General features: G+C 42.5%; 1 protein-coding gene across 4 annotated transcripts; it reads right to left on the minus strand.

The window, feature by feature from the left end:
* Positions 1-11,577: 11,577 nt before the first annotated feature.
* On the minus strand, positions 11,578-58,331 carry pianp (PILR alpha associated neural protein). Of its 4 annotated transcripts, none has more exons than XM_008119294.3 (6): positions 57,988-58,331; positions 27,491-27,560; positions 25,975-26,546; positions 25,122-25,203; positions 20,015-20,180; positions 11,578-16,025 (listed from the first exon to the last, which is right to left on the minus strand). In XM_008119294.3, the coding sequence occupies exons 2-6, from the start codon at positions 27,529-27,531 to the stop codon at positions 15,894-15,896; spliced, it is 993 nt and encodes a 330-aa protein (XP_008117501.1). In that variant the 5' UTR covers positions 27,532-27,560; positions 57,988-58,331; the 3' UTR covers positions 11,578-15,893. The 4 variants fall into 4 exon arrangements, with proteins under 4 accessions (XP_008117501.1, XP_003226520.2, XP_062827845.1 ...); XM_003226472.4 differs by having other exon boundaries at positions 19,953-20,180; positions 57,988-58,323; XM_062971775.1 differs by lacking the exon at positions 57,988-58,331 and adding an exon at positions 43,100-43,236.
* Positions 58,332-72,089: the final 13,758 nt, after the last annotated feature.

The following is a 72,089-nucleotide window of genomic DNA, read 5'->3' on the forward strand; positions in this document are numbered from 1 at the left end:
ATAATAAATAATAATAATAATAATAATAATAATAATAATAATAATAATAATTATTATTATTATTATTATTTGTTACCTGCCTTGCCTCATGTCTTGAGGCTGGGGATATCATAGGGTTTTTTTCATGTCCGGAGTGACTTGAGAAACTGTCGCTTCTGGTGTGGGAGAACTGGCCGTCTGCAAGGACGTTGCTCAGGGTATGCCTGGATGTTTTGATGTTTTTACCATCCATCCTTGTGGGAGGCTTCTCTCATGTTCCTGCATGGAGCTGGAGCTGATAGAGGGAGCTCATCTGCACTCTCCCTGAGGTGAATTCGAATTGGCAACCTTCATGTCAGCAACCCAACCTTCAAGTTATCAGTCTTGTGGCACAAGGGTTTAACCCACAGCACCACCAGGGGCTCCTCATATCATAGTTCAAACACCCAGATGTCATAAATACATATATTAAATACATATAAACCCAATACCATAAATACATATAATACCCAATACCATAAATACATATATTAAAATACATTGGACAAAGATTAAAATAGAATAGCAACAGAATATACATTTAAAATTCATTGTTTAAAATTACCTGGCTAGGCCTGCAGGATGAGATAGGTCTTTAATTGTATCTAAAATTCTGGCAGATCATTATGCCGTCTAGGAGGAGTGGATGAAAAGGTCCTCTGGGTAACCACTGCTAATCGGGTTCTCGCTGGTTGCAGACCTAAGTGTCTCAAGGGGTGGATTACACAGGAGATGATGATAATGTAGGTAACCTGCAAGGTCATAACCAATATTTTGTACTTTGCGGCCAGTGGAGTGATTTTACTATAGGTGTAATATGCTCACTCCTAGGTATTCCCATCCAGTTATGAACACAGTCTTTCAGGGGGAGTGTAACCCCATTCAGAACTGATTGACACACATCCAATCCTAGGTTTGAACCTTTAATAGCAAGTGCCCCTGTCTTAGGTGGATTCAGTTTCAATTTGTTTCTTCTTCATCCAGCCCATTACCTCCTCCAGGCATTCATTCATCCTTAGCTAAGGCTGTTTTTGAAGGCTAATGAAATATATTTGGTTGTCATCAGCATATATCAGCACTGCTCCATGCTCTGTATTCTCCTGAAGCCAGTTTGAAATGGGTGAAGAAAGTGTGTGACACCCAGAACTATCTGGAGTTGGAGGTCAAGTGCCCTTTTTGATCACCTTTCCCAAGAAATGTATATTAGACACTGGTCTGTAATTATTACAGTACTAGCTTGGGTACCCAGCGGTGCCTGGGTTATTTGAAATTTGAACTTATTATTTTTTGGATGTTAGGTAATATCAGTTTGGTAATATGTTACACTATTTGTTAAAAAAGCACCAGTCTTTGCTTTTTTATGAATAATCCTATTAGAAAATGCGTAAGGATGTGGGTGAACTACAATTCCCAAAAATCTTGGGTCAATCCTCCCAAAACTCCTCCTGATGACAATCTTGGGTTTGTGTGCCAAATGTGACCCAGATCCATCATCTGCTGGGTTCAGTGTTCTCTAGATAAGTGTGAACTACAACTCCCACATTCCCAGGGCAATCGCCCCAAAATCGTGCTAGTATTCACAGTTGCCATGTTTGGTCCAGATCTGTCACTTGCTGGGTTCAGTGTTCTCTGAATACGGGTGAACTATAACTCTCTGATGCCATGGTCAATCACCCCAAGTTGGCAGCGTTGGGGTCTATGTGTCAAGTTTGGTCCAGATCCATCATTGGTGGGGTTCAAAGGGCTCACAGAATATAGGTGAACTATAACTCCCAAAGATAAAGGTAAATCACCTCCCAAGTCCATCAGTGTCCCCAGTTGGCCATGTTGAATTTGCATCCCATCTTTGGTCCAGATCCGTCATCATATGGGTTCAGTGATTTCTGAATACGGGTGAACTATAACTCCTGGATGTCAAGGTCAATCACCTCTAAACCCCACCAGTATGCAAATTTGGCCATGTTGGGTCTGTGTGTCATGTTAATTCCAGGTCCATCGCTGTTGTGGTTCAGAGTGCTCTTAGATTGCAGGTGAACATCTCAGTCCCTACAACTCTGTAAATCATGGTGAATTCTCCCAAAACCTCTCCAGTATGTTCAGTTGCTGATCTGTTTGCTGTGTGCCGTAGGAAAGTATAGGAAGGGGTTAAGAGAGAGGAAGTGGGCGGGGTCATGTAAATGGAGAGAGAAAGGAACACTGGGATGTGCTCACTGTAACCTGCAATGTCCTGGGAGGGAGTGACTTGGTGACTTCTCAGCACTGGGAACTATAGCCTGTTTATGGAGGCTGTCTGAGGCTGTCTGTATGAGTTGACACCCGTGCAACATACATACATGCACATTTTCACTTTTATTATGTGTATAGATAGGGCATCGATTTTCAAAGTGTGCTCTGTGGAGCCCTTGGGGCTCTGTGAGAGACACTGAGAGGCTCCACATGGGCACCATGCTCCTTCCCACCTCCTCCAATAGCAAGCTTGCACGGACCGATTATCTGTCTGCCAAGCACTTCAGGAAAGGAGCCAGCCCTAGTCTACACGGCTGCCCTTTCTTCCTCATCCCTCCCTCTGCCACTCAGCTGTCTCAGCTCCATCAAGGCAGAGAAAGTGCTACCAGCTGGGTTTTTATCTGGCGCGAGTTTGCACACTGGAGTAGGTGGGGGGCAAGCGAGTGAAAGCAGCCCTGAGGGAGAGCACGTGCCCTTACAGTGCATTTGTGTGGCTTCTTCCATCCACTGAGCCCAAGCAGACTTGATCTCCAGTGTGCCCTTATCAAATAACACAGTACACAATCAAATCCGGGATCTATCAACCGATGTCAGATACCATAATTTCTGTCAAACGGAATTTTCACTGCAACTGCCCGAATTCACGGACATTGCCAGATTGTGTTAATGACATTTTTATGCTACGAAATTTCAGATCGTTTTCATGAAGATATTTTTTCTACAAGCCTCTTCCATCTTGTACAAGTGGTAGTGAAATGTTTTTCTGCTCGATGCCTTTATTGAAAACTCAGTATCATTGGGACAATTGCATTGACTTGTGCAGAGATGGCGCAAAGGCCATGGTAGGTCATGTTTCTGGAGCTGTTACAAGAATCAAGAAAGTTTCAAAAAGCTGCACAAGTAGTCATTGTGTACTACATCGACACTTCCTCACAATGAAAAAAAATGCCAGAGTTATTATAGCAGGTACTAGACAACGCCGTCAAAATTTAGACACAACCTTTTGCAGTGTAGGCTGTTCAAAATACTGTGTGAAGATATGGAGAGTATACACAAGTCATTGTTATTACACACATAACACAATAGTTGCCACGAGGTAATGGTTGTGCAAATTATGTTACTTGGCAGACTTTTAAAAAATGAATGAATTCAGCACATCCATACAAGGGCAACAGAAGACAATTTTGAATGCTAATGACAAAATTGCTGCGCTGAAGAAAAAGATAGTGTTCTACACGGAAATTGTTAAGAAAAAGGATCTGGCACGTTTTCTATTGACTTCAAACTTTTTAGAAGAAAATAACATAATAAGGAATGAATCAATGCCAGCAATAATAAAAAAGCACCTTAAAAACTTGCTTCAAAATTGGAATTCATATTTTCCAAGGGACACTCCGGAATCAATTCAAAATAATTCTGAGTGGATTTGTACATCCATTTTCAGTGACGTCAAAGCCAGCAGCAGAATGTGAGATCCTTATAGACATGGTTTCAGACAGCCACAGTCAGGCAACATTTAAAAGCAAACCACTTCTCAAATTTTGGGCTGAGTTAGGGGAGAATCTTTTGATATTGAGTTCAAAAGCTAAATTGCTCTTATTGCCTTTTGGTCATATGTGAAATAGCCTTTTTGAGGTACATGGCTATAAAAACTAAATATCAAGCTAGTTTAGACGCAGAAGACGATATGCGTTTCAACTGACTTCTGTGACACTAGCAGGCCTGTAGTGAGGGGGGGTGTTAGGGGTTCAAACACCCCCCCCCTGAAATTTTTCAAGTTATAAAAAAAATCTCATTTACTCATGAATTTTAACTGGTTAACCAAATCCCCATGCTAAGTCTATGAGATGCAAAACATTAAGAGTCCCTCCAGGCACTATCTCAAGCAGATATTGACAGGTTTGTAGCGGGGAGGGGTATGTTCAACCCCCCCCCCCCGAAATTTTCAAAACCCCTCCCGAAATTTTTTTCTGGCTACGGCCTTGGACACTAGGCATTGACAATTCAGCCGCAAGAAGCAGACACATTGTTCACATTAAGTTTTGGGGGTACATGTAACATTGTAACATTTTTCAAATATCTTAACTAAATCATCTTGTAGAATTAAATAATGAATATTGTCTCCAGTTCTTTTTTATTAGTAAAGGTGATAAAGGCATTAAGTCTAGTTGTGTCTGACTCTGGGAGTTGGTGCTCCAAGGTCATGTGGCCAGCATGACTGCGTGGAGTGCCATTACCTTCCCACCGGAGCAGTACCTATTGATCTACTCACATTTGCATGTTTTCAAACTACTAGGCTGGCAGGAGCTGGAACTAACAGCGGGAGCTCACCCTGCTCCTAGATTCGAACTGCCGACCTTTCGGTCAGCAAGTTCAGCAGCTCAGCCATTTAACTACCGGTAGCTACGCCACCGGGAGCTACTCTTTTTTATTAGTTTCCTTTATTAATATCTATCTTATTATTCATACTTCCGTATATGTATAGTGTGTAATATGACTCACAGAGCATAACAGAACTAAACAATAAAGAGTTTTGGGTGGGATGGTTATCTGTTTATGTGTTTTTATTTTGTATGGCATTGAATGTTTGCTGACTTTGTTGTTCTCCATGCTGAGTCCCTTCAGGGAGACAGGATGGTATATAAATAAAGTTTTTATTATAAACATTTTTTGGAGCTCCACAAGAAACTTTTGCCTCAAAAAGGGCTCTGGAGCAAAAAATGTTTGTGAGCCCCTAATCTAGGGGGTCCAGGGAGGGCTTTTTCAGACTAGCTACTAGGGTTGTGCAGTTCGGGTAACCTTGATCCATTTGTGTCCTGGCTTTCAGTGGAGGCCCCGATATGTTTTTGGGAGCCTCCTGAAATCAGGAGGGCAGATATGTTTTCATTCTGGGGTGCCAAAAGATCCATTTTCTATCAGTCCATTATGGGGGGGGGCTTCCCAGGCTCCACTTCCCATCATTTTAGGCATTTAAGCTCTGTTCTAGATGAGAGGTGTTGGGCTGCAGGAAAGAGCATGCTTCTTGTTTTTTACTCTAGAGGAGGTGCTCGGCTGCAGGCAGGCGTACACGCTCTGTAGACCTGCATGCCACACACACTTTCCAAGGCAAGGAGGCAAGTTTACTCGAGGAGGTGCTTGGCTGCAGGCAGGTGTGCACGCTTTTGGGCCTGCGTGCCACACACACTTTCCAAGGCAAGGATGCAAGTTTACCCCAGAGAAGGCACTTGGCTACAGGCAGGTGTATGTGCTTTCTGGGCCTGCATGCCACACACACTTTCCAAGGCAAGGAGGGAGGTTTACTCCAGAGGAGGCGCTCAGCTGCAGGTAGGCACACACGCTTTCTGGGCCTGTATGCCACATGCACTTTTCAAAGCAAGGAGGCAAGTTTACTCAAGAGGAGGTGCTTGGCTGCAGGCAGGCACATGAGCTTTCTGGGCCTGAACATCACATTCTCTTTCCAAGGCAAGGAGGTTGCTCACGAAAGAAGGCGAGGAGCTGGAATTGGCTTCCGCTTGCTTTCATGTCGAGCTGATTTTTGTACTGGGAGGGGGCTTCCTGTTACATGCTCCGGAAGGTAAAGAAATTAATGAAAGAACAGATGTAACAAAGGAAAATGGATCCACACACAACTCTACTAGCGACTGCTTCTTTTAAACAGGATGAGAAATTCAGAATGCTCTAACTTGAGGAATCTTTGACAAGTTTGTGAAGGAGCAATGTGTAGACATCTGTTCTCACACAGTAATTGCAGAAGTAGAAATAACAGTTCCAGGCACATGTACATGAATTGGGCCGCTCCCTGCGTATTAATTAACAAGCTCAAACTGCACCTCTTCCCACATTGGTTTATTATTAACCAGGGTTCAAAAGGCACAGCATGTTACAAGACTGTTAATTCAATCTATTTTGTCCCACCCACAATTCCTTTTGTCTGCTTGACATGGTTGTTGGTCTGTTGAATCTAATCATATGCTTGTCCTGGTAATGTGCATCAACCCTTCTGAACCAGAAGCAATCCTAAGATTAGTCAAGTGCAATGGGAGGAAAGGTTGCAAAATGGGTTCTCAAAGCAGCCTGGTGCGTATGGAAACGTGCTGTGTGTGGATCTTCAGATGCTGCGTGCTGCAGCAAGCCCATCGGAGATCCAAAGTGACATAAATGAGTTTATCAGCTCATTTGGTATTTCAAGGTCAGGCAGTTTTGACAAATAATGGATATCAATATCTGGCTCCCTGTTTTTCATGTTTTATTCTTACATTTGCACTTAGACTTAAAGTTTAATGAAAATATTTAAAATATCTATCTAACCAGTAATTAATTTGATTCGTGTTTTTAAAAAATTACAGTCACAAAAACTTTCATACTGAATCATGAATTTTTGGTATGGTGCAAAACAATCCAGAGCTTGGAGGTAATGAGTCAGAAGTAAAATTGCTAAGCGTAACTAGGTATTTTAGGGACAACAAGAGTGTAAGAAAGTGAACATTTGAAAGCAATGGGTACGTTAGTACTGTAATAAGTAGTATGTTATAGTTATACAAGTTACCTTTTAAAGGGTACTGTAAGATGCATTTTGATTGACTATTTTAATTTTTTATACTAGAGTTGTGCACGGATTTGTTTTTAGCCATTTCCTTCAGCCAATCTGGCTTCTTCAGTTTGTTTTGGGTGCACGAAACGGCAAGGACCCAGCCATTATAGATTACTGTCTGTAATGGGACCACATGGCAGCCAATCTTGGCTCCTCCTTCCTGAATCGGCATTACAGTTTCATCTTTTTTATTAATTTCAGCAAACAAAAAGAAAACCCTCATTTTCTGAAAACTACTACCACCTAGTTACCTCTCCTCTAGAGTAGAAAGTAGAAACAGCTCTAAGAAAGCATTAAACCCAAAGCAGAAAGGAGATTGAAGCATGCCAAGAAAAAAGAGGGTTTTTTAAAGGAAGCCCAGGGAAGATAGCCCCAGCAGTCATCGCTCTTCCTTACCTGGAAGTGGAAAGCCTCCTTAAAATGTCTTGGAAAGAATGTGTAGTGTGGTGCAAACCTGGGAAAGAAAGCATGCACATCTGTCTGCAATGCCACTCCTCTAAAGTAGAAACAGTTTCAATGAAGCATTACACCCGGTCTCCTCTACAGAAAGAAGGGAAAGGATTGCAGAAAGAGTTGTTTCTTAACTCTAATACTTTTAATCCAGGTCTTAATGAAAGATACAAACAATGCCTAAAAGGGTAGCCTGGGAAGTTGTTTTCCTCCTGCCCCCATAATGGGCTGGATAGAAAACTAATCTTTCAGCTTCCCAGATTGAAAACAGATTTCTGTCCTCCTGAATTTGGGAGGCTCCCAAAAAACGGATCGGGACCCCCACAGAAATCTGGGCCCCGAAATGGATTTCCCTCCACACACACACACACACACACACAAACCCCAGAAAATAATGGGAAAGTAACAATCTGTGAGAGATGTAACACGTAAAGCTTTTCCATCATTGTCATGAATGATAGGAATAGGATTATTTTTAAAACATTGTATGAATAACAAAAAATTCCTTGTGAAAAGTGACTTTTTAAGCCCTGGCTCTAAAGCTATATAAAATTTTACGGACTCCAGTTTGAACTTTTGAGTCTCATTACAGATTTTTTAAAAAGTACAACCCACCATGCAGTCCAATAATTTGAACTGTTATGCTTAGTTTTAACAAGTAACCTGAATAGAATCATCATGCCCCACCAGCACTAAGGGATGTACTGGGCCAGATGTGGCTTCGGATAAACCGGTCCCAGATAGAAGTTTTTGCCATTTGTCCAGACTCAAGCCATTTTCTATTAGCACCAAACCACTGAACAGAAAAAGACTCCCTTGTCCAGGTTTTATATGATGATCATGATGATGAAGATTTATACCCTGCTTTTTCTCTCCACAAGGAGACTCAAAGGAGACTCTAAGAGAGGGGATGGAACCAGGGAGGAAGAGTGGAAGCATTGGGTTGCTGTGAGTTTTCCGGGCTGTATGGCCATGTTCCAGAAGCATTGTCTCCTGATGTTTTGCCTACATCTATGGCAGGCATCCTCAGAGGTTGTGAGGTCTGTTGGAAATTAGCCAAGTGGGGTTTATATATCTGTGGAATGTTCAGAGTTGGAGAAAGAACTCTTGTCTGCCTGAGGTAAGTGTGAATGTTGCAATTGGCCTGCTTGATTAGCACTGAATAGCCTGGCAGCTTCAAAGCCTGGCTGTTTCCTGCCTGGGGAAATCCTTTGTTGGGAGGTGTTAACTGGCCCTGATTGTTTCCTGTCTGGAATTCCCCTGTCTTATGAGTGTTGTTCTTTATTTACTGTCCTGATTTTAGATTTTCTAAATACTGGAAGCATTGTCATAGGAAAGGGACAATAGTGAGCAAATAGGGACAGATGGGGATAGAGAAAGTGTGTTAGAGAAAGATTTTGTGTTAGATTTGCATAATTTAAATGCATGGACTGCTTGAGGAACAATGGTCTATCCCGAAAAAGAGCAGGATAGGTATCCATGAAGCACAGGAATAATTACTTACGTTTTTCATGGGCAACAATGGTTCGGATGGCAGTTTCCCCGAACACAGGCCTGCACAACCTATGGCCCTCCAGGTGTTTTGGGCTTCAGCTCTGAGTTCCTGACCACTGGATAGGATGACTGGGGTTTATGGGAGTTGGAGTCACAAACACCAGGAGAGCCACAAGTTGTCCACTTATCCTACTGCATACTTGAAGCAAGAGTGATGTTCTCAGAAATCAGATGCGGACCATGTACAATTTTCAGAAGTAACTTATGCTTGAAGTCTACTCAGTGAATTTAGGACAGGTATACAACCCTGATCTCTGGCCTGGGTTTAAATTGTTAATTAATCCAGCCCCCACCCCCCAATCCCAACCTGACCAGAGCTAAATTGCCAGATGTTGCTCTGGGTAGAGAACTCCTCTTTTTCCGCATCCCCAATTACCAAGAACATTGACGAAGCGGGAGACTAAAAGCAAACGGAGGTGGCCTGTTGGGAGAACCACCGTGGAAACCTGGAATTCTGTTGGCGGCAGGAGCAGCATGTAAGGATAGAGAAGGCTGAAGAAGAGCCTGAAATAGAAAGCGTGGAGGCAGCCGTGGGGAATGGAGCGAGCGAGCTTTCTGCTCCCTGCCTTGCTCTTCCTTTTCCTCCAGTTATTTCTGTCCTCGCTCCTCCCTCCCTGCTGCAGCCTGAAATTAAAATGTTACAACATCCACGATTTTAGGAGGGTAAATGGTATGTTACAGGCAAATCAGCAATTACAGAACTGAGCATGGAAATTCAGAGGCAATCCTACTATGAGGTAAGAGGAGCCAGCTCCTTTAGGTAGCTTTTTTTTTTTTGAGGGAGGTGGATCTGACTCAGGGAGAATCGTCCTTTGGGAAGTTCTTCTGGAAGGTTGTACAGGACAACGCAATAGTGGCTATATCCCCTGTTAATTGCCTGCAAGAAAGATGTCATTTAGATTGACAACTTCAAGCAACAAAATGCCTTGGGTAAGGTCTGGTTATCTGTGCTGGGGGGTATTTCCATGCGTATTAGCTGCTAGCAGTGAGGTCCAGGAGCAATCAAACATGAAACGTTTTACAGTGCAATCCTATATATGCCTATTCACAAGTAAGCCAAATAGACTTCTATGCAATTGGTCCTTAATAAATATTTTTAAAACCGCAGCCATTATCCTACTTTTGCATGTAATCAACAAGTTATGACTTAAAAATTTCTCAGTGCCTTAGATAAGATTTCTTGCTATAAAGAAAGAACGTGCTGTCATAAACTTCCCATCCAACCATCTCTTTATTAAGAACCACAGTGCACAATGGGTTAAATCCTTGTGCCGGCTGAACTGCTGACCCGAAGGTTGCCGGTTCAAATCTGCTAGATGGGGTGAGCTCCTGTCTGTCAGCTCTAGCTTGTGTGGACATGAGAGAAGCCTCTCAGCTAACACATCTGGGTGTTACCTGGGCAACATCTCTGTAGATAGCCAATTCTCTCACACTATATCATGTCAGAAGAAGTCACTTCTGACACGATAAAAAAATCTATTTATACTGGATTTCTCCCAGACCAGAATTCAAGACATATCACAAAAAGGCAGAAAATACTATAAAAACACAAAGAGTTATAAACATATAAAATTAAGGTTAAACCCGTGTTAAATTGCAACAGATTAAAAACCATTTAAAATCTTATTTTGAAATAGATTAAAAACAATTTGTATATGTACATATGTGCCTATTGGTTTATGCCAACCTCATGGCTTTCAAATTTCTTAGGCAAGGAATACTCAGAGATATGAGTTTGTAAGTATCTTCCTCTGAAATACAGCTTTCATTTAAGTGCTAACCAGGACTGACTCTGCTTAACTTTCAAAATCTGATGGGATCTGGTGCCTTTAAGGTGTTTAGGCATTACGGCATCATAAAAACGTATTTCTTGTAAATATCAATTTCCAAAGCCTTGCTGGAAAGGAAAGGTCTCCACTGGCTGCCAGGAGCTTTGGTGACACTGTGGGTTAAACCCTTGTGTCGGCTGAACTGCTGACTTGATGGGAGAGAAGCCTCCCAGCAGGATGGTAACACATCTGGGTGACCCCTGGGCAACGTCACTGTAAACGGCCAAATCTCTCACACCAGAAGCAACGCTTCTGACACAATAAAAAAAATTGGCTGCCAAAAAAAAAAGGGGGGGGACATCAAGGGAGAGATGGAAGATCAGTCAGTTGCTTTCTGATTGACAGGGAAACAATAAATTAGGACTAGGAGACTTTCACAGTCCCGAAGCATTCCCTAAACTAGTTAATATTTAAGAGTCTGTGGATCTGAACCAATTACAAATTTGTCACTCAAAGTTACACATTCATAACTGCCTCAGTGAATTCCACTCTCCAGATTTAGCTGCCTTGGAAGAGAGAGTGCTGGAAACATGTTTTGTTTTATTTTTGTAATATTTGGTTTATTAATAAATCTACTAAAACACAAACCTCAATTGTGGAACCAAGTCCTACAGACTTAACTAACATGGCAGGCCAACTCCCTGCTTCCAACCTGCTCAGGCTGTCCCCAGATGGCTAAGACACATGTCCCCTTTCTTTTAGCTGGAAAGATAGGGATGTGTGGCACTTCCCACATTCTGATGGCTTTCCTACACCAGATCTTAAAGAGAAATCAAAGCGGCATTTTCTAGCAAATTACCTTCCATTAAGAGACATGCGTTGTCCACCCAGAGTCATTAGGGAAAAGTTACATGAAAGCAGATTAATCAGACAGCTCAGACCATAAAGAGCACACACCAAGCACGTGCCTTTGGTATTTTCCAAAGTTTTATTTTAAAAATGTTGAAACTTAACATCCCACAAGTTTTTAAGAATTTTACCACAAGGAGAAGAGAACCCTACAAAAATATATCATACAGTTCACAAGGTGGCAGGAAGGGGGAAAGACACACAGAGACCCTGCACACACACAACAAGTGTTCTATACCAGGGATCGGTGGCATGTGGTCTGTGGGCAGCACCCCCCATGGAGTTTCCCGTTGCCATTGCTGCAGCTGCTGCTGAAACTGAACTTGGAGGAGTTGCTGCCGCCACCATCGACAGACCTTGTTGCCAAACAACAGCACCGCCTCGTTGGAAAATAATGATGATAATATAAAGTAAATGGCAAAACTGCTTCTCCTCCCACCTCAGCACAAATCTATTGCTGTGCAAAGCCACCAGCAAACCCTCTCCCCCTTCCCTTGCAAAATCCTGCTTTGGAAGCTGCTGCTACCATCACCAAATCAACCATGCTTCCCCTTTCTTTTCCTGCATCATTATAGGGAGATGCCATTATGCTGCTGATGCTTAAGGGCAACTCTACTCCTGGTGGCAAATTAGCCAGTAGCTAAACGGTCAAGAGTAAAGTCCCTCATGGTTTCATGAAGTTCCTCATTTCTATTTTACACAGACTCCACTTCCAAGAAAGAAACATCAGCCGGCATCCTTTTCAGCAGTTATGAGATTGTAAACTGGATTTACAGTATCGCCACTGCGGGGATTCACATTTATATTTGTGAATTACTCAACTTGATCCCACGCGAAAAAAATCTCTCTTTGCAGCCTGCCAGCACTCTGACTGAAATGTTTCTGATGCCCTGGAGATCTGGGTGCTCAGAAATGACATCTGCAGCATTCTCCTGGTTGCAGGACAACTCAGGACAAGCAGCAGTGACAAGATCCCCAAGGGTCTCTCCCCATCGTCTGTTCCCAAGGCATCTCGCAACTTGGAGCTCACTGTGGGCACCAGTGGCTTGGAAACGGCACCGCCAGGTTGCAAAGGTAGGTTAGGGGGAGAGTGCCACCATCAGCAATGATGCAAGATCTCAGCCCATTATGTAGATTGTAATGGTGTGACAAATGTGCACATGTCTATTTTGCTACAAATAGTTTCAACTGGAAGCAAGCTTCCATAGACATTCATATCTGACAAATAATTCTGAGCTTAGTTTTGCAGCCTCAAATCTCCTCTTTCACCCATGCCCATTGCTTACTTATCACACTTCCTCCTATACATGACCACATCTTAGATTTTTCAAGAAAAGGTGTATGGCATTAAGAATTTAAATTCTTATGGGCAGGACTCCATCATGGTAGACTGGTGCCCTTGCTCAGCCTCAGACTGCTACTCCACACTTGACTGCTCCCTTTCACTATGTGGAGATGGCATTCACACAGGAAATTTATCACTGACTGAGGTAGCCAAGGTGGGAAAACAATGCGATGGGAGGAAGTAAGAAAAGCACAATGAATTGCAAAACCGAATGGCAGAAACATCTATCTTGTGTGCTAGCCCAAACGTCTCCTGGCTGCAGCCACCATGGCCTTGGCTGCCTTTCCCACCTCCCATGTTCCGTATCACTCCTTGCTCTTCTCCCTTCAAGCCATCTTCTTGCCTTTTTTAAAGACTTCCCCATTATATTTGTCTTTTCCCTGATTTCACATACCAATATAATATCAGGTTGTGATCATTGGAGCAATTGGTAGTTGTTTCACTGAACAGTGGCTACAACTAAAAGGTTTGTAAGCTATTGCTCAATGAAACAGTTTTTAAAAATGTATTATTTTAGCACAGTGTATGCCACCCTGAGAATGTTTAAACTGTGGTCATTTTTATGTTGGCACAGAAATCAATGAAATAAATACATAAGTGCATAATTTAAAATCACGTGATTCAAATTAGTTGCACTTCGTGTTTTCCACTGGTTCCAAGGACAGCTGAATGGCAATTAAGTTTTGCACATCCGTGCCCAAATACGCATATAAAGGGGAGGAAGTGGTGAAATAAATAGAAATCTGACAAGCAAGCCAGCAGAACAAACAAACAAGACAAAAAGCTGTGATGACACAGCAGGAAAAATAGCCAAAAAGGGAGCATAAACCTACCAGGAAACGAGAAGAGGGTATATTTTTACTCCCTTTCTTCTGGGCTGGCATTGAACAGACTTGAAAAAGATGGGGAATCCAGAAGCCACAAGCAATACTGATTCAGCAGCTCAGTTCAAGAAAATGGAATCCCCACCAGGATACTATGGATACTGTTACTTCGTCTATACCACTTCTTAACATAGAAAACATCGTATTTTAAAATAATTTGGTTTTGTGGAAGTTTCACAAAGGACTTCCTAATGAAAGCACATCACACAGAGGTTAGTTTTGCCATTATCAATGAAACTATTCCCCATGGAAACGTCTTTTATGGCGACTTCTGCTTCCTCCCCATATTTATCTTTGCCTCTCCAGTTGAACTGCCTTGCTACATCCTTGCTAACTTTATGTACCCTAACTTTAAAGGTTACATGTATGGTGGTGCCCAGGGATACCAAGCCCTCAATAGTGGCACCATTTTTTTGAATGCTTCCCCCCTGAACTGTCTGCTGCTAGATTTTACATTTTGAGCTTTTACCTTTATTGTTTTTAATACAATTGCTAAAAACTCCTGAAAGGTTTTAGGGAAGGAAAAAGAAAATATAAACACTTCAAATGCTTATCATGAATTTTATAGAGACATGAGCTGCCAAACGTGTTGGTAGGGCTCCTGCAGTTTTTAGTTAAATAAAAAGAGATTTTGACAAGTGGAGCGCATGTTTGTTGCAAATTTCCCTTTTGACTAAAAGCATAAAACAATTCTGCACCACCCCTGGGACTAACTGGTTTACTCTAACAGAAGCTTTTATAGACTCCTGTCCATTTGCATCTGGCTGATGTCCATATACCCATGTAAGGGTATATGAGAACGAGGTCTAATGGTTTGAGGTTACACAAGAGTAGATTTCAATTGAACATTAGAAGGAACTTCTTGACAGTAAGAGTGGTTTAACAATTAAACCAACTTCCTGGAGGGATGGGTCTCCACTTGATGCCTTCAAAAAGAGGCATTAAGAGGGTGCTGGGGATGTTTTAGTTGGAGATCCTGCATAGAGCAGGAGGTTGGACCGGATGGTCCATGAGGCCTCTTCCAACTCTTATAATTCTATGATTAAAAAGGCATTTAATAAAATTTATTTAACTGAAACATCTTTGAAAGGGGTCATGTTTGCTCTGTTGTCTAGTGCAGGCACTGAAACTGGGCCAAAAAGAGTACAGCCCCCTCTCCCCATCCATCCATCAGGAACAGAAACTGACCATTGTGGCAATTAAGAGAGCCTATTCAAGGGATAGCTTATGAGCTATGTATAACTAACTCCCAATGGCTGCCATCAGGAAGCAGTGAATGGGCTTCAACATATAAGAGGAAGGCATAATTAGCACTACCGGATAGTTTTGCTGAACAGCTTTTATTTGGGCAAACATTACTTGGCCATGGTTAAGAGAGGTTATCTGGGGACCAAATAAGAGTTTGTTACTTATCCCTCACCTATGCGCACTGAGAAGTGATAAAACTGAATGCACTTGTAAGCAGGACGTTTTCAGTTAGAAAACCAGGAGCCTTTAAAAGCCTCAGGGGTTGTTTGCAATGCAAACTGGTGTTCTAGTTATATTTTTACTATCGTCTTCCCCTTGCTAACAATAACATTGTTTATAGTTAACAAAAAATAGCAAGTCCAAAGAAATGGGTAAATCAGGTAGTGATTAAGGAATGCTGATTAACAGAGGAGAGATGTGATTAGTTTGCTACTATTTGTGGGTGTCTAACTCTCCTTCACTCAATTCCTTCTGCCTATTTCCACAATGCATAACAGTTTTCAGCATCTTCCAGAAAGAGACGATGGCGAAACTCTGGCTCTTCAGATCACATGATTTTAAAAAATAATAGTGGTGTTGAGATGAGGAGACACAGAGTATTCTGCCCTGGGTATCAAGCATGCTTACTAATAAATAAATATATATCAGTGTGTGTTAGGGCACAAGATGGACACCTTTAGGTTATTATAATGCGAACAGCTCTCATCCTCTTGCCCTGACTCCTGCCTCTCTGCTCACATGAGACCACCCCAGCCATTCCTGTGACAAGAGCCCACTCAGAAGCCCAGCTTGGCAAGGGGCACCTGAGCCCACCTTTCTATGTTAGGATGGGCCTGCAAATGATGATGGAGGGTCATGGCACAAAAGGATCCACGGTGTCAAGAGTGGCAGCACCACACTCACAGGACAAAGGGGCTAAGGGGAAGGCTGCCGGTTTTCTGGGATTCCTTGGAAACTTCAGCATTTGGTCTCACCACAAAGCAGCCGGATCTTGCTGCCTCCCAAGAGGTCACAGGTTCACCAGTGGGATCCTGGGCAAGAAACAAGAGAGACAAGTAAGAAAGACAGTCCCGGTGTTTGGAGCACAAACGTTAGAGCTGTTTCACCTAATTTCTTGTCGTTTCAGGTGGGGGGCACTACCAAAACTTTCCTAGCCCCCTGCAACAGCACCAAAATCATGTTACTGCATCAAAATGACTTTCAAACAGATCACTTTTAGGAGAATTGATTATACTTGATTAATGCTCTGCCCTTTAACTGATTAAATTTAAATGGATTTGCATACTATCAAAACGTCAAGAGCCCCATGTTGGCTTTCCTCTTCACGTAAGTATTAATGAGGGGAGAGGGATGTTGCTCATCACACACCGCATGTTGGGAGGGGTGGAAATCGGTAAAGGGGGGATTGCAATCTATACCTTTGGACTTCCCCAAAATGTTGAACCAATTTGGAGGCACATACAATGGAGACCAATCTCTCTTAGATAATATATTCCTGCCCAACACACAGTGCCGGTAGGTTAAAGCTGCAGGGATGTGATGGCCAGGCAGTGTGCTCTCCTAGCTCCACTTGATTACAATAGTCTGTCATGGAAGGTCCACCCAGGGCAATCTGGATATCCTTCTGAGATTCTGAAGGTGGGCACATCTAACATCAGAGAAACAAGTGGCTATTTCTTCTTGGAGATTTTAAGAAACGCATTCACAATTTCATTTAAAGAAATATGCAGATCTAACAAAGGATATATTGCCTTAATTCATGGCCCCATAGATTCAAATTAATATCACCAATGATTCAACAACTTTAACTGCAATTCTACACATATGAATTAGCTTAACTGCCACTGTAGTTAAAGCCACTTGTAGGATTCTGTGTAATTGATAGACATACTGACTTGAAGCATTGATGTCATTTGGGGGGCAGGGGCTGCAAACTGCTCCAGGTGACACCATCAGTGGAGGTGACCCCAACATAATTTACAAAAAGTGTTTCAGTAGTGTTTCTTTTTTTGTTGTTGTAAAAACCATCCCTGTGGTTATATCTAACCACAAAAATATTTTTGTCAGCCCAGCTTACAAGTCCTGTAATATCGTGTCTAATCCTCTATGCTAATTTCCTTTTTTAACCGTCTAATATGCATGCACTCTGGTCAGAGCTGTCATTCTTTCTCAATTACAAATATGCTTCGAATCAAGTAGTTTAATCTACAAGCACAGCAAGCATGTGCTATTGTTTTTATTACAGCTTTTTTCCCCATAGTTGCTGGTTTTGTCAATATTTCTGATGTTTTCGCTCTAATATTTCCAATGTCTGCCCAGCCCTTATTTATTGATTAGTTTTTCTCAGCACTTTACCACCAGCCTCGGCATTATAGTCTACATTTTTCACAAGTCCTTGCTCTGTCCTCTCGAATCTGATCAGGCCCACTATGTTCTGGTTTACTGGTTGTTGATGCTGGTTGATGTATTTTTTATGATGTTTTTACTCTGCTGTTTATGCTGGGCTTGGTCTCCATGTAAACCACCCCAAGTCCCTTCGGGGAGATGGTGGCAGGATATAAAAATAAAGTTAATAATAATAATAATAATAATAATAATAATAATAATAATAATAATAATAATACTGTACTATAGTCTGGTAGGGATGGCATCATGAGTTACAATGCTGGGTGACACCAATCCTACCATTTCATCACATAACTTAAATTCCACTGAGTTCTACACTTAATCTGGTATCCCACTGGATTCACCACATTCGTTTTGGTTAAAGTGCAGTTTTTGAGTCTTTTAAACATTGATGGTAGCATTTTTTCCCAACATATCAGGAAGAGATGAGGAAATTGATTTTTGTCAAAACACCAGATGTTTTGTCAAATTTCTAATGAAGTAGCACTCGTTGCTCTCAGGTTACAATTACCCAATTAGTGGGAGGAGAAATAGGGGGAGAGTCAAAACAAACTTTTTTGGGCAATTTCCTTTTGCTCCCCAAGCAGGAAGGTTTGGTTGTAAGCTACCTCATAACGCTTCTACTTTGCAAAAAAATTAAAATAGACTTTTAGGGTACCTTTATTCCTTCCTTCCATGATTGGTCTGTTTCCAATGTTGGGAGGGCCAGTGCTGTTGCCATTCCAAATAAGTTTCCCTTCCATCCCTTTTCTCTCTCTCCCTCCCTGCCCTTAGGAATTGTGGGAGTTGAAGTCCAAAACATCACTGGAGCCCTTGCTGTTGCTGTTACAAATGGGTTTCCCTCCCATCCCCTTTCTCTCTCTCCCTCCCTGCTGTTGGGAATTGTGGGAGTTGAAGTACCAAAAAGCAACGATAGGGATGGTGGGCGGGGCCAAATGTCTGCAGTGTGGAAACCTCTTCATCGAAAAATATGCAAGACAACTGCGTGCAATTAAAAGGTAGGGGAAAAATTCCTTTTTATTACGATATTGAGTTAGACTGAACTCTCTTCTTCTGAACACTTCTGACACTTCCCAGTGTAATCTGGTGAAGTCCCTAGTGACATCAGTAACTCGAAGCCTTTAGTTTTTAGCTCTGTTTCTATGTGCTTGGAATACACAACTGAGATACCTTCAGCCTTAATAATTTCTATGGAAGGAAGATCATCTTTATCAGTCTGCAACCTTTTAAGGCTTGGGACACATGTTCACTTCTTCCCTCTTACTATAGATGTACGGTGGGAATGTTGCAGTTGAATCCCATTAAAGCTCAGGCTGTGACCCACAACTAGATCCTGACCTATCCACGGAAAATGGATGCATTAAATGTATCTATTGCCTCTGAGACAATATAGCCCATTAAGGGAATTCAGTTATTGCTGCTGTGATCAGAATATGGACCTTGCTGGTAATGACTGATGACAAATAACAGAATTAGCTGTTCCATGACCGTGCCTTTTAAAGTTTGTTTTTTTTCTTAACATCTTAAATTCCAAAGCATCCACTGCTGTATCATTCCGATGTAGGAACATCCACTGAGATGCTGTTTTTAAAGTGGAGAACACAAGGCTACTCTTTCCCCCTCAGCAATGTTCAACTGTTTATGACACTTTTCCTTTCAATTATTTTCATCTAGGTCTCTTAAATCTCTGCAAGTCCTCCACCTCCAGTTCAGGAAAGAACATTGCTCTTTATGGGGTTTCTTATGAAAGGCATGCAGAGCTGTTTAGCTAACATACAAATGCAGGGACGGGGTGGAGGGTGGGGGGAGATGATCTCACCTCTTCTCCATTCATTCTGGTTTGACTGAATCATCTGCTAATGTCTTTCAGCTAAAATGTGGTAGGAGCACAGCACATAATCTACCTGAACGTCTCCATATCCTTATCCTCCAGAGATTTTTCTGGTAGCCTTGTATTCAGTATTTTCTTATCAAAGACAAGGAAGATGTTCTTAGCCTAGAATAGAATAGCTTTTAAAATCTCAAAAGTAATAAATGGTGAAAGTCCCCAGTGCAGAGGAAGAATCTGTTATTCATCATCATTCATATCGCAGAAAAGGTCCAAGAGGTGACTGGGCTCATGCTGGAGAAGAAAAATGCACAGCCTTCAAAGAACTAAAATGCAGAAAGGAGAATTAAAGAGAAGGATTTGTGAAATAATGAGACATTTTCTACAGGAAAAGGGCACATTCTGCACAGCAGCAGTAAGAGATAATTGAAGCATAGTATTTCCCAGGCATCAACTAAGGAGTGCATCTTTTGCTGGAGAAAGATGAGGTTACTGCAACAGAAGTATCACCTCGACTATATGTGTGAAATGGTCAGTGTTACCACTAAACAGTAGAGACTGTTTGAATGAGTAGTTAGGGTTGAGTAATTAGGGTTGTGTATATCTTTGCAGGATTTCTCAGCTCAATTTTGTCAGCTGTGTTTTCCACTTAATTTTCCCCTTCTACTCCTCCTCTTGCCAAGCCAAGCCACTCCACTGACCTCTTCCTAAGTGTGTTGCTTACCTGTTGAGCTGGAATGCACTGGTCTTCCCTAGGCCCTCTAGCTTCTCCATGCCTTCTAGTACCTGTGCAGTTTCCACCGTCTCTGGCGTAGGAGCCTGTGAGTCGCTGTAGGGCCCCAGGATGCTGACAGTGGTGGGAGACAGGTCCGTTAAGGGCTGCTGGCTGCCTTGCTGCTGGAGTCCACTTTGCTGGCTGGAGTGGTGACGCCGCTTCTGGTTCCGGTCCCAGCTGCAGGGAAAGTAGGCAAAGGTGTCAGCTTCCCATCCAAGGGACACTCTCGACAACATTCATTCCTTACTTACTTAGTTGTTTCAAGGCACACAAAACTCTTTTTCCCTTAGCTATTACAACAGCTGTGAAGACAGCATATTTCCCCAGAGTGTGAACTATTTGAACTACTAGGAAATTAAGATCTCCGCCTCTATACTTGACAAGGAATGCTGTGCTGAAGTAAAATTATGACTAAACATTATTTCTGTGCTAAAATATGCCATGCTACTATGAATGTGATACAAAGTCCTGTTTGGAAGGAAATATCATTGGTGACCTCTAGATATTATTTAATAATAAAACATGGAGTTCCTTTAGCCTCATGCACTCGGTTATGTTTCCCGGGGGAGGTGTCAGGAGGTGGCTGTACTTTACCTTCCCTCCTTATGTGAGTGAGGCTGAACTTGGGCCAGGATAGAGGACAGCAATGGGAGTAACCTGCTTTGTTCTTTAGAACTTTCGGCTTAAGGAAGCTCTTACAATAATTTTATACCTCTTTTTTCATTGCCATTTTAATTAAAACCTGAATGCTTGAGAGAGGTTTTCCCAAATACATATTTATTATTGCTAAACATTTTTGTTTTTCCTGCTATTTGCTTGGGTCTTTTAAATATTTGTTTCAGGTTGGTGTAACATTACGTTCTATGAAATGTTTATCTATTCTCTATACCTTAATTGCTTCTAAAATGCAATCAGCCCCTCATGTTCCTGATAGTTGTGTGATGCAAGACCTCCTTGAAAATGAAAGAAAACCCATGCAAATCTGCATGCTACAGATTCATGTCAACAATGCTAGCCTCTTCTCACCTTGTAATTTGATCTCCTTGCTCTGCGACCCTTCCTTCTAATCACGAGGCAAGGAGATCAACTGAGACTGTGATTTTTTAAAAATCATGTCAGCGACTTGAGAACATATTGCAAAAGTTGCTTCTGATGTGAGAGAATTGGCCATCTACAGAGATGTTGCCCAGGGGATGCTCGGATGTGTTCGCTGGGAAGCTTCTCTCATGTCCGCACAAGCTAGAGCTGACAGATGGGAGCTCATCATGTTTCGCGGATTCGAATCAGCAACCTTCAGGTCAGCAACCCAACCTTCAGGTCAGCAGTTCAGCCGGCACAAGGGTTTAATCCACTGCGCCACTGCAGCTCCTGAGATTGAGATGAGGAAGGGGGAATTGAAATGGGTTACGTGGCAGCTACAAACTTGCAAGTAATCAAATATACAAAAGCAAAATGGAGGGCAGCTATATAATGTTTCCTTTTTAAATTTTAGAGTTTGTGTATTTTCTACCTGTGCAACTGTAGTATGGGATAGTTTCTGAAACTCAGTAAATTGATCTTATAACAAACAAAACAACACCAGAGAAATCCACTCTATGTAATGTTGATCTGAGGTTTTTGGCTGTGTGTAGTCACAGATATCTATAAATTGATTTGGGGTAGAAGCTGATGATGGCTCATTCGCTGAAACCCTAGATCTCTCTTGCTTTTAGGTTTTCAACAGACTCCCTTGGGCTTGGTATGCTATTTTTATTCAGGTCCCACTCCAGGACAGGATATTGGAGAATGTCTGACAGGTCTCCAGTATGGTGAGATTTTTTCCAATAAAAGTTTGACCATAACCTCTCTAAGACAAGATGGAAATCTCTTTATGTCAGCTGAAGGAAACGCAAGGGGAACTGGTGGATTGGGTAAGGGGAGTAGTGAATGCCTCACTAGAGAAAGCCATTCATTACTCCCCTTACTCAATCCAGTACTTCTTGAGTTTCCTTCAGCCGATAGAAAGGGATTGGCCCTAGTATGCAAGTGGTTGTTCTCACTTCTATAAAAATTCTCTCTAATTCTCAGGTTGCACAAATAGAAATGGACAAGCAGGAATCAAGACTATATCCACCAGACCTGTATCAATTGCAGACATAAAGTCAGGGCAGATCCAAAAACTTTTATCTACAAAGCAGTGCGCAAACTCTTCACAATGGGCTGCCGAGTGGTTTATCAACTACTATGGGGCAGAATGTAAAAGGCCCCTAACCTCTTAAGACGGATCTGTTGGTGACACTGCTGGTGCAGTGGTGGTAGCAAAGATCTTTCTTCGCTGTCACCACTGCCATTTCCAACTTTTACTTGGAAATAATGTTCCAGTATGAAAAAAGGGTTGCTTCTGTTGACTGGATTCTTGAAAGAGATGACATGTCCTAAGGACAATTTTAAAGCAGCTGTAAAAAAACAGAAGAAGAAGAAAAAGATGGCACGTCTCAAGGACAAGCTTTAAAGATATGCTTCAGTATTGGAGAGCAGGAAAAGAGGGTTGTTTTGTTGCCTATCAGTTCTGGAAGAAGAAGATAACAAGTAAGAAAGATGACTTTTAAAGCTATGTCGGTATTTTTAGCGTGGGAGTACTTATCCTTCAAATAGTTTATTGTGCTTCTGTTACACACTGATGAGGAAAACAAAATAAATACAATCAATGTGCCTAGAAAGAATCTCTTGAAGAGAACTTGAACTATGATGGTTGAGTAAACCAAGCCATTAAGTGCTTATATGGTGTCTTGGGAAGACACAGATGGTGTCTTAAGGGAGAAAGCAGACTTTATGGAGAAAACAACATGTATAAAGAAACCTTTACTAGCAGCGTTAGCTTATATTCCCCTCAGAAGCTCTCAATGCAGAACAAATGTGCACTCCATCAAGCAGAACTCTGATTCAGGCATCAATTTTGCCTCTCTGGCACAATTCAACCTTTATATCATATTTCTGTAAAAATGCCCTTAAAGCAAAGGAAGCTACTTTACACAGGGTCAGATCAATCTTCATTATGTCAACTAATCAGCAGCAACTCCTCAGAGTCTCAGGACACATATACACAAATATTTAAATATTTGGGCCTGATTTGGTGTGCTAGATGCTGAATCGGTCCTAAAATGTGTTTACATGAGGACTCTCCCAGCTTCTGTGGAGTTGGGAGAGATTTCACCACCCGGTGGTGCCAAATTCTGACTGTGATACCAAACCTACCTGTTGTTCCCCATCACTTGTCCTGACATCAGCCAGAGCAACTGGGCACTGAAGGAAGGGAGAAGAGGAAATTCCCCCCTCTCTCTCCTCTTGCTTCAGCACTCCCTGTTGCCTCAGCTGATATCAGGCCAAGCAATGGGGCAGAGGCAGGCCCCATGTTGTGGCCAGAGACCATCACAACAAGGGGCACGAGGGGAGGGGACTTCTCTCCCTTGTCCTTAGACTGCCTGAGCCCAGGGAACGCAGGATGATGTCTCCACTGGCCTCAAAGTTGGGGAGAAACTCAACTCTGAGCCAGAATTAGGGCTTTCCCCAACTTTGGGTAACATGGGGCAAGGGTGCGTTATGGTGGTCTTACCTCACATTACAATGGATCAGCCCCATGGGCATGTAGCCACCGCAGGGCTGATACTCATCTATATTAATTTAAGTCATCAGTGTAGATGAAATCTCTCTCCCAGCTCAGAGGGTCACATTGTCACTGTGAAATTAATGCAATTTGGCACTAATTTAACTGCCATGATTCAATGGAATTATGGAAATTGTAGTTTTATAAGGCCTTTAGCCTTTTCTGCCAAAGAATTCCTCACCAAACCACAAATGCCAACAATCCTTGTGGCACTGAGTCATGGCAGTTAAAACTGTGTCAAACAGCATTAATTCTACAGTGTAGATGCAGCCTGGGATCCTGGGCATTGAACACGGGATCATTTGCACATAATATCTGTGCTCGCTAAAGCTACTGGACCAAATACCTTGAAAATGTCATGCTATTCTACATCCTAAATTGCACACAGCAGAAATATAATGATCTACTTCAGGAATAATAATAACAGGTTGGACTAAAAATAATATGAATTGAGAAAAATGACATTTTAAAACTTTTCAAATATACTTTTGCAATGTATAATTTAAACCTAAAATATTTTTACAGTTTAAAATAAATCCACATGAATGTTTGGATTATAAAAGGTAAAGGTTTTCCTCTGACATTAAGTCTAGTCGAGTCCGACTCTGGGGGTTGGTGTTGATCTCCATTTCTAAGCCGAAGAAATGAAGATGTCTGTAGACATCTCCAAGGTCATGTGGCCGGCATGACTGTATAGAGTGCTGTTACCTTCCTGCCAGAGCAGTACCTAGTGATCTACTCACATTTGCATGTTTTTGAACTGCTAGGTTGGCAGAAGCTGGGGCTAACAGTGGGAGGTCACCCTGCTCCCTGGATTCGACCTGCCGACTGTTCAGTTAGCAAGTTCAGCAGTTTAACCCTCTGCGCCACTGGGAGCTGCTTGGATTATATATAGATGCTCAAATCTGTACATAACTCATATGCACAAATTAGTATGCTCATTGGTGTTACACAAAACAATCTCTTGTAAATGTGAAGATGCCAAATCCTTAGATGTTTCCAAATGCATTTGGAACAGCTCAGCAGTTCACTATTGTTAAGAAGCAGATGTTAGGGAAAACATCAGGAGTCTATTAAGGTAGTATGAGGCAATGTGTAGCCTATGGGTTTTACAGGGCATAAACCAATGTATTCAAAGTATGATGGAAAGATTTGCCCACAGGAAAAGAAAGAAGTGAACTGTGAAGAAATAACATGGTGCATTTCTTAGGCATTTACATAACATGCCATGTATATATTCCTATCCAGCGCTACACCTGAAAGGACATGCTCCATGACATAGAGCTGTTGCATTTCAGTGACTTGATTTATGAAGCCTGACCACTTCTGAAAGAATCAGTTTGTGCAATCAGGTATATTGCCAGTTTTCAAGCATACTGCTAGCTTTCTATGTAGTGCCTTCACATCCCATAGTAACTTCCCTCATGTTAGATGAATTGTGGAATGGTTCTTTTAGCCTCCTAAAATCTACTCACCAGAATTTGAGTATTATTCCCATAGCAACTAGAACAATAATGACAGAGATCGTAATGGTAACATACAGCTGAGGATCCACACCTGGAATACGTAAAGACAGGGAAAGTCAGTGAGAATGATGAACACAGCAAGCTGTAAGTCTTATCTTGGATTGTCAGCTTTTGTGGCTGGGTGCCTTTGTGTGCCTTTAAAAGAGAAGCAGAATCTAGAAAGTGGAGCATTGCAGTTGTAGTGATAGGAAAAACCTCACCTGCCCAATTTCTGCTTAATCACTCAAATTCTTAAAGGCACAGAGAAGCTTGGCTCTCTCCAAGAAGTTGCCACACCTTAGCTGGCATCCTGTTTGCAACATACACATCATGTGTAGTTAGTGTAACTGAACGTTAAGTATAACTTTTTTGGTTCTGTCAGATGGAAGAATTTAGTATCTACTATGATTAGCTACAGCAAGGACTAATCCTGTTTTATCAATGGCCACTCCTTTCAATAGCCAGCCAGTTCTGTTCCTACAGCCACCCACAGGGAAAACAAGCATCCTGTGGATCCTATAGAGATCCAGGAGGCTGACGTCTTCTTCCAGTTACCTGTTAAGATATAGCCAGCTGGTTGGGTGGCTGCTTTTCATTGCCCCCCCCCCCCCACCACCACCACCACCACCATCTTGGCCACAGAATGGCTGATGGCAACATTGCCCAGGTAGATAGCAGGTTGATAGGTAGATGGGGTGGGGATGGGGGTGGTGTAGAGAGGGGTCACATAGCTACATTCAGCAGAAACTCGGGATCCACCAGAGCAATGTAGGATCTTGGTCCCATCTGTTCTTGGGCATAAAAGGAAATGGCTGAACATTACCCTCTCCTCGAGGTCCAAAGAGGAAGGGCCGTAGTGTGGCTGGAGTCTGGCGTAGGTTGAGCCCTTCATTGTGTAACAGTGAATGGGAATTGGGTTGTGCTGTTGCCATCCCACTTGATGAGACAAACGTATAATCCAGGGGTGGGAAGCCTGGGTTGGCAGAGTTGGCATCACCTCCATCCTCAACTGATATTGTGGGCCCCCAAACTATGGCCCAGGGGTACTGTGAAGAAGACAGCCCATCCTCAAAGCCCGACGGGGTGGCAGGCCGGCTCCCCTGGGCTTGGCGCCTCAGCCGTGCTGCACTGCGCAGGCCAGCTCCCCTGGAAACCAGGGCTCGCTGGCGCGGCAAGAGGGAGAAGGAGCCTTTCTCCGGAGCAAAGTTTTTGTCCCAGAGGCAAACGGATCTGAGAGCTGAGGGATTGCGATGGCTGCAAAGTGGCCGTGCTGCTGCCAGGGTGTCCCGGGTGCGAAGAGACCAAGCACTGCATGATGGAGCTGCTGAAGCCAGAAGTAGCAATGGCCAGAGCTGAAGTAAATGGAAGCAGGAGATGACGTGGAGCCTTGTATTGCTGCAGAGGAAAGAGAGAGGGAGGGAAGTGGGGGTGAGAGATGAATTAGTACTCTGGAGGCCATGGCCGATAACACTCCCCGCTCTCAAGCTATGGTGGTTTGGTTTCCATTTGAGGGAAGAGAAGAAGGCAGGGGAAAAGCCACCAGGAGTTCCGCTTCTTTAAGTCCCAATGACAAAAACATAACCAAATTGTTGTTGGACAGCAGCTCCCAGCAATCCTCAGCAGTGGCTATTCTGGCTATGCTTCTGGGAGGTGCCATCCTACAACATCTGAAGAGCTGCAAGATTTCAATCCCTAGTTTTAAGAGACTTGCATATGCCTCTCCCTGTTAATTTGTGCTTCAGGAGTACCTTGAACTGGAGATGGAAGTAACCACATAGTGCTCCCCTTTAGCCAGTCTTGAGCAGTTCCCCGCTCCAATTAGGTGCCTGGTGGTGCCATCTGCAAACACTGAGTAAACGGGATTGGCTGAGTGGATGTGTTCTGCAGCCTTCCTTCTCAGATCCCATAATCTCCCACCTCCCAAATTTTTGGAAGTCTCCCTCCAGTGTAATCCATCATGCCTGTGAGAGTGGGTCCATTGTAACCCAATGGTGGTGCTCAAACTATTTCTCATACCAGTTAGTGAAATTCCCAGCAAGCCCCTGTCTAAATCTAGTTAACAAGCAGGTCATAGTTTCCATGGTTCTTAGTCCAATCTAGTCCTAATCAATTAAATCAGTCCATCCAAACCTTTCCAGTAACTTTCTTCACTAATGTTTCCTATCATCACTCAGCTATCTGTGTTTCATTGTGTACTGCAGTTACTGAATTGACATCATGTACAGTATTTTGCAACAGGAGCAGCCATGAATTTCTCTCTTTAAAAAAAACACCCCCAGGCTACTATTTGGCCTTGGCATTACTTTGTTTGTATCATTCTATAGTACATGTGGGCCTACCTGGCACTGGTCTCCATCTCTAGAGGCAATGGTTTCTCCATTCAGCAGTAAATCCGTCTCATATTCTTCACTAAAGCAGGGAATAATAAAAAAAGAATGGGTAAATGTAGATTGCATGTTACCCAAATCATTTCCAAATCCCTTCAGCACAGGTGATGTATGAATACCTAGTGACCACCAATTTCTAACACATTCCAGTGGGTCCTTTCAGTTTCCATGAATATGCTGTGTTATGAATACAAGCTGATTGTGTAGAAAATATAGAAGAAATCCCATCCCAGGCTGCTTATTGCCTGCATGTATATGCTCCAAACATTCACAGCAGAACGAGGGTCCAGGGAGGGAGAATATATATATAAGGGAGTTTTCTATTAGCTGGAGCACGTATGCAGCCCCTCCTGGGACTGAGAGTGAAGTCTGGCGTCTCTGACTTCTTATCACTTAAAACAAGTTAACAGAATCTTAATTCCAACATTTATTTATAGCACAGAGCATGTAATCTATTTAATATGAAGAACCATTTTAATTGTGTGTGAAGACAAGAAACAGAACATGAATAAAATTTGAATGATAAACACACGAGATACCTAAAGGGAATGAATCAGCGAGAAAAACCCAAGTCTGCTTAAGAGTTTAGCGAGGGGAAATTGTGTCCATAAAATATTTAGTATTTACTTTCCAGTGGGCTCAAGCTACTTTCGTATATTACCCTTTTGCTCTTTTCTGCCCCTTCCTCTCCCCTCTCAACACATGCAAGATAAATCTTGATACAAAACACAGTTGTGCAGTTCTTAAAGAAAAAGCAGCAATTACACTGCTTCTCTGGGCTTCTCTGAGCTTTTGTATGTTGATATAGACAAGCTTTTGGTTGTGTAGCCCAGTTTTAAACTCCCTCTTGCCAACCTCCAGTCTCCTTTCGCAGATGCTCAGTTCTAGTGTGTTCCAGCTTCTGTGTCTGAGAGAAGCCCTGGGTATTAAAGCTGGTCTGCAGGCTGAGAGGTCCCAGTTCTGACAGTCCATCCAAGGACTGGAAATAATGTCCAGCTCAGCTGTACCCTCCAAAAGGAGCCCTACTAAATACTAGGTTTGCTCCTGTTTGGCTGGAGTCTGGCAGCTAGTCTGCGGTGTGTGGCTGAAACCAGTCTTCCAGCCAACTAATTTGGAAGGGAAATCCAATGTGCTAACATTTTGCTGTCTTGTTCACTAGAGCTGTCAGACAGACCTCTGTTTTTAGGGAAAGTGTTGCTGCTTAACTCTCTTCTTGGTGAGAGTCCTCTTCCCCTGATTTCTTTTGTATGTATGTACGCCTCCCTACACCTGATCAGAGAGCAGAGGGAAGAAGAGATAAATGGGCAGATAAAAAAAGTAACTGGAACAGATGGCTGCAAAATGTAAAGAGTAAATTTCTGTCTTAGAAAATAAATTCACTCCTCATTCTATATTCTGGTAAATCTGATGTGCATTTTTACTACCTGCTAAATAGCTTTTTTATTGCAATCTTATTACTTTAATCTCTTGAACATTGTTCTCATAGAACATGATTCAGTTGTGATTAGACACTTATCTTGTATTTAAATTCAGATCCAGATCCTTGCAAACACACATATGAATCTCTGCAAAGAGCCACAGGGCTGGGACAGAGGAAGAGATGGACACCGTTTTCCCTATTTTATAAAAGGCTGTTCTGGTGCCACACGGTGACTAATGTGGCCCTGAGAGGATTGCTTTTTCTGAGGAGTTCCTTTGATTCTGAAGAGAATAATGGAGTAATAAGGACATATGTGGAAAATTAATCATAGAATGTGAGGAAAGATGAGATTATTTAGCAATTTGATTTCCAGCACAGTGATGATCTCTTAGACAGAGAAATAAGTAACGGGCATCCATTTGCAGAACAAGAGCGGCACAACCTTGGCTAAGCTTCGGGGTGGGTGGGGGAGACAGTTATATAGCTATGCATTTTTCTAATGTTTTCCACCATCATTCATTCCACAACTTGGTTAATATAGTCTAATATATTCCTTGAGAGAAAACTGGTTTCTGATAGGAGGTTCTCTCATATATCCCAATTTAGCATCATCTGCAAATGCTCTAAACCTACATAGGGTCAGGCAAAGTCACTGTCCAAGTTCCAGGAGTTGCCTACAATAGACTGGTCAAAATGCCTGACTAAAGTTGCGTGTTTATAGAATTTTGATCCTGCTCTTCAACCAATCCTTTATATCTAAGGTCTGCTGGCCAGAGGCAGCCCTCCAAGGCCCTTTACCCACCCACCCTCCCCACCGTAAACCTTAAACTTTGGGTCGCCCAAAGTCTGAAATGACTTGAAGGAGCACAACAATCCTAATTAATTCAATTATCCAACCAGCCAAAAGCAGGGCCACACTTTTGATTGAAACACTGGTACGTTGATATTGTTTAAAACTGTTCATTATTTCAAATACTGAATTTTCTTTTTTATTTGCACCACAAATAAGATATGTGTTGTGTACATAGGAATTTATTTCTGTTTTTTTTTTTTCAAACGATGGTCTGCTCCCTCCTTCCACCCCAACAGTCTGAGGAACTGTAAACTGGCCCTCTGTTTAAAAAGTTTGAGGACCCCTGCTTTATACAATCCTTCCTGAGTGTAATCCTTTACAAAGAATTTTTGAAAACCAGGTTATTTTGCAAAAATCAGTTGGCAATCCTTGTTCTCAGGTTCACAATCTAAAGGACTGGAGAGACAAGTAAAGGGATGAGAAATCAGAAGGAAGAAAAAGGATCTGTGGTTGATTCAGGTCCCCCAATGGATCCTATGTCTTATTCCCCTTCTGGGATGGCTAGTTCTTTGTTGGCTTCTCTTCTTTCCTTTGCCTCTCTTCTCATTTTGTTTTTTGTTCATAAGATCAGACTTCATCGTCTTCCCTATCTTCTATTCTTGGGGAAAAGATCATTCCTTAAAATCCCATCTAGTAGGAGTTTGAGGAAGGAGAGGCCACTGAGACAGTGGCACCCTATCCAATTAAGTATCTTCTTTTCCAACCTGCCTGCAACTACACTATGGGACTAGTGGCAGCCATAGGCAACAACTTTCTTTGACTCACTTCCTTCATCTCTTTCTTCTCTCCCTCTCAGTCTCTCTCTTACACACACATACACGCATTGACACAAAGACAAGCAAGCACCTCTGGCAAAACACAAGTCAATGAAGTGGCTCAGAGGCAAGGAAGCTTACAATGCAGTGCCATCACACGGCATGTTTTGCACTACTGAGGACGGATCCCTGCCCAGAGAAGCTTCCAATGTGAAAATGCACTTCAAGCACTTGAAATGTGTTATATAAAAGACAATTATTCTTATTGGAACAAAATGTCCTCTCACGGATGCCTGCCAATAATCCTGTGACTTCCCTTCCCCAAGTACTGAGATTCTGCTCCCTTCCTGCTCACCTATTTTCCATTGCTTTTAATTCAGGTTGTCTTTCCCAGGGTTTAGCTTTTAAATGACCACTGCGAGGGTAATTGCCCATTGCTATTACATGGTTAAAGTAACCATAATTGCCACTACCCATTACCATTACATCAGTGAGCATTTCTTTCACTCAATATTTAAATATCTTTACTTACTCCTTTCTCAAGGCACATCATGCTCAATATGTTTTGCCTTCCCCCACAAGTGGGCTTCAGACAATTTTACCTTCCCCACTGCTCAAATCTGATCCCCCCCCCCCTTCCCCAGCCACTGCCTTTCAGCTTCCTCCCGAATTCAGCTTCAAACTCCTATTATATTTTGGACAGGATTTATCCTGAAAGGGATTTTATTTTTAGTGTTGTACTTATGTTGGTACTCAGAGCCAGTGACGATATTCTGTACCTACACCGCGTGTGGGGAGCTCTGTGAGTGAGAGAAAATGTGTGTGTGTACATGAATGTGTGTGCGCGTGTGTGTGCGTGTGTGTGTGTGAGAGAAGGCAGCTCAGCTGCAGGAGGTAGCCCATTTATAACTCCTTTTTAAAAATCCTAAGAGACTTTTGCCTCCTGCTTGGAGAGGGGCAGCTAATGATTCCTCTCTGCCCATATGCAAGAACATTTCCAGCCTAACATTCTTTTCCACCCCAGTGAACCTCCATCTTCAGCATACATACAAATACAGCTGTGTGTACATGCACACAGCCATATGTACTCATTAGTTTGTACAAAAGTGACTGGATTGAGCCCTGAATAAATAGACAGGAATGATGTCAAAATGTAAGATTAACCTATTTCACGTTTGCTTAAAAAAAACACCATGAGAACCCACTAGTTTGAATGGGGTCGTGCTCATACTGTACTAAACTTTAACACATGTGTACACACAAAAATAAAACTTTAACGGCCAAGGACAGAACATGCTGGGAAGGAGAGATGTGCTGCTTGTTCCGACTGAGATCTGCTGTCACATTCCATAAAATACTCTAGCTGCAATAAAAACGCCACTTGGGAGCATTGACCATACCAATATACGTGGTCCTTTCTATAGCCCAAGCAGAGGAGGCAGGTAACCGCAGCCTGTATGCAGAGCACTTGCAACCAAAAGAGTGGCCCAGGTCCAGCCCTGGTGCCCTCAGACAGGAGCACTTTCTGCCCATGGACCTAAAAAGAGTCGGTCATTGTTCACATCACACGTACTGTGATCCTCACCAAATGGGAAGAGAACTGAAGGCAAGGAAGGAGGTAAAAGACAAGGCGAAGGAATGGACAAACGGGAGCAAATAGATTTGTGTACACATTGACTTTAATGACATTAAAGTTGGATGTGAAGGTGTGTGTTGGGGAGGATTGAAAGGGATTCCCTTTAAAGCTGGGCTTTGAACTAGAATCTGAAAGCAGGAAGAGAGCAAATATTGACTTACTTAATACCCTTTGAATTAATGCCCTACAAGATTTTGATGGTTTAATAGTATCTACGATTTTTCACAAACACTCCAAAATCAGAGAGGTAGTTTTCAGAAGAAAAATCTAATTTCTTCAATAATTAGCATGTTATTTTTATACTGAACACACACACACATACTTACAAATACATACATACAGTGTCTAGGGCAGCTGGAACCTCACTCTGAAATTCCATAATCCATTCTTCCTGCTTTAGAGCTTCAGTTCTTACAGGTTTCTAATCACGTTAACCCAACTTTCCTTCTGCTACTTTCCTTAATTGAACTTCCTTACCTGCCACTTTGATTTGCATCTTTCTCCATGTCATTGCCCTTCAAATGTGTTGGACTAGACAGCATGGGCCATAACTAGATTGGCTAGGTTCACAGAGGCACATCTAGAGGGTACTCACTAAGTAGAAAATGTTCCAGCAGCATTTCAAGAGCCATTCACATTCATGTGTAATGTACCATTAAATACTAGTTTACATGTAAGAAATGATTCACCATAAACACTTCAAACCAGTTTGCATCATCTATTAAATACAATTCCCCCCCCCCCCCACACACACAGATGCAGTTTACATTTTCACTTGTGACTGATTAGGAGTTTAGTCACCAGGTGATATACCTACACCTGTGCTCACAGGTGAAAACACTGAAGTCATAGATCATAGGACTCTGTCCAACCCCAGGCTCTCATTTATTTTCATTGCAAACCTCTTATCACTCTGGCTATATAAGCCCAAAGGCATCTGCCATTACCTTGATGCCTCCAGATTAATCATAGAACCTTCCCCCTGGATTCATTTCTTTACTTTTCCGAAGAATGCCTGCACCTTCCAGTTGTTATTGATCTCAGTCCTCTCCTGCCCTATGTGCTTGATTGCTTAACTGAAGAAGAAGAGCAGATGTCATGGGGCCCTTACTTACTATACAGTCATAACAGTATCATTCCATTTTAACAAATATGATTGCATCCTATGGAATCATGGAATTTGCAGTTTAGTGATGGGTCACTTAGAATTCTCTGCCAGAGAGATCCTCTGGCATTTTCCCAAATTATAAATCCCAGAATCCCATAGGATGCTGCCAAGGCAATTAAAGTGAAATCATAAGATGAGAATTCTAGTACAACACATTTGGAAGACACTACCTTAGGAAAGGCAGTGAATCAAAGTAGCTCATCGGATGGAAAGGAAGTTCATATGAAGAAAGTGGCAAGAAAAGTGGGTTTAATAGGCAGCTTGTAAGGACAAGAATTCTAAAGCAGACATAGTAAGGTCCTAAGGAAGCAGCTGGATTCAAGATGAAATGATATTCAGTGATGTAAATGCTCAGTGATGAAAGGAAAGTCCAAACATGCATAATACATATTATTGGAATATGGACTGAGAGAAGCATGAATCAGGGGAAGCTAGATCTAGTAATATAAGACATGAAATGCACAAACATTACAATACTTGAGGTAAGTGGACTAAAGTGTTAGTAGTGCGACATTTCTTTAAATATATTTTTATTCAAAGACCAAAAAAAAGGATTTGTGAACTAAACATAATATGAATAATATATGACTATATTCCATATTCTAAAACTCAAAAATCTGATAATTGATCATTGATAGGTTAATAGTTCTAAATCAGAATAGAATGTATATAATTTCAAAGATGTGGATTATATATAGATACACACATACATATACATACACACATATATGAAAATTCAACTGTAATACAGAGTGCAAGCAAGGTTAATAAAAGATCTTCCAAATGTGCCTTCTTGTGTACCAAGGAGCGGTCTTGCTCCTTGAAATGGGTGAATGTCTATTGAGTATCAGGGCCTGGACTCTGAAAATGAGCGCCTAAAACAATGGTATGTAAATTGGAAACAGGTTTACTACATCACCTCCCCTATGAAGCCTCCAGACCTCTTTGGACGAGGAGGATTGAATGGAAAGCGGCCTCAATTGGACTACTGGCATCCCTTTTGCTCCTCTAGAGTCGTAAACTTACCATACAGAGAGCCACATGCGAATACCTAAAAAGCCTTGCAGTGATCAAATATTGCCGATTCTTTACAAAGGCGAGATTAAACGTATTTTCCTCAGAGCTACTAAGAGGGGGACTGTCTAGAATTCCTTACTCCCAAAGATTATGCCCCTGTGAGGGAAATGAAGTAGAAACAGAACACATTTTATTGCAGTACTGCTATAATACAGTGCAACGTAGCCAACTTTTATATCCAATTGAATATAAATACTGTAAATAAATAAATAAATTGTGTCCTGTATGACGAGCATCCCCTGCAGGGGATGGTTAGATATCTTTTAGGGGACAAGTGCGACAGGGTGACCCTCATAGGGCAAAATTCCTCGCAGTGGCAACAAGGCGGAGAAAGAAAGTAACCTCAGATGGGGGTATTACTTGAAACCATGTATATTAATCTTGAACAATGTACTTATCCTGAGATGGGAGAATTCATTGACGACTGTTTAAATAAAACTGCAATAAAACTGTATGTGTGTGCGCACGCGTGTGAATACACACACACACACACACACACACATATATATATAAACAAGCTTTTGATAATGCCAAGTTTACAGTAGCTTACTACCATTGGTTGATGAGAACTGTTTTAATTGAGTTTTAGGTTGTTGTTTAATATGCCTATATGTTTTATTCAACTGTATTTTAAAATTGTGTTTTATTTTATGTTCTGTTCTGACACTACAGATAGAGACACACACACACACATATACATACATATATTTCTAAATATAGACACACATACATATATATACAGAGAGAGAGAGATCCTGCTTAGACAATAGACTAATATAACAAATATTCACATATGTATTACAGTAGAGCCTCATTTATCCAACCTTCGCTTATCCAACATTCTGGATTATCCAACACAGTTTGTCTCCGACCCAGTTCCACAGCTGTTTCTCTAGGCAGCAAGGACTTTATTTTAGTCATTTTTTAAAGTAATCAGTGTTTTTGTAGTCAATGTTTTCAATACATGGCGATGTTTTGGTGCTAAATTCATAAATACAGTAATTATTACTACATAATGTTACTATGTACTGAACTACTTTTTCTGTTGATTTGTTGTAAAACATGATGTTTTGGTGCTTAATTTGTAAAATCATAATGTAATTTGACATTTAATAGGCTTTTCCTTAATCCCTCCTTACTATCCAACATTTTCGCGTATCCAACGTTCTGCCGGCCCATTTATGTTGGAGACTCTACTGTACTAATCTATTAACAAAAGAAATTAACTCTGGGATATGTAAATGGATGGATATTATTAAAACTGGGGGGGGGGGATATGAGAAGACAGAAAATTAATACAAACACCAGGTGACAAGAATCTACTCTCTCTTGAAATAGAAGATACTGTAGATGGAATTTCTTTAAATGTTAGAGAATATGTATAACAATACCCTCCCCTTCCACATCACTGGCGATACAACAGACTCTTGTGTAGATTTAACTTATGAACAAAACTCTGTAATCTATATATCATACTTTTTCATGTGTATAAACATGCTTTTGCTTGTTTTTCTCCCTCCCCCTTTCCTTTATGTTATAAAACTGCAAAAATGAAATAAAATTTGTGAAATAATATTTTTTTACAAAAGACAAAAACAGGAAAAATAAACAAAATACCATTTTGGCTTTTAAAAAAGAAGAACTATTTAGCAAGAATAAAAAGAACAAGGACACAAACCTATACAATAAGAACAAAAAACTGACATACTAATTTACAAATCTCTCGTTGCATGCTGACTTTTATTTCTATTTACTTTATTCCCTTTAAATGCTGTTATATAATCACCCTTCTACTTTTAATAACATTCTACTAATTCTAAAACTCACAATAAACAAATGCCCCCCCCCACATTATTATAAGTAGTAAATTAGTAAGTCCAGTCTTGCTTGTAGTTGGACAAATATTTCCCGTCATCAGCTTATCTCAACAGATTCACAAATCTTCATCAGCCGTCATCATTCTTCATTCTCTAGGGATGCATTCCTCCTGCTTTTCTCTTCCACTTTATATGTCAACCTTGTTTCCCAATCTCTTCCACAATGCAATCCATTGAGAAGAATCAGATGGTCAATCTGCCATCTTATAAGGTTTACCGCCACATATCTATGAAACTTTCTCTGACAGATCTCATAAGAATCCTTTTGTATAGATCTCATTCACCACACAGCTGTGATCTTTGTATGGAACTTCTGCAAGTTCAGCAAGGACTTCAGACACCTTGAAACAGATCACTTCCATCAGCTGTTTTGGTAAATCTTGTGCACTTATTATTTTACTCTGTTCCTTGACCTCTGGAAGAGTCCTTATTTCCAGGATGTCCTCCTTGTGCTCCGATTTCCTAAAATTTATGTCTGTTTTTGAACCCCAAATGTCAGTTTTACTAATTTCTGATTTCTCTGTGTTAGCTGGCCAGTGAATTTGTCCAACAAGATATTAATCTCTTTAAATTCCACTGTCAGCCTCTGTCTCATCAACTGCAGTTAGTTAAGAATCTGGGTAAGGAACCATCAGTTTTTGCTTATTTAAGATCACAATGGCTTTATAATGTAAATTTCTTCTTAGTCCTTTTTTGGGATTCTAGTATTCACAATTGACTATTGCAGCTGAACACACAGTGGTACCACAGTACACTTCTTTTCTCAATAGGTAGCTATATCCAACAAAGGGGGGGGGGGAGGTTCTACCTCCAAAGGTTGATATTTAATTCTGTGTACTTTTCAGCATGGAAACTTTCCTTTGTTTTGGCTTTGAAGATAGTATTTGTACAAAAAAAATCTAACCCTTTGCTAATTGCTAGGGTTATGGCTAATAAATGTCCCACTCTTAACTCTGAAGATTGATTAGCTTTCAATTGACTTCCTTAATGTTTATCAAATCATTTTGTAAGAGAGGAGTTCCTTGGCCAGTAGAATTTCACTATAGTTTCTTTTGTTAGATTCCTTTCAAAGGTCTTAAGCATGCAGAAGGTCATTCATCTGAAAGGCAGGATTATTGATTCAACAGGAATGAATTTCACAAAATATTCTTCCATTTTTCTTCATTAAAAAAGCAGGTTGGTGTTATTCATGCTGTGGGAACAGCGACTTTCTTCTTAGCTTTGGTATCTCCATGCTGTGGCAGATGTCAAAACAAATTCCTAAACAGCATTAGAAAGCGGTAATTGGAGCTTATCTGAAGAATCTCTTCAATCTTTCCATACCAGGGAGGAATCCCCACCAGTTTGAAGGTGACACAAGCAGGTGTGATCATCACTGGTAAAGTTCTCCTTGGGAACTAACGTGAGGGCTGTTTTTCACTTCACTATCTTGTTGAGGCTTGCCCAGTAATGGGACATTTTGGGGTCAGATAATGACAGGGTTTTACTCAAGAAATGAAAATCTAAGGAGAAATGGGGTACCATTAATAGGGAGGTGAGATGTAGCAAAAGCAGTCAAAGTGTAAAATGCAAAGTCTGACTGAAGTATACCAGTGAGATTTCAAGAGAAACTCATCAGTATGACAAAAATCCAATAATATGATCCAACTGCAGAGGCATAAATTGAAAGGAGGAAACTGATACTAACCAAAACAGGATTTCTTGTTAACCATAGGCATTGGGTAACAAAACAGAATCAAAGACTGTGGGAGAATTTGGCTTAAGTGAAATAGGAAAGAAACTGATTAAATTTTGTGAGGACAACAGTTTGTTTATTGCAAACACATTCTTCAAGCAAACAAAGAGGTATCCATGGATAACATCTGATTGTCAATATAGAAATCAAATAGACTGCATAACTGGAAGCAAAAAACAGATGTGCTCCACTCTCCGCAAAAAACAAGACTTGGAGCAGATTTGTGACACAGATCATAAACTTCTAATATCAAAAATTAGAGTAAATCTAAAGAAGAATACTAAAGTAAACATCCTGCCAAAATATTGATTGGGAGCAAGAAGAACTCAGGACTGAAGCCAGTCACATTGTCAGAGAGGAATGCAAAAAGATAATATCTGTAGTGAAAAAGAAAGAGTTGTCTCAATGAATGACAGATAAAATTCCTGAAGCAGTTAAGGACAGACTAAAAGCAAAAGTGTGCAGACAGAAAAAGAAATACTACAATAACCAATGCAGAAAAATAGGCTGTGGCAGCAAAAAAAGAGAGAAAAGAACCAGAGACCTCTTTCACAAGATCTGAGAAATTGGAAAGAAATTTAAACTAAGAGTGAGAATGCTCTACAATCAGCAGAAGACTACATTACATGACCAAGGACAAAAAATGATGGAAACATATTGAAGAATTTAATACAGAAAGATGAGAAGATAACTGATTCTTTCAAAGAAGAGACATTTGAAGATAAAAGATAAAACTCCAGTTTTAGAAAATAAAGTAGAAACAACACTTTGGACACTTGGGAGAAATAAATCACCAGGAACAGATGACATACCAATAGAGCTGTTACAATCTATAGAGACAGGATCTATTTTAGTGCTAACTAAAATCTGTCAACAAATAAGGAAACAAAACAATTGCCCAAAGACTTTAAATGCTCAATATACATTCCAATTGCTTAGAATAGGGGGAATAGAAATTGAAATGACTACAGGGTTATTGCATTAATCTCGCCTGAAAAGAAGGTGATGCTCAAAATTGTACAGCAAAGCCTTTGACCATACATGAAACAAGAATGGATGGCATTGAAATACCGGTAGCGGAAGATTTTCCATAACTTGGTTCAGTCTTTAATAAAAATGGAGAAATCAGAAAACTATGGGGCATATCTACACTGAACACTTCGGTCAGTTTGAAACTAGTATTGAAGAAAGCAGTTTCGCTGTTTGGATTATTATAAACCCTAAAACCAGTTTTAAAGTATGGATGGTGATTACACACACAGAGGGGCCAGTGTCAAACTGGATGCAGGATCCACAATATTAGCAGCTTGACAGCTGTGGACAATGTGGGTTTTTTCCAACTAGCTCCTCTGAGATATGAATGTGAACATCAGTGGAATGCTTTGGTGTTTGCACAGTGAATCACATTCTGTAGAGCTGATTTTGCCTGCCATGCAATTTATATTACAGTATGCTGATGCACATTAAAGCTTCATTTCATACCTTCTCCAACTTTACTAGCCTTAAACTGTGCTGCAGCCCACTTTTGTGGTATGTATAGTCTAGCCACCACATTTTGAAGATAGCTTGAAATGTTGGGTTGTCCATGCCATTGTATTTCACCTTTCTACACCTGGTTGTGAAAGCTGCACAGTGAAGAACATAATCAACTCATTTGAAATGTAGTGTTGGAGAAGGGTTCTGCAGATACCAGTGCTGATAAAATGATAAAATGACATATTGATTGGTCCTAGAGCAAAACAAGCCTGAATTCTACCTGGACACCAACATGACCAAATGATATTGTCATACTTTAGTCATAATATGAGAAAACACGATTCACCATAATTGACAATAATGTTTGGTAAGACTGAATGTAAATGGATAGACTTGATCAAGGAAAGTCATGGCTGCCCTGAATTTGCAAGACCTATATAGGGCTATTGATAAGGGGATTTGGAGATCTCTCATTCATGGAGTCACCATAAGTTGAAGTTGACTTGATGGCCATTAATAATAATGTGGTATATTAGGGACCATATTTTGTGCCATAGTATTTCCAGTTTCTATGTGTGGTTGTGAAACCTGGACAGCAAAGAGACATGTCATGAGTCCAAGTCAACATGAGGACAGTTAACAACATCAACAACCACAAGAGTGAGGTTTTCACTGCACTAAACATTGTTTAGACAAGGAAATCCATTATAAAAAAAATGTAGTATGAGCCTATGGAAAACTATCCCAAGGGTACATCAATCCAGATTACAGATAAGAAATCACATGGCTAAATGATGTATTTATCTATCTGTCTATTCATCATACTGCATAAGTTAGTGGGCATAAATATGCAGTATAATACCAAGCAGAAGGATAGCTTTCATTCTTGAATTATTTCAGTGTGAGGAAGATAGTTCCCCCACTCTTTCTAAGATTGAAAATGCTTCTTCAACTTTATCATCTCAGATGGAGGTGTGGGGAGTCATTTACCTGAATGCTACACCATAAGCATTCAGTCAAATGTCTCCCCACACCTCCATCTGAGCTGGTAGAGTTGAAGAAGCATTTTCACACCTTACCTGCTGTTCATGTGAAAAAGGCCAGCTTGACTACATTGTTCTTGGAACCAAATGAATTGTAGTTCTTCGACTTTCACAATACTTAAAACAAGAGCAGGAAATTCTCTCAATTCCTTCCAAACCAACCTGCAGAACAGAAGTACTCCCTTTGGTTTTAGGGTGAGAGAAATCTCTTTCCAATCTAGCCTCACGTGGAGGGGTGGGTAGAAAGCAACAGTCTTACAGAAGGAAGGTGTGCACAACGCCACACTTAATGCTTTGTGGGGATATTTATAGGTTGTTTCTTGCTAAATGTTTAAACAAGCTTGAGTGAGAAAGAAACTCTTCCTGCATCTACGATGAACACAGTTTTCCTCCTCCCACACAGAGCAATAACACCAAATTTAAAGAGAGAGGTGGGGGTGGTTATTGGTGCTTCCTTGAGCTTGGAGGAAGGCAAGGAAAGTAACATTGTTTGGATGCGCTGTGCTAAGAATCTATCAGGGAACAGAAGGGCATAAAATAGGAGAAAGCTTGTGATGCTGCTAGGATTGGCCTTTCCTTCTCTTTATGAGTTTCAGATAAAAGTATTTTTCTTTTAAATAAAAAGCAGAAGAAAGCAGCAATGGAAAGGACAGAAATACTATGCCACTATCTCACATTTATGTAGTACTTGAAAACGTATGAAACAGATCACATATTTTATAAGGTTGCAGTAGTTCTTGGAAATTTGTTTTCAGTTATTGTATTTCTCATATTTCATTTCTTCTTTTCAGTGGCATATTTAACTGTGCTGATTGTTTATTACATATTAGTTGTCTTTCTTTTCTTTTTTTAACTACTTCTTCCAGAATGCACATGTGTGCATCAGTGGAGCACTTTGGGTGTCCTAGGTTGAGTAGTCCAGTTGAATAAACGGGATTTAAATTAATGTTGACTTACCATTCTGCAATTTTTTCCAGTGGGACAATAAGTCTAGCAACTGGATTTAGATGTTTTGGAAAATTATGATTTTTGGAAAGGCATGACTTTGTTAGAAATCATAAACTTTTGGGTAATGGAAATCTCCATAACCTTTTGGAAAATGGCATTCACCACCATTTTGGGAAAATCAGGAATCTCCCTGAGAAGAGTTTAAAACTCACTTGCGTTAACCTTCTCTTTAGTGGTAAATATCCACTAGTATTCATGCAAGACAGTTAAGTTTCTCAGCTATTAAACTGATAAACCTAGATATCTCGGAACTTTATTTTTTCTCGTGTCAAAAGCATTGCATTGTTGTAAAGAAACGTTGCCCAGGGGACGCCCAACCATATTTACTTAGTCTTTGAGGAGGCTCTTTCCTTGTCCCCCATCTCTTTGAACTGTTAGGGACAAAGACGTGCCAATGCATAAACACACAAACACACACACACACACACACATATAGCAGAGATTCAGAAGTGTTCTTTCATTTGCCCAAAAACATCTACTCTCCCTTAAAACATTTTGGATTAAAACCATGCTCTCAAGAGACAAAATAAGTAGACTTCTTTAAAAGTAACATAGTTGGTTTACTTACAAACTTCATGTATTCAGCATACAGGTACACTGCTTATCAGCCCAGTTACAGATAGCATTTGAAATAGTTTCTCTGTGCAGGTAACACAGAGTATCTTTCTTATAGTCTTAACAGTTCATAGTCTAAATCACCTCACTGTTCTAAGAGTTTAATAGAGTCTCTGTCTAGTCTGAAAATCCAATGGAGTCTGCCTCTACTGGCGTCTGAAAGCATACTGTTTCTGAGTCCTGAACAATCCCAGATCTGATCACATGGTCTGCAGCCCCTCTCACAACATAGATTTAAGGAAAACTGCATACCAATACACACATATACACAATACAGTAAGCTATCTGAATTATATACATAACAAATAACTAGTGAAAGCTTGAAGAAGGTTGCTATTTTCAACAAGATGAAGCAGAAACCCAGTATCTTGATTCTTTCACAGAACATTTACCTAAGTGTTTCTGTTTTGTGAAATTATTAAGTATATTTTAAGTGTATAGCATCCAACTGGATTCTTTTCTCTGCACAGTGCTGTGTACACTGTGCTAAAATACTCACACTGAATTTTTTAACAAGACTGTTTTTGCCCTTCTTTGTATTCATCACTCCATAACTTGTTAACTTTGCCTAATTTATTTATTTTATTTAATACAATTAAAACTTGTACGCCAGTTGCACTTGTCCCTTGGGAAGTCTGACTTGGCCACAGTAGTCCACGATCTGGTTACATCCCAAATAGATTACTGCAACGCACTCTATGTGGAGTTGCTTTTGAAGACTGCTCGGAAGCTTCAACTGGTCCAACAGGCAACAGCCAGATTGCTCACAGGAGCGGCATATAGAGAGAACACAACCGCGCTATTGCGTCAGCTCCACTGGCTGCCAGTCTGCTACCAAGTACAATTCAAAGTGCTGGCTTTAGCCTATAAAGCCCTAAATGGTTCTGGCCCAGCTTACCTGTCCGAACGTATCTCCCTCTATGAACCATCTCGTAGTTTAAGATCATCTGGAGAGGCCCTGCTCTCGATCCCACCTTCCTCGCAGGTGCGACTGATAGGAATGAGAGATGAGGCCTTCTCAGTGGTGGCCCCTCGGCTTTGGAACTCCCTCCCCAGGGCCATTAGATCAGCGCCCTCCCTTTTGATCTTCTGCCAAAAAGTAAAAAAAATGGCTCTGTTACCAAGCCTTTAGAGAACCTGTGCAATAAACAAATATGTCATGACTATAGGAACAGCCTGGTTTATGCTTGTGAATTATGTAATTAATTATGACTGTGATTTTAAATGTTTTAAAATTGTTTTACTTGAATTCTATGGTTTTAAATGTCTTTTGATATTGTATTGTTGCCAAGGCATCTAATAGCTGCCTTCTATGTAAAGCCGCCTTGAGTCCCCTTTGGGGTAGAGAACGGCAGGCTAGAAATATTGCAAATAAATAAATGAATAAATAAATTACTACGCTTTCTTGTCATGGAGACTGACAGTAGAAAGAAAACTGAATCCAAATATTATTCTGCTATTCTTTCTGAATTTTCTCTAGTCTTTCCCCATTCTAGGTGTACCCCTGGACAGAAAGCTGAAATCTGTGCCCAATAACCATGTACCATGCAGCTCCACACAATGCACAGAGCTTTACCTCCTGTGGTAATTCTTGCATCTGCAAGAACAAAAAAGGCACAGTGCTTTGTCGATAGAGGTATTGAAAAGCCATGAATATGAAGATGATCTCTAACAAACTTCCCTGTTGCCTCATGTCCCCAGTTTATCAAGTGAGTCAGCTCTTCTCAGGGCATTGTGTGTTGTCAGCCAACTGATGACCTAGCTTAGATATATATCTAGTTTGATTAGATCATGCACAACTCCCTCAAAGGCTTTTTTGAAGGCAAATTATATTTCATTGACCACATGAGAACTTATCTAAGCCAGCCATTAAAGATAGATGGCACATTGATTAATACTTGATCTACTTTATTCTTCATAAATAGATATTGGGTTTTAATTTCCCTCTATCTTTTTTTCCTTTAGCTAAGAAATTTATGAAGTCAGTAGCACATTTTGTACTCATAACAGGCAGTCTTTTCACAACCTTCCTCCAGATTTCTTGTGGTACAAAGACTCTACTGCATCCAGACATGCCAGGATAAGCATACAGCCAAATCCGACTGGGATTTATCTAGAGCAGACTGCTGACACTTCACTGGTTTAGTAGATTTCATGTTATGGGTCCCAAGAGCACAGGGAGGATGGGGTCAAAATGGCTGTGTTGGGAGGCTTCCAAGCCCGCAGATTTTCACACTGCACCATTATTGCTTTTCCCCTGTAAGCTACATCATCACTGGCAACAACCAACTCTTCTCTTGCTTACAAAGCTTTTTATGTGTGAACACAACCCATGGTATCCTGCCATAAAAGGGGTGTGTCACAGCTGCAGGAATAGCAAGTGACCACATATCTCAGCCATTTTAATAGCATTGCTCCTTTTAAAAGATATTTCTACTATTACACTAACATTTTAATGCTCATGCTAAACATAAAGTAAGAATTGTTTTAATACAACTCAATGTTTTTTTAAGTCACTAAAATGGGAATAAGACAGCACATTAATTTTTACAATGGCTTAACAAAATTCTGCTAGTATGCGATTTCATTTAAGTATTACTGCATAAATGTTAATGTTTTAATGTACATGAAAAAAACAACTGAAAAGGTCATTAAATAAATGAAGAAAGCTGATGCTAAAATGGAGGATGTTTGGCCACACACAGACAACTGTACACAGTAAGATCGGGCTTTTTCAAAAAAGATGGAACATCAGGACTAGGATGGATGAATAAATCTGCCTCTGTCTTATGTCTTCAACTGCTTTTGGTGAGTTTATTCTAATCTGGGAACTTAATTAATTGCTAGCATTCCTTACCAGGCAGGATCCTCAAATTATTGTGGTCTAGATTGGATATCACAACTATAATTCTCTGTTCTTGGGAATGTTCTCCACATGTGTCAGGGTCCTATGCTTAGGCCCTGCCATGCTTTTAAACCGTGGGTCTAATATCTTATTTCCCCCATGCTAGCTAGAGTGCTATGCTATTCATAAACATGCTTGATATATTAATAGTTGTACTGCTATATACTCCTAACAAACATATAAGTTTCTAACGGGAATTCGAGTGCATTCTAGAAGCTGCTCACTAGAAGCTGATTGCCTAGCAGAGGATGGCACAGTATATGATGATGATGATGATTGTATTTATATCCCACTTTTTCTCTCCTAAAAGAGACTCCATAAGGCTAGCAACACAGAACTGATATGCAGCAACATAAAGGATAACCACGGTTTTTAGCTATATGGTTTTAAAAGTTATGTATTTGTATGTTTATATTGTGGAAGCTTAATGTATATATTTTTGTATTGCAATGTGGCACTGAGGTGGCAAATCTGTAAGCCGCTCTGAGTCCCCCTCGTGGTGAGAAGAGTAGGGTATAAATATGGGAAATAATAGAAAACCCAAGGCTACATATATTGCTTTATTCTTCTAGCTTTTCTTTTTCTTTTAAAAAAGCACTGGCTGAAAAAGAAAAGCAGAAAACAATTACTTGACATTGCCATTACTTTTTTAGGCACTCCAAAAAAAGGTAAGTAAACAAGATGCGACAACTCTAGGGTAAACGGCCAGTGTTGACATATGCTTTGATACTGCAACCTGCTACCCAGCAACAACAGAAAGCTTTTCTCTGTCCCAGGAAAGAATAAGAAATGTCATTCAAAATTGGGAAGGTATCCCAGCATTTTCACTAACTCCCTAGATGATGGGGATTGCAGTACAACACTTCTGGAATGCCATGACTGTCCACACCTGCGTGAAGGCAGGATGCAGGTTTCATTTCCAGTTCCATCATTTTCCTTGTCTGCTTTTATCAGATAAACAGCTGAATGAGTCTGGCTTCACATGGGTTGGAAAGCCCCTTAGTATGGCTCACTGAAACCTTAAATCAAATGTAGACCGCTGCTATTGGGCACAGAGTTTGCCCACCCCATTTAAGTAATGCCAAAACGATTGGACCCCTTAAACATGCACTGCTGCAGGGAATCTCCAAAGACCCACATAGGAGAGGTTGTCCTATTCAACGTCTGTCTGTGAGGGAGGTGCCCTTCCCAGCACTCAGACTAGTTTCCTTCCCTTCAGATTGGGTTGCCTAAAACCTCTACATTGGTTAGAGACAACTTCTGACTACATGTGATACTGCAGGTTTGGAACACAGGTCATCCATATATATTAATGCATGAACAAAAAAACAAAAACAATAAGTGCCCAGCCCAACACTTAGTTCTCTTAGTACAAATATTGGGCTTCTGGGGTTGGTGCCTAGGCACCATATCCTTGGAGTTCAAGCTGTAACAAGCACATCCATTTTTATCTATAACTAGCTGTTCCCGGCCATGCATTGCTGTGGCTTATGGGAATGTTTTCTTGGCCAGGTGTAATAGCAGTGAAAAGCCTTGCAGCCTCAAAGTCTGGCCATTTTCTTCTTATAGGAATCCTTGTTTGGTGAGCTGGAATACAAAGGAACAGGCTTGCTGCTTGGAAGGCTGGGTACTTGTGTTCTAGGGGAATGGTTTTTTGGGCTGCTAGAATTGCAATGAATAGCCTCACTACTTCAAAGCCTGTCTGCTTGCTACCTAGGGGAATCTTTGGTTGGTCAGCTTCAATAGTACAGAGTAGTATCGCTGCTTCAAAGCTTGGCCACCTTCTACCAAGGCTAGTCCTTTGTTGCACTGAATAGCCTTGCAGTTTCAATGCCTGGCTGTGTTATACCTAAGGGAATCCTTGTTTGGCGAGCTGGAGTAGTACCCTCAATCAAAGAGCCACTGTGAAGCCTGGCTACTTCCTTTATTGGGGAATTCTTGTTTGGCCAGCTTGAATTGCACTGAATAGTCTTGCAGCTTAAAAGCCTGGCTGCTTTCTACATAGGGCATCCTTGCTAGGCCAGGTTGAATGGGACAGAGTAGCCTCATGGCTTCAAAGCTTGGGAGATTCTATTTAGGGGAAATCTTGGTTGGCCAGGTTGAATAGCACTGAATAGCCTTACTGCTTGCATGCCTGGCTGCTTTCTACCTTGTGGAATCCTTGGTTGACCAGTTTGAATAGCATGTATGAATGCTGCAATTAGTCAGCTTAATTAGCATTTAATGGCCTTGCAGCTTCAAAGCCTGGCTGCTTCCTCCCTGGGGGAATCTTTTTTTTGCGGGGGGGGGGGGAGGTCTTAGCTGGCCCTGATTGTTTCCTTTCTGGAATTTTTAATTTCCCTGTTTTCAAAGTTCTTTATTCACTGTCCTGGTTTTAGAGATTATATTGTTCTGTATTATTATACCACAGTAATTATTATATATTATATTTATAATCTTTTAGTATCTGCTTAGAACTGGATTATATGAGGCCCCTTCTACACAGCTGTATAAAATCCACACTGAACTGGATTGGCAATGTGGACTCAAGATAATCCAGTTCAAAGCAGATACTGTGGATTATGTGCCTTGGCATTCTGGGTTATATAGCTGTATGGAATCCATTTCAAATCAGATAATCTGTATTTTATAGGCAGTGTGAATGAGGCTTAAGTGCATTCTGCCTTTGCCCTGGGCGCCATTTTGGCTGCGAGTTGCTAGGACATGAAGGGGGCGGGGCCTAAAGGCAGCAGGGCCTATCTTTCTGACTGGCAGCCAGGGGGAAAAAGGCTCTTTCTCATCCTCTGTAATTTGGGCTTTTTCTAGGTTTTATTAAATTGAAAGACATATTTGACTATGTCTTTTGTGGCCAAATTTGGTGTGATTTGGTTCAATGGTTTTGTTGTTTACTCCATTGGAAAAACGCACATTGCATTTATATCTATATATATAAAAGAGTGATGGCATCAGGGCAGTGGACAAAGCAACAAAACTACAGGCCCCCCAACCTTGAAATTTGACAACACAACCCATCACACATGCCTCAGGGTTGATACAACAAAAAGAAAAGAAAAATAAAGTCCTAATTAGAGGGAGAGCAATAATTTTTTTTATCCAATTGCTGCCAGTTTAGAGGGCTAATCTCTGCCCACTTCGTTGCCTAGCAACCAAGGGACAGCCAGGTTTCAGTTAGGGGACAGGCAAATTTAGGCCTCAGGCTTCTTCCACAGATTATCTAATTTGCACTGGATTATATGGCAGTGTAGACTCAAGGCCCTTCCACACAGCTATATAACCCATTTAGAATCTTATATTATCTGCTTTGCATTGGATTATCTTGACTCCACACTACCATATAATCCACTTCAGTGTGCATTTTATACAGCTGTGTAGAAGGGGCCTCATATAATCCAGTTCTGAGCAGATAATATAAGATTATCAATATACAGTAGACTCTCACTTATCCAACATAAACAGGCCAGCAGGATAAGTAAATATATTGGATAATAAGAAGGGATTCAGGAAAAGCTGATTAAACATCAAATTAGGTAATCATTATACAAATTAAGCACCAAAACATCATATTATACAACAAATTTGACAGAAAAGGTAGTTCCACGCGCAGTAATGCTATGTAGTAATTACAGTAGAGTCTCACTTATCCAACACTCGCTTATCCAACGTTCTGGATTATCCAACGCATTTTTGTAGTCAATGTTTTCAATATATCGTGATATTTTGGTGCTAAATTAATAAATACAGTAATTACTACATAGCATTACTGCGTATTGAACTACTTTTTCTGCCAAATTTGTTGTCTAACATGATGTTTTGGTGTTTCATTTGTAAAATCATAACCTAATTTGATATTTAATAGGCTTTTCCTTAACGCCTCCTTATTATCCAATATATTCGCTTATCCAACATTTTGCCAGCCCACTTACGTTGGATAAGTGAGACTCTACTGTACTGTATTTACAAATTTACCAGTAAAATATCACAATGAATTTAAAACACTGACTACAAAAACATTGATTATGAAAAGGCAGACTGCGTTGGATAATCCAGAACATTGTATAAGCGAATGTTGGATAAGTGAGATTCTACTTTGATATGAAATAATTTCTAGGATAGAATAATGCAGAACAATATAATCTCTAAAACCAGAACAGTAATAAAGAAATAAAGAAAGTAAATAAAGCAAGGAAATTGGAAATTCCACAAAGGAAACAATCAGGGCCAGCTAACACCTCCCAAGAAAGGATTCTTCCAGAAAGGAAGCTGAGAAGGCAGTGAAGCACTATGTATTACCAAAGTCATTATTATTACTATCATTACTATCATTACTATCATTATTATTATTATTATTATTATTATTATTGTGTTGCGGTCAACCGTGAAAATGAATACAATCTAGCTCCAAGTATTCAAAAACACTAAAATCAGAATATATAAAAATTTATGTGGTATAATAAATCAGAACAATACAATCTCTAAAATCAGAACACTAAATAAAGAACAACACTCTGAAAACAGGAATTCCACACAGGAAACAATCAGGGCCAGCTAACACCTCCCAACAAAGTATTCTCATCATCAAAGTCTGGCCAATCCTGTTTTCTCAGGACCACAGACAGTAGAAGCACATAAAATATCGCAAACAACACCACTCTGAAAACAAGGCAATTCCAGACAGGAAAGAATCAGGGCCAGCTAACACCTCCCAACAAAAAAATCACTCAGGGAGGAAACAGCTAGGCTTTACATCTGCAAGGCCATTACATCCTAATCATTTTTCCTAATTGCAGCATTCATACTTGCCTCCAACAGACAAAAAAAAAAAAACAAAAAAAACCAATCAGAAATATTGTATATTCACAACCTTTAGGAAATAATATCCCCTGATGGCACAGCATGTTAAAGCGCTGAGCTGCTGAACTTCTGGACCGAAAGGCCGCAGGTTTGAATTGAGGGAGCGGAGAGAGCCCCCACTGTTAGCCCCAGCTTCTGCCAACCCAGAAGTTCAAAAACATGTAAATGTGAGTGCATCAATAGGTACTGCTCTGGCGGGAAGGTAACGCCGCTCCATGCAGTCATCCCACATGACCTTGGAGGAGTCTACGGACAACGCCGGCACTTCGGCTTAGAAATGGAGATGAGCACCAACCCCCAGAATCAGACATGACTGGACTTAACGTCAGGGGAAAACGTTTACCCTTTACCTTAACTACCACCAATTCCTCAATACTTTATTTCCCATACCACCATTCTTCGCCACAGCAACGCGTGGCCGGGCACAGCTAGTATATATATATAGATTATAAATAAAACTAGTAATAGTTTCAAGGACACAGCTAGCAGCCAGTACCCAGAGACTGTTTTCAAATCAAACAGGAAAAATATATCAATTCACAGGATAGATGATTATAAGGGATGGATGTTAAGGAAGAAAGCCCTCCCTCCCTATAGGATGACCTCTAGGGACATTGAAAGTATGTTCTCAGCCAGGTTTTCAAGAATCCAATTGCATTTCTATCTTCCTTTTTCCCTACACCCATACAAACCTATGGCTGTATGGATATTCATGAATTCAGATACCTTCATCCTGCTTCCCTGTTTTGAGGTCTGGGAACTATCCTGCGTGGATGCTGAAGGTTGTTTTAGTATGAGGGTCACCCTCTTTATTTCCCCAGCCATTTCCTATTTCTTGCTTGAGGACAGGCCAGCTGGACTGCTTCAGGACTGGAGGCCCATCATTAATCTATCTCATTCATTTTTAAAGGCACCAAATGAGTGTCTTCTTTGCATTCTGTGGCAATTAATTTCATGCATTCATTATGGCAAAACTGTGCAGTCTTCACAAATAACTGGAGGAAATGTGAGAAAAGACTGCAAGATCTTTTTTTAAAAAAAAAACCTCATCGTGACTGAGAAGTTTGATATTTAATTAGTTCGCTCATTCTGTTTCATTTTGTAGCTTTGGAGGAAGAGTGGAATTATATATTTTATGTCCTTCCAGTTTCTACATTAAACCTATCTAGTCTCCCTTTGCTCTCAAGGACAAGAGGAGCCAAACCTTTTGGCGGGACATGGGGAGGAGAAGCAAAGGGATTGCAGTCTTAAAAACTAGGCTAAAATCTGGAAGGGGTCTGGATTGAATCTCTCCTCTGCCATGAACCTGTCAGATAGCTTCATGGAAGGTGCCCTCTGCCTCAGGTTGGATTTACACTGCCATATAATCTCAGGTTGAGTCTACACTACCATATAATCCAGTTCAAAGCACATAATTTGGATTCAGAAACTGGATTATATGGCAGTGTAGATGGGGTCTATTCTATTCTATTCTGTTCTATTCTGTATATTCGTTAGTAATAGGACAACTGTATCTCTACACGTATTATAGATTTCTGTGTACTTTAGTGTTAGGGGTCTCTGAGTCCCCCAACTCCCATTTGCAATATAGAGATATTGAAATACTTGCCTAACTTATCAATTTCTTGCATTGATAATCAAATCAAGATGGACATTTTGAATGGTGATATAAATGTTGAGGATTATTATTATAGGTACTGTTATGATCTGCATAGCCTCCATTTAGCAATTCAAGATTTGCTCTGTGTGTGTCTGTGTCTCTGTGTGTACCTCTAAGTCACTTTTCAACTTATGGCAGTCCCATTTGTTTCACAAGATTTTCTTAGATAAGGAATCCTCTGAGATTGTTTTCCCAGCTCCTTCCCCTGAAATATAGCATACCACACCTGGTATTCATTGGTGGTCTCTCACCTAAGTGACATTGCTTAGCTTTCTAGATCAATAAAATCTGTTGCCTTGATGGTATTTAGGCAGCTCAAGACTGGCTGCCTGTCTTACAACCAAACAAGCTAGCTGGAACTACTGGTTTGAAAAACCCTCTGAGACAGTTGTTTCACCCTTCCTATTTATGAAAATATTTTACAAAGCAATGTTCTCAGCGTTCACTATGTCACTAAATAAATATAGAAATATACGTGCACATGTTTCATTCAAAAGCCCATCAACGAGAGATGACACTCACCAGATTCAACATTCCAGAGAAAAGTATAAGACTGTTGTAACCCAATTTGTGCCGTAACTCTAACTGTTGTGAGATTTCAGAAAGACCCTGAGTATAAATTTGCATTTCCTGATTTATCTTACCTAATAGCTACTGACATGCTTTTTCTCCAGGATTTTTTTTTGCTACACTTAAATCTTGCATCAGCTTCCATGGGAGAAAACTCTTTGAATTTAATATAGTCTTGCACAGGATTATTATGTCAGTCTTTCTTTTTTTAAAAAAAAACCTCACTGTTTTATTTTCTGTCCTCCTAACATCCAGTGGCAACATCTGATCCATGGTTCAAACTGAACTAGACTCCTGAGTATATAGTTTAAATCTTCTCTACCTCTTCAGGCGCTCAGTTGTTTTTATATAATCCATTGTGGCCAAATTAAAAACTGTCCTCTATTAACTCTAGAATTGTCATTACTTCCCCTCTATTCCCATTAATCTAATCTTTTCAGCCTCGGGTGCTATGCAAGATATTTCATCTTTTTCTTGCCTTCATTGGCACATTTTCTCTTTATTCTGTAACATCCACGTAAAATATAGGTGAAGGTAGGAGAGACACTGATGTAGCCTGGAAGTATAAGTACACCTTTGTTTCACAGAGTGACATTAAAATATTTGCTTTGCCTTTTATTTAAATACGTACTTACAATATGGATCTCTAGATTCTCTCCAACCATGGCCATGTATGAACACTTTCCAATATCCTACACTGAATTTTATCTGCCATTTCATTGCTAAAGTCACCCAGTTGTGTAATGACCTTCCAGAAGACAGCTATCTGCTTCGGACTTCAAAGCTTTGCCTGCTGTAAACATTTCCACCTCAGTCTCCCGCCAGTTATTTTCTGAGGTCAAGATTGAATATGTTTAACCAAGTTTTCCTGATACAGATGCTTACTCCCACCCTCCTATTTACATTGTCGAGCATGACAACCGACTATTTATTCCTACCTCATCATCATTCTAGTCCTCAGCACAGCACATCTCAACCAAACATGGCAATAACAGAAAACATTTCAGTGCCTGAGGCAGAAAACCAGAGTGATTTTTTTTCAAAACAATGCAACACTAACTGTCCGCATCCTTTTAATGGTAATGTTGACCCAGACAAAATAACCAGGGCTAGTGTCAGTACAACCTTCTGGCAGTTTGACTTACCATTTTAAAAAAAAACTCATTACCAATCCACAAAAAGATGGCCCCGCTTATTACAGGATGACTTTGTTTTCTTTAGAGCCTTTGATGAAGAGCTTTGTCGAAAGCTTCTAAAAATCCAACAGCACTAAATCAACTGAGCTGCCCTGTTCGACAGACTGTCTGACATCCTCAGAGAATGTGGGGAGGCGTCACTTTCCCTTATTAATCCCACAGTTGACTGTTCCCTGACATATCAGTGTTTGTATCTGGGTTCCTAGAACTTCCGTGTATTTCTGGCAGTAAACAGGTCTTCACTCGAGTCGATAAAGGCATGACGAGATCCAATGTGAGAAAACCAATTCAACAGGGAAACAAACACGGATCTTAAAAATAATTACGGATATTTTTTAACTGGGATTATGTCCTCAGGTGTATGTCAGGATATGCATTCTGCATATGTAAACTGTTTCACCCCAACACTCCTCTTAGAGATAGCTCTATCATGTAGGGATGTGTACTCCTCATTCAGATAGCAGATTTTCACCAGAATCAGAGACCATTTGCACAACCACCCGCCCACCCCGAACGCCAACTTGTGCAAAATACAAGTGGATGAACAAACGCTGCACTCCTGTGGTCTTGTATGATCCATTCTATTCATTTCAGTGGGTCTTGGGTAGGACCGTGTCTTGACTGACTATGCCTGACCACACCTGTGAGAAGGAAGGCATGTGCCCTTTGGATGCTCTGTTCCGGCTTTCAAAGAGTCTCTCCTGACAGGAGGATGTTCAATAGGCATACCAATATGGATGAATAGACTTTTATTCTCACCCAGGAGGAGTCAGAGCATCAACAAACCAGCTGCTAAAGCTGCATCTGTAGGTTTGGTGAGACAGAACCACTAAGATCTGGGAAGGGAAAGAGGGGACATAGAGATGCTTCAAAGGGATCCTGATGAACCTATATCTGATGATCACAAACAAGGTAAACAGGGAACAGTCTAAACAAAATTGATTGGCAACAGATTCATGACATAAAAGAAAGCCATTCTTCACGCAAACACATTTAAGCAGCTAACTTGCAGAATTAATTAACGCAACACGCAGCAAGAACCCCCCTAGGTGTCTGTTTGTTTGTCTGTCTTAAAAGGAATAAGCAAATTAATGAAAGATAGTCCTAGGTGAATTAAGGCGAAGAGAGCCTCCAAGATGAGATGCAGTCTACCCCTGACTGCTAGGAGCTTCAGGCGAAGAGGATCTGCCTATTACATCATGCCGTTGGGAGCTTTCTGGGCACCCTGCTGGTCACTCCAGGAGATCATGCAGGGAGTAGCTGGACCTTTGGTCTGATCCAGCCGGGCACCTTTTATGTTCTTTTATAGATCTGGCAAGCTATAAAAGGAAAGGACGGCAAGACTGGGACCAGGAATGCAAATACTGGGGCTGTCCAACCTGTGAGCCCGGCTGTGTTCAAAAGCTGGATGGCGACTTCATGTTGACGGTGGCTAATTGACTGTTTACAAAAACCAAGCAGTCTTTGCCAGCTCCTTGCCGAAAGACAGTGCTGCTGTTGCTGCTGCTGAGGCTGCCTCAGAGGAGAAGAGCTGGGTTTTCTGCTCATTGCACCTACCTGTGGCGCAGATGGCCAGGAATCTCAGCTCTCATGGGCAGGAATGGAGGCATTCCCAGTGCAAACAAGAGTGGGGCTGCTCCCAAGCAAGCACTGCTTCAACAGAGAAAGCCCACTGGAGCCGGGTTGGCTTCTGGGCAACGCTGCTAAAGTTCAATGCATGTCTCAGTGTTCAGAAAGTGGCTGTTAAAACACCCACAAATGTTCAATTGGTTTTTAATTTTTGTATCCTGACATATTTTAAATTTGTATTTGACATGCGTTTATTTGTTAAGTGCCCTGAGTCAACATGGGAAGAAAGGTGAAATAAAAATAGTATTTATTATTATTATTATTATTATTATTATTATTATTATTATTATTATTTATATTATTCATCAAGAAAAGGGGAAATGTTAAAACACTGGCAGGTTTTGAAGATTTAAAAAAAATCAAATGCCTCGAATACCTATGGAGAGAAAGGTTACTTAGTTATTGTTATTATTATTCATCAAGAAAGGGGAAAATGTTAAAACGCTGGCAGATTTTGAAGATTAAAAAAAACAAAATAAAAAGTTAGAATGAAAAAACTTCCTAAAAGGATTGATTGTAACCATTTTTTTTCAATGTGTGTCTTTTGAGATGGGGAGTATTTTTATATTTGGGTTGCTGTGAGTTTTCTGGGCATGTGAACAATTTCATGTAGACAATTTCAACAGAAACGAGGAAACCATGAAAATGAACAAATCTGGCTACCAGTATTAAAAAACTCTAAAATCAAGACAGTAAAAAAAAGAAAAACATTAAAAAATCAGGGGAATCCAGACAAGAAACAATCAGGACCTGCTAACACCTCCCAACAAAGGATTTTCCCAGGCATGGAGCAGCCAGACTTTGAAGCTGCAAGGCTTTTCAGTGCTAATCAAGGTGGCCAACTGCATCATTCACACTTGCCTCAGGCAAGAGTTCTTTCTTCCACCCTGGACATTATTCCACAGATATATAAACCCCACTTGACTACTTTCCAATAGACCTCACAATCTCTGAGGATGCCTGCCATAGATGTAGGCAAAACGTCAGGAGGGAATGCTTCTGGAACAAGGCAGTACAGCCCAGAAAATGCTCAACAACCCACCCTCAAATGTTCTTTTTTTAATTTTTGTATTCTAACTTATTTTAAATTTGTATTATGCAGGTATTTATTTGTTAGGTGCCTTGAGTTTCTACAGAAAGAAAGGTGAAGTAGAAATAATTTTGATTATTGTTTTACAATGGGAAGGGTGGGGTAAAACTAGTTTCAGTTGATGCATATATAGAGAGGAGTCAGAGAGAGGGAAATTACTGTCTTTATAAATGCCATGAAAATACTTACATTATGGGGATAATGCTGCTGCTGGAAGCCTTATTTTCCCCATCCTAGTTGCATCCCCAAGACATTCGCCCCTATGTGATGCTCTATCCAAACAATGGGGATCTGGCTAAACCCTTCCTAAGAGGATTGCTGTGAGTTTTCCGGGATGTATGGCCATGTTCCAGAAGCATTTTGTCCTGATGTTTCGCCTGTATCTATGGCAGGCATCCTCAGAGGTTGTGATGTCTGTTGGAAAGTAGTCAAATGGGGTTTATATATTTGTGGATGTTGAGGGTGGGAGAAAGAACTCTTGTATGGTGGAGGCAAGTTTCAATTAATCACCTTGATTAGCACTGAAACGCCTTGAAGTTTCAAAGTCTGTCCAATTCCTGCTTGGGGGAATCCTTTGTCGGGAGGTGTTAGCTGGTCCCATGCCTGGAATTCCCTTGTCCTCTGAGTGTTGTTCTGATTTTGGAGTTTTTTTTAAAAAAAAAATACTGGTAGCCAGATTTTCTTCATTTTCATGGTTTCCTCCTCTCTGTTGAAATTGTCCACATGCTTATGGATTTCAATGGATTCCTGCTTCTTGGCAGGGAGTTGGACTGAATGGCCCATGAGGTCTCTATGATTCTATGATTCAATGGTTTCCCTGTGAAGTCTGACACAAATAATATGCTGTGTCCAAGTTGGTTCATGAAGTGCTCTGCTATGGCTGAGAATGCTTCTGGAACATGGCCATACAGCCCAGAAAACTCACAGCTGCCCAGTGGTTCCGGCCATGGAAGCCTTAGACAACACATTTCCCCATCCTAGTTGCATCCCAAAGACATTCACCCCTATGCGGTGCTCTATCCAAACGATGGGGATTCGTGGGTTGTTGTGCATTTTACGGGCTGTATGGCCATGAAACATTCTCCCCAGATGTTTCGCCCACATCTATGGCAGGCATCCTCAGAGGTTGTGAGATCTGTTGGAAACTAGGAAAGTGGGGTTTATATATCTGTGGAATATTCAGGGTGGGGGAAAGAACTCTTCTTTGTTGTCGAAAGCTTTCATGGCCGGAATCACTGGGTTGCTGTGAGTTTTCAGGGCTGTATGTCTATGCTCCAGTAGCATTCTCTCCTGACATTTCACCTGCATCTATGGCAGAGGTTGTGAGGTATGGGGATTTGGTTAAACCCTAGTTAAGAGCATCTCTCCCTGAGCCAAGCAGGCAAGAAGCAATTTTCTGTGCCTGCCTTCTTGCTCTTGGGCGCAACAACAGGTCTTGGCCAGTCCTTGAAGAGGGAGGCAGTAAGAGAAGTAATGGGGATGGGAAAAGGGGCAGAGGAGAAGTCTCTGGGGGAAAGGGAGCAAGGGAATTGGGAACACCTTGATTCCTGACTCCCTCTCACTCTCTTCTTCCCAGTCTCATCCACACTGACCCTTCCTTCCTTCCTTGCCTTCCTCTCTTCTTCCCACGAGTCAAAGCCAGCATAGCAATGCCTTGGATATATCGAAGCCCAAGGGATGCAGCCAGAAGGAGAACAGAGGACAGGTACCTTCGGGAAATGAGGGAGAGAGGGAAGGAGGGGGTCCATTGCCTGGGAGAGCCATCTAGGGGTGCAGAAGAGCCCCCCCCCCCCTCACTCCTTCCTTCCCTCCCTCAGAAGTCAATGCGTCCCAATAGGAGACCCACAGGGAGATGCAAAGACGCCACCAATGGGGGGAAACTCACCTTCCTGGCGAAGGGTCCGGCTGTGAAGGCTGTTCCTCGGGCTGCCCTCGCCTTCCATGGTCAAGCAGGATAGGAAGGAGGGAGGGAGGGAGGAGGTCGGGTCTTCTCCTCCTCCGCTTCTCCTCTCGTCTCCTTTCCTCGCCTCGGCGACTGACTGCCTTCCTTGTCCGCCTCTCTCTATCTCGCTATGTCTCTCTCGCGCCCGCCGTCCGCAGTTAACCCTCCAATTGCCGGCGCGCGTGCCCCCTCGAGCCGGAGACACACACACTTTGCGCGCGCACACACACACACAACCGCAAGAGGGGGGGGGCGGCCTGAGAGAGAATGGCAACAACCAGGGAGGGAGAGAGGTAAAGAAGGAGGGAGCCTTGAGGGCTGTGCCTCGTTCTCCTTCTCCTCCCTCCGCTCGTCTTTCTGATAGACGGGGCGGCGTTGGAGATTTCATATCGCCTTTTCCCCATCTGCTCCTTCTTGGGACTTGCTCTCTCTGTGTATATCCCCAGAGTACCTCTGTGCATGTGCAGAGTGCCAACGAGCCAGCAGGGCTCGCCATTAGCCATCGAATTTGTGTTGTCCAAGACTTTCATGGCCGGAACCACTGGGTTGCTGTGAGTTTTCAGGGCTGTGTGGCTGTGTTCCAGAGGCATTCTCTCCAGAGGCTTCACCCACATTTATTTATTGTATTTTATTTATATACCGCTCTTCTCCCCCAGGGGGACCCAGAGCGGTCTTACACAATGGCAAAATTAAATGCCACATATAATACAACATGTAGTAAAAACCAAACATAAAACACAAAAAAAAGCCAGTATCCAAATCAAAGTAAAACAATTAAAACCATGTGACCATTACAACAGGGGAAATTTCGAGCCAAAGTCAGAGCCAGTCTGTGTTCGACTTAATATTAATTCACAGAATCCATCAGGTCATATCAACTCATATCTTAAAGGTTAAAGGTTTCACCTGACGTTAAGTCCAGTCATGTCTGACTCTGGGGGTTGGTGCTCATCTCATTTCTAAGGCGAAGAGCCGGCGTTGTCAGTAGACACCTCCAAAGTCATGTGGCCGGCATGACTGCATGGAGCGCTGTTACCTTCCCACCGGAGCGGTACCTATTGATCTACTCACATTGGCATGTTTTCGAACTGCTAGGTTGGCAGGAGCTGGAGCTAACAGCGGCCGCTCCTGCCGCTCCCGGGGTTTGAACCTGGGACCTTTCGGTCTGCAAGTTCAGCAGCTCAGTGCTTTAATGCACTTTGCCACCAGGGCTCCTAACTCATATCTTAGGATGGGTCAAAAGCTTAGTCCCACAGCCAAGTCTTCAGTTGCTTCCTAAAAGACATGCATAAGGGGGCTTTCCTAATCTCTCTTGGTAAGGAGTTCCACAGCCGCAGAGGGAAGAAGCCCTGTCTCTCGTCCCCGCCAACTGCACCTGTGACCGCGGCGGGATCGAGATCAGGGCCTCACTCAGAGATCTTAATCTGCGGGATGGCCCGTTGGGGGAGATACGTTCGGAGAGGTAAGTTGGATCAGAGCTGTTTAAGGTTTTGTAGGCCAAAGCCAGCACTTTGAATTGTGCCCGAAGCTAACAGGCAGCTAGTGGAGCTGCTTCAACAGAGGAGTTGTATGCTCCCTGAATGGCGCTCCGGTTAATAACCTGGCTGCAGAATGTTGGACTAGTTCCAGCTTTCGAACAGTCTTCAAAGGCAACTCCATGTAGAGTGCACTGCAATCGTCCAAACAAGATGTAACAAGAGCGTGGACCACCGTGGCCAGCTCAGGCTTCCAAAGGTATGGGCACAGTTGTTGCACAAGTCTGAGTTGTGCGAAGGCCCCCCTGGCCACCGCTGAAACCTGGGGTTCCAGACTCAGCAATGAGTCCAGGAGGACTCTCAAACTGCGAACCTGCACCTTCAGGGGGAGTACGACCCCATCCAGCACAGGCTGTAACCCTATACCCTGTTCGGCCTTACGACTGACCAGGAGGACTTCTGTCTTGTCTGGATTCAACTTCAATTTGTTCTTCCTCATCCAGTCCAACACAACAGCCAGCAAGGGCGGTTCAACCGTTAGGCAAACTACGTGGTTGCTGCAGGCGCCATCCTCTAGGGGGTGCATTTGAGGCACTGATGCCCTAAATGAGAAGCTTATTTTTTGTCTTTTTTGTCTTTTTTCCCCCTCCCCGCTGGGGGGGGGGGGGCACGCCCGCCGGGCCACGCCTCACCTTCCCCCTCCCGCATGCCAGGAGCAAAGGAAGAGGCTGGGGGCTTGGTGAGCGAGCCACCCCTCTCCTCCTCGCCAAGCCCATGGCTTTTTCCTTTGCTCCAAAGGAGGAGGCCGCAGGCTTGGCAAGGAGGAGAGGGGCAGCTCGCTCGAAGTTCAAAGCAGCTATTGTGGATTATCTGCCTTGATGTTCTGGGTTATATGGCTGTGTGGAAGGACCCTCAGTGCTCTTCCACACAGCCATATAACCCAGAATATCAAAGCAGAATAACCCACAATATCTGCCTTGATCTGGGTTATCTGAGTCCACACTGCCATATATAATCCAGTTCAAAGCAGATAATGTGGATTATCGCCTTGATATTCTGGGTTATATGGCTGTGTGGAAGGACACTCAGGGCTCTTCCACACAGCCACATAACCCAGAATATCAAAGCAGAATTACCCACAATATCTGTTTTGAACTGGGTTATCTGAGTCCATACTGCCCTATATCCCTGTTCAATGTTTGGTGCTAAATTTGCAAATATAATAATTCCTACATAACATGACCATGTATTGAACTGCTTTTTCTGTTGATTTGTTGTAAAACATGATGTTTTGGTGCTTAATTTGTAAAATCATAATGTAATTTGATGTTTAATAGGCTTTTCCTTAGTCCTTATTATCCAACATTTTCACTTATTCAACGCTTTTATTTTTCAATGATTGGCTGGGGGGGTGTGTGTGCCAAAATTCTGTTCGTTTACACTTGAAAATTACCTAGGGCTGGCCCTGGCAGCCAGGCACCAGTTCAGGATTTGGAAAGCCTCCTTGGACGCTGGAAAAAAGGAGTGATAGTGTTGGTCATCATCTGCGTACAGATGACACTGAACTCCAAAACTCTGGTTGATTTCACCCAGTGGCTTTATGTAAATGTGAAACAACAGAGGGGACAATACTGAACCCTGTGGGACTCCACAAGACAATGGTTATGGGGTCAAACAGTTGTTCCCTATCAACACCTTCTGGGTACGGTCCTCAATGAAGGACTGGAGCCACTGCAAAACAGTACCCCCAAGGCCCATTCCAGCAAGGCGACCCAGAAGGATACCATGGTTTACGGTATCGAAGGCTACTGAGAGATCCACGAGAACCAACAGGACACACTCCCCCTGTCCAGCTCTCTGCAGGGATCATCCATCAAGGAGACCAAGGCCGTCTCAGTTCCATGCCTCGGCCTGAAGCCAGATTGTGCCGGGTCCAGATAATCAGTTTCCTCCAAGAATTCCTGGAGTTGCAAGGCAACCACATGTTTCATGACTTTGCTCAGAAAGGGAAGATTGGAAACAGGCCAAAAGTTATTCTAATTAGTGGGATCAAGTGTTGGCTTCTTCAACAGCGATTTTATTACGGCTTGTTTAAGGCCGGTTGGAAGTCTGCCTTCCCGGAGGGAGAAGTTCACCACTACCCTTACCCATTTGACCAACTCCCCTCTGGCTTCTGTAATCAGCCAGGATGGACAAGGATCTAGGATGCATGTGGTTTCTCTTGCTTCTCCAAGGGTCTTGTCCACATCTATGGCAGGCATCCTCAACGGTTGTGAACTATAGGGGTGAATGTTTTAGCCTTTAAAGCTCACAAATACTAGTTTATGTTTCAGATCAGGTGGTAGCCAGGTAGTCAGTGAATCTCATGAGCTAATGGGGTGATGGCTGAATAAGATTTTCAATGGTCAGATGTAGCCAAAACAAAATAAATCATGGGCCGTCATTTAAAAAATGGGGTTGCTGTGAGTTTTCCAGGTGTATGGCCATGCTTCAGAAACATTCTCTCCTGACATTTCGCCCACATCTATGGCAGGCATCCTCAGAGGCTGTGAGGTATATTGAACAAAATCTATCTAGCAGTATTTTTTTTAAAAAAACTCTAAAATCAGGAGTAAATAAAGAACAACACTCTGAAAACAGGGGAATTCCAGGCAGGAAGCAATCAGGGCCAACTAACACCTCCCAACAAAGGATTCCCCCAGGCAGGAAACAGCAAGGCTATTCAATGCTAATCAAGGTGGTTAATTCCAACATTCAACAGACAAAGAGTTCTTTCTCTCCACAGATATATAAACCCAACTTACATAGTGTCCAACAGACCTCAAAAGCCTCTGAGGATGCCTGTCATAGATGTGGGCGAAAGGTCAGGAGAGAATGCTTCTGCCATCTACCGGGAGTGCTTGACTTGTGCAGAATGGGTTTGGACTAGGCATGGGTCAACTTGGGCCCTGGAGGTGTTTTGGACTTCAACTCCCACCATTCCTCACAGCCTCAGGCCCTTTCCTTTTCCCCCTCAGCCGCTTAAGGCCTGAGGCTGTGAGGAATGGTGGGAGTTGAAGTCCAAAACACCTCCAGGGCCCAAGTTGACGCCCCCTCCCCTTTCTCTCCGTGTTGCAGGGGCAAAAGCCTCCCTCCCCTTTCTCCATCCCTCTCCAGAGACGAGGGGCTCTTCTGTCTGCTCCCCATCCTCGCCCCCCCCCCCCTTCCCGCCTTCCCTCTGCGCCTCTTGCGTTGCTAGGGAGCCAGGCGTTTCCAAGGGACTCGGCCAGGCGGCAACCTGTGGCTGGAGCTGCCTCGGCGCTTTGGGAGAGAGAGAGAGAGAGAGAGAGAGAGAGCGGGCGCGCGCGAGCGAGCAAGCAGAGCCCCTCCCATCCGCGCCCGCCCTGCGCGAGACCCTAGGGGCGCGAGAACGAGGCTCTTCCTGGTTGGCTTCCTCCAATAAGACCCACCACCGGGATAGTATTATTTGCTCGTCTTGTGTTAACCCGCCTCAGGTTTGGTAGCCCCATCATACTTACTCTTCTGGGCCCTTCCAGATAGACCCTATATATATCCCAGGATCTGATCCCAGGTTTTCTGTTTACCCCAGATTATCTGGCAGTGGGGGTTCATATCATCCAGGCCTCTTCCACACAGCTTAATAAAATCCCACCTTATCTGCTTTGAAGGATCCCTGGTTCGAATCCAGGGAGTGGAGTGAGTTCCCACTGTTAGCCCCAGCTTCTGCCAACCTTGTAGTTCAAAAACATGCCAATGTGAGTAGATCAATAGGTACCACTACAGTGGGAAGGTAATGGCGCTCCATGCAGTCATGTCAGCCACATGACCTTGGAGGTGTCTACAGACAACGCTGGTTCTTGGCTTAGAAATGGAGATGAGCACCAATCCCTAGAGTTTGACACTTTACTTTTATCGGAAAAACTTTACTTTTATCTAGCTATCTCCTTTGATATTCTGGGTTATATGTCGTCAGTTTATCAGCCTGTGGTGTTGGAGGAACATTTTGAGAGTGCCTTGGACTGCAATAACATCCAACCAGTCCATACTCCAAGAAATAAAGCCCAACTGCTCACTGGAAGGAAGGGTAATAAAGGTAAAGATGAAATACTTTGGCCACATAATGATAAAACAGGAAAGTTTGGAGAAGAGAATGTTGATGGAGAAATGGAAGGAAAAAGGAAGAGAGGCCGACCAAGGACAAGATGGATGGATGGTATCCTTGAAGTGACTGGCTTGACCTTGAAGGAGCTGCAGGGGTGGCAACGGCCGACAGGAAGCTCTGGGTGGGCTGGTCCATGAGGTCATGAAGAGTCAGAAACGACTGAACCAATAAACAACACCAAACCATCAGTAGCATCCACAGAACGCTTCTCCAACACCTCATTTCTAATGTGTTGATTGTCTTCCTTTCAGCTTTCTTCAAAGTCCAATTTTCATAACCATACATAGAAATGGGAAATATGAAGCCACTGACAACCCTAACTTTAGCATTTGATTATATTCTTTGCATTTCAGGATCTTGCGGGGTTCCTTCATTGCTGCCCTCCCAAGTCCCAGTCTCCTTCTGGTTTCTTAAGGGCAGTTTCCATTCTGATTGTGGACTGAGTCAAGATCTTTGAAAATCTTTGAACTACAGTCAGTCCTTGAGTTACAAACATCCGACCTACACATGACCCATAGTTAAGAACGGGCGTGAAAGAGCTATCATGGGGCAAAAATGTCTCCACTGAAGCCTTAGCAGCAAACCTTGTTTCCACAACAAACCAAATATTTCAAAATCCAATTATCACAGAGACAGAAAGTGAAGAAAAATCTTCTGAACATGGGCGCAGACAGTAAAATAAACACGACAGGGTATTAACCCTTCCCTATTCTATCTGAAACTAATAAGTTGAAGTGTAATTCCAGCTCTGTGTGTGTGTGTGTGTGTGTGTGTGTGTGTGTGTATACACACAGTGTTCTCTCACTCATCGCGGGGGTTAGGTTCCAGGACCACCCGCAATAAGTGAAAATCCATGAAGTAGGGATGCTATATATTTATTTATACATTATTTTAGTAGTTATACACTATTTTAAGTCTTTATCAACCAGTCGTGTGTTGATAAATCGCTTCCTTCTCCTCCCATTGCTGCTTGAGCTCCTTTTCTCTTCCTTTGGCTTCTCCTCCCTCCCTTCCTTAGGCTGTAAATTGTAATTTTTTATGATTTATAATATTCTTTTAAGAGTTTATTGAAAAACCACAAATCTGCAAAAAGCGAACCACAAAGTAGTGAGGGAACACTGGATAGATAGATAGGCTGGAGTTACACTTTAAAACCTGTTCCAATTTCCATATGAATTCAACTTAAGAACAAACCTGCAGAACCTTTCTTGTTTGTAACTTGTTTTCTTAATTAATCATTGTAAACATCCCTTTCACTTTCTTCCCTTTTTCCAGTAACTGTTCCAAGTATACTGCAAGCAGTATAATGTAAGCAGTATACTGTGGTCTGCATATTTTAAATTGTAGGGGTTTCTTCCCCCAATTTTCACTTTTCCTTCCTCTGAGTCTAATTCTGTATTACATATATGTTCATACAAATTAAACTGATCAGTTCTAGGGGTCTAACTACCACTTCCAAGTTGTGGACTCTCTGGAGTACTTCACATGCCGCTTCTGAGGACGTACCCAGTTTTTTAACACCATACGAATGTTCCCAACACCTGTCTACTAACACTTGTATCATAGGTATTCAAAGCACCGTGAAGGACTGCAGTGTTCTGTTGAGTATATTTTTGGTTGTAAATCCTGGTTTTCCTTTCTGGCATGTGTGAAAGTGCTTCTCATCAGGGGCAATTGTGAGAAACAGTTGTGGGTTTGCCTCTGCATAACATGAAGTGGACACTTTTTTGAGCATTTATGGAGGCAGGGAAGGGGAGATGTAGAAACTGGTTCACTGTGAAATTCAGCAGCAGGCGTGGGACATAAAGATGATAGAGCAAGAGATTGCTGAGACCCAGCAATGGCTACATGCCTGGTCACAAATGTTAATGCAGAGATACCTGTTGTAACTCAGCTGGAGCCTCAGAGTGACTCTGATGGGAATTATGGGATTCAGGTTCAGAGTGTTCCTGCTGTGGAAGATGAGGAGCAGGGAGGCTTTCCCATGGCAGGGAATGGTGTTGACGATACTGAAGATGATACTGAAGCTAGCCAGGTGCAAATTGACTCAGGAAAAGATAACAGCTCCCAGTCTGATAGCATGCAGACAGACGCTAATGCTAACTAGCTGTCTGGCCTTGATGAAACGGAATCTTTAGATCGAGCTGGCCGTTTGGAATTCAGGGTTCACAGGAGTGTTACAATAGCAAACAAGAGGGAGGTCAGAGGCCGAAGAAATGTGTTCATGCTGTGCAAAGGGTATTAAAAGAGTGTGCTAAGAGAGGTACCTTTGTCAAAGCAACTTCTCGTTTGAGACAAGAAGCAAGCTCTTGCTTTCCCGGATTATCCTGCAGCCTTTGTGTATTCATGTTCATGCAACTTTGTCATGCATTAATGGAACCTTGTTTTATGTCTGATGTTTTCTTGGATTATTCTTTATAGCCTTGTTTTGCAACAATCTTTTGGAACTTCACTTTTTCTCTTTGAGAACTATTTATTTGCTATTTCCCAATAAACTACAAAAAAACTTCAACCTGTGTGCAGCCTGGTGTATTGAGTAAACCAGAGGTCCGACAATACCTAAGTTAACGAAGCCTCTGATGTGATGAACCATGGGCCTTGTAGTCCTGCTCAGGACATTGTAATCCCTGATGAAGATGAAAACTTGGGTTTTTTACCTTCCCAGTCTGAACTGGATTCCTCTCAGCCAGATCCTTCCCAGGCAGATCTGGAAACCTTGCACCTGCAAGAAAGTTGTGCCCCAGAAGTATGTCAAACAACCCCAGAGCCTACTTCTCCCGTGTTCTTGCGCCGGGAGTTTTGTAAACAACAGAGAAGTTTGGATTCAGCTTCGCGCAGGAGTGCGAGGATAGCAGCTAAGAATGTTGCCAATTAACATTGGTTCTCGTGAGAATCTTTAAGGAGTTTAACATCTGGTCTCAGAGTTTAGCTTTCGTTTCTGATTCCCAGAGAACCGCTTTGGTGAGAAAGTTGGACTCTATATAGGTGTTTTGCCCGCGTAGCAACTTCGCGGAGTCAATTCGTCAGCCTACGGAGCGAGTTGTGTCTGGACAGCGCGCTCCGATTCAAGCCTCGCTTCAGCTCAAGCCTTGCCTTGCTATCCAGCCTTCGCCTTGCTTCCCAGCCTTTGTTTACCGACGGACTTTGCCTTGTTTCCCAGGACTAATCCTTGCCTTGTTTCACGGATTTTACCAAGTTATTCCACGGACCTTGTTCTTGTTCTTAGTTACCTTGTTCCACGTTCAAGCCTTGTTTCAAGTATCAAGTTATTTCCTAGCCACGCTCAAGTTTTATGGACTAAGGACCTTGTCATCTCCCCTCACTTTGCTTGGCAAAGTGAGTGTTTCGGTTATTGGATTACAACTTTGGACCTTAATATTTCTTATTGGACATTGCTTTTTTGGACTAATTCTGACCTTTCCTGAAGGGTCTAATTCTGGACTATTTTCTATACTTGTTTTTATTAACTTTATATATTCCTTCAATAAAGATATTAGTTAGATTCTGGCCTCTGTGTATGGTTATTGGTGCCTCTGCCGCCTGGGTCGTGACAGTTTGACTCCGCCACCCATAAGCACCAACTAACCGAGGCCAGGATGTCTACCGGAGCCGCGCCGGCTGGACAGCCGCTCAGCTACACCATCAGCAAGGACGAAGTGGACCGCATCCGTGACAGACTCAACGCGCAGGATGGAGAAATAAAAGGGTTGAGGGAGCGCGGAGTTCGCCTCCCGGCCATGGCGTTGCCTACCAAGTTTTCTGGAGAAGCTGCTAAGGTTCATGTTTTCCGCCGCCAATGTCAAGCTTATCTAGAGGCCCGTGATGCCGAGTTTCCCCAAGAAGACATCAAGGTGGCGTGGGTCTACAGTCTTCTAGACGGACCAGCGGCTAGCTGGGCGACGGCCCTGTTTGATCAAGCCTCCCCCCACCTAAGTTCAGCACAACGCTTCTTGGATCACCTTAAGGAGACCTGGGGAATCGAGGACAATTTGGAGGCAGCCGGTCACAAACTCCGGCGCCTCCTTCAAGGAGACAGACCCATGTCTCAGTACATAGCCGAGTTCCGCGTGCTGGCCCACAACACCGGCTGGAACGATGTAGCCCTCAGAGGACAATTTCGGGAGGGTCTCAACATTGAAATGCTGGAAGAAATCTCCAAGGTGGATCCTCCCCAGACCCTTGAGGCACTCATTGATCAATGTTTACGGGCTGAAGTCATGATTGCCAACAGGAAACAATGGGTTCGAGGCCAGGGCGGTAGAGCCGGGGCAAAACCCCCCGCTCCCGCCAGTGTTCAGCCACGTCCGGTGTGGAGACCCCCGCCGCCAACCCCATACCCCAGAGGAGGCGAGGAGGTGCCGATGCAGTTGGGCAATGTGCGTCCCAGACTAGATGCCGCCGAGAAGGCCCGTCGTCAACGCTTGAACCTCTGCTGGTACTGCGGGAACGGGGGCCACTTCGCCAGAGAGTGCCCAGCCAAAGGGAAGCCTGCCGCCCGTCTTGCGGCGGCGTCCTCCACGGAGTCGAAGGCGTCTGAGCCGACTGGCACACAGCCGGCGGGGGAAGCCAACGACCGGGTGTAGAGAGGCTCGCCAACCCGGTCAAAAAATCCATCCAAGAGCCGCCAACCGGGGTCCTGTTCCTTCTCGTGGTCACATTATGGTCAGCAAAAAGGGGACCCGTCATGATCCACGCCATGATAGACTCTGGAGCTACCAACAATTTCATCGATAGAGAGTATGCCGACTCTCTGGGATTACAATATCATGATTTCAAGAATGCCCGTGTGGTGCAAGCCATAGACGGCCGTCCCCTCAAGACGGGCCCCGTAAGCCAGTGGTCGGAACCCACCAGGATGTGGATAAGGGAACATATGGAAGAGATTTCCTTCTTTGTTACCGAGGTTCCCCATTTCCCTGTGATTTTGGGAATTCCATGGCTGACACTCCACGACCCTAACATCTCCTGGTCCAACAGAGAACTGCAGTTTGCTTCACCGTACTGCCAAAACCATTGCCTCGTAGCCAAGGTATGCCATGCCACAGACTCCGAGCCCATCATCACCTTGCCAAAGAAGTACTCCGAGTATTGGGATGTATTCAATGAGAAAGAAGCCGAAAAATTACCCCCACATAGACCTTATGACTGTGCCATTGACTTGGTGGAGGGGGCCCCGATCCCGCGAGGGCATCTCTACTCCCTGACTGAACCAGAGCAAGAAGCTCTCAGGGAATTCTTAGAGACAAACCTTCGCAAGGGGTTCATCAGACCCTCTCAATCCCCAGCCGCCTCCCCAGTGATGTTTGTGAAGAAGAAGTCAGGGGAATTACGCTTGGTGGTGGACTACAGAGCATTGAACAATATCACCAAGCGGAACAGCTATCCCCTGCCCTTAATCTCGGATCTACTGGACCGACTTCGAGGAGCCAAGGTCTACACCAAGCTGGATCTTCGGGGGGCTTATAATCTAGTTCGCATCAGAGAAGGGGACGAGTGGAAGACCGCCTTCCAGACTAAATTCGGATTATTCGAGTCCCGAGTTATGAATTTCGGTTTATGCGGAGCTCCCGCAACGTTCCAGCATTTTGTCAACGATATTTTTCAGGACTATCTAGACAGATTCTTGATAATCTACCTGGACGATTTTTTGGTGTTTTCCAGATCACAATCAGAACATGAGAACCACGTCAAAATGGTGTTGCAACGACTGCGGGATCATGGACTTTATGCCAAGCTAGAAAAATGCGCTTTTGATCTACAAGAGGTAGATTTCCTTGGCTACCGCATCTCGCCTCTAGGGCTTTCCATGGATCCAGCCAAAGTTTCAGCAGTATTGGAATGGCGGGCGCCAACTAACAAGAAAGAGGTGCAGCGTTTCTTGGGGTTCGCGAACTACTACCGCAAGTTCATTCCAGATTTTGCCCGCTGGTCCGACCCCATCACTAGCTGCATCCGTGGAAAGCAGCCTTTCCGCTGGACTGATCAAGCAGAGAAAGGGTTCCAGCAACTGAAGAAACTATTCACCTCCCAGCCAATTCTACAGCACCCAAATCCTGGAACCCCTTTTGTGGTGCAAGCGGACGCCTCTGATGTGGCAATTGGGGCTGTACTCTTACAACCGGTGGGAGATCACCTCCACCCCTGTGCCTTTTATTCTCGTCAACTAACCACACCAGAGAGGAATTACACCATTTGGGAAAAAGAACTACTGGCCATAAAGGCAGCCTTTGAAACTTGGAGACATTGGCTAGAAGGGGCCAAATTCCCCATTGAAGTCCACACTGATCATCGTAATCTAGAACATCTAAGAACTGCCCGCAAACTAAATCAGAGGCAGCAACGTTGGGCTTTATTCTTTGAACGTTTCAACTTCCAGATCCATTATGTGACCCCAGCTCAAACCAAGCAAGCAGACGCCCTGTCACGTAAACCGGAATACGCTGCAGGACGCAAGGAGACCCTTGAATCCCAACTGCTACAACCTGAGAACTTTGCCACGCTCACAGTGGGGAACACCAAATCCAGTCCCATTGGTTCAACTTCCCCTACTCCAGGACCCATCTGTGCTCAAGAAATCAGGGCTAGTCAGCAAGCAGATGCCTGGGCGCAGGACCAACTTCGCCAAGGTCTGCATTTTCCCTTTTCGCTTAAAGATGGGCTGCTCTGCTATAGAAATCATGTTTATATCCCACCCGGACCGGGCAGGGAAAAAGCGCTTCGTCTGTGTCATGACTGCAAACCAGCAGGACACTTCGGACTATTTAAAACCATGCATTTGATCCTAAGAGATTTTTGGTGGCCCAAGATCCGCAAGGATGTGGAAAAATATGTCAACACCTGCCCAGTATGCCAGCGCTCCAAGATACGAAGGGAGAAGCCCTCAGGGCTTTTGCACCCCCTTCCTACCCCATCTCGCCCATGGGAAATAATTTCCGCGGATTTCATCACTGACCTACCACCTTCCTGTGGATTCACCACGATCTTAGTGGTGGTGGACCTATTCACCAAGTTAGCCCATTTCATTCCCTGCGAAGGCCTCCCCACGGCCAAAGAAACTGCGGATCTATTTCTTCAGCATGTTTTCAGACTACATGGATTGCCCAAGAGTTTAGTCACAGACCGTGGATCTCAATTCACCTCTCGTTTTTGGAAGGCACTACAAAAACTACTGGGCATAGACTCTCGCTTATCTTCAGCTCATCATCCCCAAACAGATGGGCAAACGGAGCGCACCAATGCCACTTTGGAGCAGTATCTTCGCTGTTATGTAAACTACCAACAGGACAATTGGGCTTCTCTGTTACCACTGTCTGAGTTTGCCTACAATAATGGAGTTCAAGCTTCTACAAAAGAAACGCCGTTCTTTGCAAACTACGGTTTCCATCCACGTTTCTTTCCCCCTGTCATTGAAACTTCAGAAGTTCCCGCAGCAGAGGATTGGCTGCAGGAACTCACAGCGGTGCAACAACTTTTGCTCCAGCAACTGGACCAAGCCAAGGAGGACTATAAACGCCACGCTGACAAACACCGCCAGCCGGGCCCCGAAATCAAGGTAGGAGATCGGGTTTTTCTGTCCACTCGCTTTCTGCCCTCCCACCGCCCATGCCGGAAGTTAGATGCCCGCTTCATTGGCCCCTATCCAGTGGTGGCGCAATTAAACCCCGTGACTTTCAAACTCCAACTTCCGCGTTCAATGCGCATTCACCCAGTGTTTCACCGTTCCCTGCTCCTTCCGGCGGATGGTGTGCGTCCTGATACAGACCAACCGGCCCCCCCTCCTGTTTTGATGAATGGGGAGGAGGAGTTCGAGGTTGAGGACATTTTGGATTCTCGCTTTCATCGCCGCCGCCTACAATATCTCATTGACTGGGTGGGTTTTGGGCCTGAGGAACGCTCTTGGGAAGACGCCTCCACAGTCCATGCTCCTGATCTAACCCGTCGCTTCCATCTGACCTATCCCACCAAACCGCGACCTCGCGCCTCGGGGAGAGGACCCCAGTTTGGGAGGGGCCCTGAGGAGGGGGATAGTGTGATGAACCATGGGCCTTGTAGTCCTGCTCAGGACATTGTAATCCCTGATGAAGATGAAAACTTGGGTTTTTTACCTTCCCAGTCTGAACTGGATTCCTCTCAGCCAGATCCTTCCCAGGCAGATCTGGAAACCTTGCACCTGCAAGAAAGTTGTGCCCCAGAAGTATGTCAAACAACCCCAGAGCCTACTTCTCCCGTGTTCTTGCGCCGGGAGTTTTGTAAACAACAGAGAAGTTTGGATTCAGCTTCGCGCAGGAGTGCGAGGATAGCAGCTAAGAATGTTGCCAATTAACATTGGTTCTCGTGAGAATCTTTAAGGAGTTTAACATCTGGTCTCAGAGTTTAGCTTTCGTTTCTGATTCCCAGAGAACCGCTTT

Source organism: Anolis carolinensis, chromosome 2 (genome assembly GCF_035594765.1).
Source record: "Anolis carolinensis isolate JA03-04 chromosome 2, rAnoCar3.1.pri, whole genome shotgun sequence".
In the NCBI taxonomy this organism is placed as follows: Eukaryota; Metazoa; Chordata; class Lepidosauria; order Squamata; family Dactyloidae; genus Anolis; species Anolis carolinensis.

Excerpts from the sequence above, each read along its gene's own strand:
- pianp (XM_008119294.3), bottom strand. The coding sequence starts at position 27,531 with ATGGAGAAACCATTGCCTCTAGAGATGGAGACCAGTGCCAG. Across the intron at positions 25,204-25,974 it reads CTTTGGACCTCGAGGAGAGG|GTGTGGATCCTCAGCTGTAT; the intron begins GTAATGTTCAGC and ends TACGTATTCCAG. Across the intron at positions 16,026-20,014 it reads AGACGGTGGAAACTGCACAG|GATCCCACTGGTGAACCTGT; the intron begins GTACTAGAAGGC and ends TTTCTTGCCCAG.